This window comes from Vidua macroura, chromosome 5 (assembly GCF_024509145.1).
Source record: "Vidua macroura isolate BioBank_ID:100142 chromosome 5, ASM2450914v1, whole genome shotgun sequence".
NCBI classification, from domain to species: Eukaryota; Metazoa; Chordata; class Aves; order Passeriformes; family Viduidae; genus Vidua; species Vidua macroura.
Window position 1 is genome coordinate 36,321,325 of NC_071575.1, and position 72,089 is coordinate 36,393,413.

Genomic DNA, 72,089 nt, shown 5'->3' on the forward strand with positions numbered 1-72,089 from the left:
CCTATTCTCTCCTTGCATGTCTGAACTCAAAATTGAAAGAGATGAAATAGCTGACACTATCTCTTCCATTTCTGCAATAAAGTGATCTACTGTACAGAAGAATAAATTTCAAGAAGTACTTCAGGGGGAAAACGATACATAAAAAATACTGTGGCTAAGACAGTGTCTGCTTAGCATCATGGAGCTATAGCTGTGAGATCAGCAACAAAATATTATTGTTAAGCAATGATTTGTTGGCTAAAACCCTGCCATTCATGAACCCCCAGCACCTGACATGGTCATACTGTCTCCAGCCCTCTGTCCTTGTCTCTGCCACATATTAGGCTCAAGAAGCACAAGTCCTCTCTTATTCTAGAAGTTGCTGGCTGCTTATTCAGAGACCTCTTGGAACCTTGCCTTTTCCATGGGGCTTGTCAATTGCCATCAGCCAGTAGTGGGAGCACTATTCTGCTCACAGTTAACTCTGCTGCTAATCACATAGCATTATTCATGATGTTGACCTTGGTAAAACAATTAATGTTCAAAATAAAGCACTTGCAAGCATCCCACAGGACTCCTCACTAAACCAACTTCAAATTCTTTGCAGACATCTCTTATGTCCTTTTTGTTCATATCTCTGTATGCACAAACCCAGTTATTTATCTGCTGAGTTGCTCATCTTCCTGTCTGTTTTTGATTCCAAACAAACACAAACTAACCTTCCCTCTCCCTCAAAAAATAGAATGAAAAACAACTGAATGAATAAACTACTAGATCCTAACAAAAGTTATAGATGTTGCATTTTTATTTTCAGAAGATAGAATGCTGTGACTTACTGGTAATTTGCTATTCTGAAGTAATTACTAAGATGGTAATTTTTTTCAATACTTCAGACAGGATAAAAAATAGCTCATTTAAAATATGGCAAATAGACCTTACAGTACAATGAAAAAGATGAAAGAGGAGACTTGAAGATAATCATCTTTTGATTTAAAGTAGGATTACTAATATGCCATTGGCTGGCTGAAACTACCCAAATAACTAATGGCAATTAGCATGCAATCTTTCAGTATTATTCATCAATAACAAAATTTTTGTGAGGTCCCTGTGCTCCTTTTGTCTGATACAGTATAGCCTCAGTGTCCAAAAAAGGATATAAAAAGTCTGATGAAATTCCAATAAAAGTCTATAACAATGATTTCAGTAGGAACTGGATTGGATAACCTTTGTGCAGGAAGCTTGAACAGATGTAGGGCTACTATATTACTTGTCACAACTATTGTCTGGGAGAATAATTGGTGCTGAGCACAATTAATAGGTGACAGAGACAACCTATATGTAAAGAAGTATTGAAAAGTGCAATAGAAACATAGATAGAAAGTTTGGTGAAGAAAAAAAAAGCAGTAGATGGAAAAAAGGTATTTAATGAGATACAATTTAATGTTTTGTATTCTTCCCATCAGTTTTGGAGCAACCTGTTTTATAAAGTTCTCTAAATATCTCCATTTTCTAAGAGAGGATATCCCTCAGCATAATTTGAAAATATATTCCAAAATAAAGTTTCTTCTGCATATTTCTCCTCTATTCACAGACTATCTCCAGAGAGAAAGAATCATTCCCAGATCTTGCTTCTTCCTTCTTCTTCAGCAGAAACTGAAACCCAGAAATTTCAGCCTGACTATAAGGAGGAATTTCTTTACTGTGTAGGTGACTGTGCAGTAGAACAGATTTCTCAGAGAGGTTGTGGAGTTACCCTTGATGGAAGGTTCAAGAAGTATCTGGACACAATCCTGTGCCATGTGCTCTAGAATGACCTTGCTTGAGCAAGAAGGTTGGACCAGATGACCCACTGTGGAACCTTCTAACCTGACCCATTCCATGATTCCTGATGGAGGAAGAAGCTGGCAATAAATATCATCAGAATAATACCATCTGTCTTTTTAAACACAAAATGTACAGCTCATTAGCTGTTCAAGTGCAGGTATAACTAAAGATAGAGCAGGTGCAAATGCAGTGTAAAAAGAATTTGCTAAGGGGAATGCCAAATTGCCTGTAAATATTTACTCTAGAGTCTTGTAGTTCATCACAACTACGTTTAGTTATGGTGAGAATGTAACATCGCTCCCTAGAGCAGACTGGGATCTTGAGTAGCATCCTAGCAGTGACATCCTTCACCCCCTCCATGGTGACTGTCACCTAACACAGAGCAGCCAGCAATTGCAGTGGCTTTACTCAAAAATGCTGGGTTTGATGGAAGGTTGAATTCTGTGTTGCATGGCCTCTACCTCAAGTCAAGGCAAATGCTGAAGTAAGACATGCAAACATACATATTGGTCTATATTTGTTAAAGTTTTCCCACCAGCTTGGATCTATAGTTTCCTCTGAAACTCCTTTTCCTGCTCTCTGGAAGAAACTTGTTATCTCTGACCCTTTGCCTCTGACCCTTTCCCCGACCAGCTGCATTTCTCTCTGGACAAACCTGGGTTGGATATTTTCAGCTCATTTCCAGAGGTAGGGAACTCTCTTCACTGGAATATGGAGTGTCTGATGGCACACACCACTGAATACCAGGGCTTCAGTAAGTGCTACAGCTTCTGACATAATTCATATTTCCTACAGAGCCTACCACTGAAAGAGTCATAATGACATACCATTCTTCTGAAGGCAGCAGAAGTATCTTCTGTTCAATTCACTTCTCTGAATACAGTCATCTAACATCCTAGCCAGTCCCAGATGCCTCTCTGTTAAAGTGCAAGGCTTCCAGAGGTCCTACATCACAACTTGTGGGTTTCATCCTGAGCAGGAGTGGGCTCACTCTCTGGAACCTGCTGTCCATTATGCTCTGAGCATCTCTTAACCCTCAGCACTACCATGTGAGAGGTAGAGCATGCAGAAAAAGTTCAACAGCAGTATCAGCAATAATGTGGTTTTAAAAAATTGCAGCTCAGTACGTATTTTCATCCCAACAGAGCCAGTCTGAGTTTTATTAAGTTAGGGATCCATTAATAAGGATTGTACCCAGCAGAAGCACAAGTTACATGAAGGAAGCAGATTTAACCCAAAGAGCCTGAATCCTGTAACAGATGGGCTGGCCATGCTTGTGTTCATGGAACTGGCTCTCCTCTCCGAGTCTGCGTGACATTCACCAGCACAAGGCATCTGCTGGCAAGCACCATGCAGGCTCTGAGAGAGAAGCCAGTTCCATGTTTTGTGCTCAGTGGGTCACTAATCCTTACTCGTGTTCACAGCTTTACAGGCTGACACAGTACCGATATAAAAATACACCAATTTGCCAGACTGAAATCCTCCCACCTCACTCAAGATTTATGAAAGGACATGGGAATGGAAATGGTTGTATGAGATGTAGGCTCTGAAGAACATTCTTGGGCTGTGTTACACCTAGGGGTGTGTGTGTGTGGTGCCAGGTGCAATATTATTATAACAAAATAATATTATATTATTTTGTTATATTATTATAACAAAATTAAGACTATTGGGGTTTTATCATTTAGCAAGGGTACAGTCAGACCACAACAGGCATTAAAGTTAACTGCACACAACTGAGTTACTGAGGTCTGAGAAGCTGACTCATCCCCAGAAAGATTTTAACTAACCATCTGCATACTTCTGACTCATTGCAACTAAGGAATAAACCCTATATATTTTGGATAGTTTAATATGTTTTGCTTTACCATGACACCAAGTCAGGAGTGCATAAAAAGGCCAGGTTAAGGCATTAAGGCTTTCCAGCTGTAAATTGATCTTCTGTTCAGCTAATAGTTTTAGACATTCAGCACAGCCTACTAGGAAAAATTTGCAAAACATTTTGGTCCCTAAGCATTTTGTTTCCATTTTGTGCTCTGAAAATCCCTATTTAAATCAAAGATATCCCCCTAAGCCTCATACTCCTAGCTGGAGATCCAAGGAAAGCTGTTCAAATTTGCAGGGAGAAGCTTGAGCTTCCTACAGTGTATCCCATTGAATATTTTGCTGGCAAGATTTTGACTGATGTTTGTAAATCCTCACAAGTTTTATTAGTTTGAGTCAAACCTAGATTTCTTTGGTTCAGTGAGTGTTCTTGAATAAGAAGCAGAATCCTAGTGAACTGTGGAATGGTATAGCACAGGTCCCTCTAGAAATAGATTAAATTCCATAACTAGAGTAGGGTTGCATTATATGTTTTTCAAGTGGCAAGATTCAGGGATTGTTTTTGTTAAAGACTTCTGGTAAAAAACACCTTAGCTACACAGAAGCATACTACAGATTTAGATTTTTGCATTTCACATTCCTAAGCTTTCAAAGGTTAGACTTTAGCTTTGTTTCCAGAACAGTTATTTAACTGCATTCTTCCTAAAAATATGTTCAGCACTAAACTCAAAGCTAAAACACTGAGAAATATTTTATTTTGAGATAAAAGAATGCTTTCCTCCCAAGATAAATAATCACTTGGGCACAAAAAGGAGAAAGTATTGGCGCCTCAGACAAAATGTACAGCCTTAGGCTATTGTGCCATTTTGTTCCGTTATGTCTGCAGCAAAGCTTAAACAGAGCAGTGATAAAAGCACACATTTTATTTTGTTTATGACCAAGACAAAGTATTTGCCTACATAAATGACTAAAAATACTTGCCTAATGCAGTTGAAGATATATTTGGTAGTTCTGGATTGCTTGAATATGATTGATTTTCCTGTCTTATCCTTACCTTTCTTAATAAAAAAGTAACATATATCAGCATAATTCATGCCTAGTCCTTCTCAAGGCTCTGAAGAATTTTATAATGTTTCCCCTTAAGTCAGGGTATACTTTACCAGATCAACCATTTGATGTTTTTATGTATAGCTTCAGGATGCCTTTGCCCAGTAAATCCCTTGATGCTAGTACCTGCTTGATAGACTTATGTCAGGTGTCCAATTCTACAGACACCAAAACTAAAGAATGACTCCCAAACTTTACAGTGCAGGAAAAATAAGAAATACAAAAGTCAGAGTAAAAAGCACTTAAACAATAAATCATAAAATGACATATAAAATGAACACTCTATCTTTGACAAGCTTTTTAATGCATAGCTCTTGCTTAATGATTTTTTCCCTTGTATCAAGGAAAAGCCTAGCCTTTGGAGGTACTCAGGAAAAAAACATGATATGGAGCACAAGAAATGCATATTTTGCAGGAAGAAGGACCAGAGACCATGCACTGTAGGACATTAGATCACCATTACCTACAAGTCAGCAAAGGACAGTCACAGTCCTGTGTCAGAACTCATCCCCACACAGGCCACCAGTTATTGGTACCAATTGATGGTGAACAGAAACTGACTATCACCATGAGTTTGTTATCTTACTGTAAGACTTTCATACCTTCTCTCTGTGAGTTCTCACAGGCAGCTTCTCATAGCACTGACTCCTTTTCTCTTTCTTCCATGTGGCCAGCTGACTTCTTCCTGTCCCTAGCAGCACATACTAACCCTTACCGTCCCTACCACAACCACCTAACCCTCACTCCTCACAGCAGCACAGCCAACTGACTCCAACTAGCCTCTCAACCAGCTAACCCACTCTTTTGTAACACCCATCCTTATTGGACACAGCTGCACCCTATTAAGGGCAGGGCTGTTCCTAGTCTTGGTAATTAGTACAGATGCAACTCCTCAGAGGTGAGATTGCCTTCAGCACTATCTTTATTCTCCTATAATCCATCCTCCCACAGTCCTGGGCTCCCATTCTGTAAGGGATCTGGACAACAGTTACAAATTATTGTCTGCCCTGAAAATGCAGGACAACTCATTAGCTGGCTGATTCACTCCATACTTCCACTGACTTCCTTCATGAGTTTACCAGAAAGAGAGCTAAACGGGAGCATCTAATCACATTGGAGTCCACTGTTACAGATCTTAGAGCAGAAGCAGCCCATCTCATCTATGGAAGGTGCTGCCCAAGGCATGCACATCATGTCTTGTGCTATTCTATGTAAAAATCTATGCAAACCATGTTCATCAAGTGACATTGATGAACAAGCATGAATGTTTCATGGTAATTCATTATGAGGAATACTTCCCTTAATTCAAACATGCTCAGTTCACAGTTCATAACTACAGAGAAGATTTGCAAAGGATTTTTTCTTCAGTGGCAATAGGGGAGAAGGCAATTTTGAAACTTCTGAGCTGAAGGTGAAGCCCACATAAGGAATAGGTTGACAGCCACAACACTGTCATAAAAAAATGGCCACCAGGTATATAATGAAATCTGTTTTTAGTTTGCTTTTTTGCATTTGTAGTTTTAGGACTTCTGGGCTTTGTGCTTCTTCTGAAAGGTGGAGACTATCTTTAGAGATGATGAAGATAAAAGATTTCCTTAAGTACAGGCTGTCACATACAGTTTTATGACAAAGACCAGATATTATGAGATTTAATATAAAATCTGAAGGAAATGTCAGACATGCATGACTTTCTGAAAGGCCCCTCTTGCCTGAGGGCAATGGACCAGCTGTCTGCGATTTTGCTCCCTGGCACTTCTTTTTCCAGTACCTTCTTCCCAAGGACAGTGTCCTTCTGGGCTTAACACATGCCTGTATGGCTTCAGCTGTGTACAGTCTATCCTGAGTTGCAGGTGACTGCTCCAGCATGTCAAGCAGGACCTTGAACCACCCTCAGCTCCTCCTGCCTCCACAGACTGTTTAAGGCACCCAGCTGGAACAGTCCTTGGGAATCCTTGTCCATATTGCAGTTGCCTGATAGAGTCCCTGCTTAAACTTAAGAAGGAGATATTAATATTCTGTCCTTTATTTTTCAGAACTGTAACTTCTACTGTGCTGCCTGCAGGGGCTACTTCTCAGCATAAAATAGCAGGAAGCTGCACAGTACCCTTGAAATTTCCTGGTAGTGGCAGAAGGACCCCTGCTGGGACCCAGACAGCTGCCAGGACTAGCAGGCTGCCAGCTCCACAGCTCTTCAAAATCCTCCAAGAGAAAAGCTTCCTATCTATGCAAGTCCAACGTCTCATTAAAATCTTGTTCGCCAGACATTAACTAATCAGCCCAGCGAGATCTGTAAAGAGGTATTTTGAGCTCACTCTCACCTCCTCAGGTCCTTTCTATCTACTGCAACAGTCTCCTTGCAGCAACAGCCAGGAACTCCCAGGCAGTGAGTGTCCTCTTCCCACAGTCATCGGATGGTGCCCTCCCCATGCTGCCTTGTGGCTCTGAGCCCATCTCTCTTCGGGTTAAATGGTTCCCGCTAGGCAGCATCCCCATGGTGGAACTCCACCTGGTGTCTAGAAAGGGGAATACAGTAGTATGACCTGTCGTGCATAAGACGGAAAAGATGGGCTGGTAGACATATATGCTAGCACTGTCCCTCCAGAGGATGAGGCCCATATATAAGGGAGAAAAAAAAAAATCTGAACTTCATAATTTATGCAGCCCAATGATTATTATAACCTCGTCTGCTCTACTGTCTCACTTCAACATGCTGCCTTTGTTTCACATCCACTGCTTCCCCTTGCATGTCCAATGGGTGGCTGCTGTGCTATGTGTGCTCACAGGCATATATCCAGGGGCTTAAAGATGTTATGATTCCTAGCAAACAAAACCAAATATACACGTTTGCTTCCTGGCTGGACAGTCAGGATCTTTCCTCACTTCCAGACGCCTACCTTCCTCTACTACAACACTTTACATGCAATTAGTAGCTTTCATAATACTATATATAGTACAGCAAAGATCTGTATGTGGAAGAGCACATGAAACCCACAATCTTTTGTTATAACACAACTTTCTGTGTTTTTAAGGAATGACAACTAACTGCAAATATGTTTAGTTCAGGTTGCCTTTTGCAAAATTTCTCAAAACAGTCCACTGGAAAAAATATGATTATTCTTTAGAAAGATGAAGGCACTTTCAGGAGTGTGGGTTATATTTCTTAGAGTGGCTATGACTAAATGGACATGAGGTACTTTTTAAAAGCTCAGGAGAGAAGTTACGTTCAGCTGCCTGCTCTTTCCTAAAGCAGTAATCTGATAGACTTAGCCCTACCTCTAGCCAGAGTTTTGACAGCCAGCAACTCACACAAGATTTACACATGGTAAGAATCAGAAACCAGCTAAATCACATTGTTGGGAGCTGAGCTAAAACGTAAGTCTATTTGATGAGCTTGAAGAATGGCCCATACTTTTCAGAGAAACCTGCTCATCTATCTCCTTAAAGGGTGCTCATTTGCCTTGGCACTGATCCTTATCCCTGCTCCAGACTAGTCTGGACCACATTTCTTCCTCATGTGGAAGACACCACTGAGTAACAGATCAGAGATGGTGGGACTTCCTGATCACGGGGAGCTGCTGCTACCCTGGCAACTGCAACGGCACTGCTGTTTCATTAGTTGTATGGTGTTTACAGTGATTCAGCTAGAAGCAGGTCAGCACTTTTGGGGGGATCTTCGCTGGGGATAGATCTCATTGCTTAACTCCAACTGCCAGTATTCCACAAGAACAAAAAGGACAAGGCCTTGTGAATAGGCATGCTTTGCCTTTTTAAGTGCATAACAGCAATCACTATCTTCCCTCCACTAATCTTACTCTTTTCTTTGCCTGTTTCTTTTTTATGGAACCACTTGTTCTCTTCTCCTTTCCTGCTTAATTTTTCTCTGCCTTTAGCCTTTTGCCTTGTTAATTGATTATTCTTTCTTTGTCTCTCTTTCCTTCCCTCCCTGCCTCCTCTTTGACAGAAGGTGATACATTGCCCATGCTGAGACCATCTACCAGATGACTGTGAAAACAAGCTCTGGCTTGTAGACTGCTGGAGGAAACGACAGATGCCCCTTCCAAAGTGACTGCCACACAAGTGCCAGAAAATTGAGAGATGAAAATCAAGTTATTTTCAGGCAGAAATGTATTATCCTACAAGGACCTGAACAGCTAACGGGCACCTGTATGCAGTATATGTATGAGGCTTTCTTTGCAGGCTGTTGTTCTGGTCTGGCAGCTCTTCTGCAGCAGTTTTTGCGGATACATTTCCCCTTGATAGATTGAAGATTTTGTTCCAAGATGTCCAAATTTGACCTGAAGCAGATTGCATAACTAGGACATTGTATAAATAAGTATTAATATATTCCTATTTTCATAAATAGCTTTACCAAGATCAGCATCCTCCTCCCTGCTTTGTAGAGAGAGAGAGACTGATGCATAGCACAGTGCAGTGACCAGCTCTGTGTCACACATCAAAGCAGTGACAGACCCCATAGCTCATCTGTCCCCAGACAGCTCCTCAATAATTATTAGGATGATAGTTAGGGTTTAAATTCTCTTCTACAAAGACACCCTTCAAATACTATGTGATCTAATTAGACATCTTTTAATAGCCTTCCATAGACTCGTGGCAGCTACATGGCACTCTCTTTCTGAAAGGGCCAAACCAAAAGATTTTACTGCACACTGTTATTCTTGAGTGGTTTGAAAACTTCAGGACTTTAGAAATATGAAGGGTCAAAGTCAAGACCTGAAATTCATTTACTGAATATTAATTTCCATGCACCCTCCATTGGTAAGGGTTGTTTTAACACATCTGACTAGAACGATGACCTATCAGTTTGGTTTCAAATGGCTGCCTTTGGAGTCTGAAGAACTTAAGACTGTCTGGAATTTAAGCAAATTTAAATTTTCAAAGCCACTACATCTTCCAGGACCTGAGAGATGCTTTTGGCGTTAAAGTTTATATGTATTTTTGATCTGGTACATGGTACAACATTATCTACTTTGTTGAAAACATATTTATGTTAATATTGGATGGTTTTAATGCTGCATTTCATTTACAACTGAAAGTTATAGAACAACAGATAGTTAACAGGAAAGCAAAACCTGTTCTGAGAGTCCTTCCTCTTTTAGTAAGGTTTGCTATGGTAGCTAATTTATGCCTTGTAACTATAAAGGAGAACATGAATAAGAGTGAATGAATCTTTCATATACTCCAGCCAGAAAGCACAATTTTGTTCACTTAGTTTGACCTCCTTTCTTGAAAACAGAAAAAAAACCCCAAAACCCCCAGGCCGTAAAATTTCAAGGTGTTGCTGAATCAAACCCATAAATTTGACATATAGAGCCAAGATAAAAAATTCTGCCAAGTCTGCATTTTACAATAGCTAAGATGTGAAGTATTTTTTTCTTGATAGAAATTGTCTATAGAAGGCTTGTAATACCAACACTGCTGCTTCTTCCTACACATTCAGTCTTGTCTTCGGCCCATCATGCAAGAAAGGGTGCTGTGTTACAGCTCTCACTGCCTCAGGACTCCTCTCTAACACAACAACATCTGCAGATCCTTTCAGACAGCTCTGTGCTTGTCTGAGCTGTACAAGAAGCTGCATGAAAAGGCCAAATCTCCTTCACATTTATAAGAGTTTTGTATATACCAATATCAGCTGTATCAGACTAGTGGAGACACATTAGAGGTGTAGTTTGCTACGGAGAAATGTTGGGTTTGTTGTCATGGCTGTGTCTTTGGAGTGGTTGGGTGAGTCACATCTTCCAGACTCAGCTGGTCCCTCATCCCCATGCCCCGCAGAAGTCTGCAGCTTGCTCAGAAGAGCCAGTTGAAGAGAGAAGCCCCACTAAGGCAGTTCTTGTAGAAACAAAATGCTATTGTTTTTTCTGTAGGAGATAGTTGGAACACTATAGTTTTTTCCTTCTGCTGCAAAGCCAGTTTAGAAGAGTTTTCCTCTCCTTGCCCCTCCTTTCTGGACTCCAGGAATTATTTCCTTCACTCTTTCCAGTGTTATGCTGAGGCAACTCTTTAGCATTTCACGCTCTAAACCGTATCAGTAGAATGATCCAGTTTAAAATGGATCCAAATTTTTTAAAATGCCACAAATAGGCATTAATGGAGATGGGTAGGAGAGGGAGAATATGGAAAGATCATCAGCCCTTTGGCAGTTGGAAAACACCCCCATGGGACACCAGGTCTGTCCTTGGGCTGCCTGTGCCCTTCTGTAAGAGGTAATCCTGTCCCAGGAAGGTCCTGCTTCTCTCTTCTGATCTTCAGATACTTCGTCCCCCACTACAGTGCCAAGCACTTCTGGGGCTGTGCTGGGAACTAGGTCAGGCAATTCCTTGGGGTCAGAAGGAATCCTTTTGTACCCAGGGACAGGAACTCCTAAACCAGCATGTCTGCTAAAGAAAGTATGAGATTACACACTCTGGGTTTGAGTGTGTGTGTGTGTGTGTGTGTGTGTGTGTGTGTGTGTGTGTGTATGTATGTAGGTGAGTGTTTCATTAAGCCAAATCATTCCAGATATTTAAAGAGCAGTCAGGCAAACACCTCACCTGGCAGTAACCTCCAGAAAGGCAAGGGGCAGACAGACTGGAATGAGCAGCAAGAAGAATCACTATACCCTCAAGCAGAGTCACATTAAATATTTAATAAATAATCTAACTTCTTTTCCAGCTCCACTTTATTTTCCTGTCCTGTCCTTGTCAATCTGTCAAGAAACAGCAAGAGTATTTCAAGACTAAAGTTCAGGTTGAGTCAAGTTGGTCATATCTCTTTACTTAATTATGATACTGTCATCCAGTTGATCAAAATCAGGCCACAGAATCTGGAGCCAAGGCTAGATATATTGAATAACATATTGAACAGAGAAGTCCAGTTGCTCACAAAAGGTGGTTTCCTGGAAAACACAGTAACACACTCCTTCCTGAGAACATCTCTCTGAAGACTCTGTAGAAACACATATAGGACACATAAGAAAAGGAAATGTCTTTACTGTGGTAAAGACATTAAAGTGGTGTGTCAATATTATTCTTCTCAATAATAATATGTAGGTTGAAAATACAGGAATGACATGAAAAGTTCTCAAACACTTGTCTTGTGCTTTGTATCCAATCCCTTGTGTCTTTCAGAGTCTCACAGAATAAAAACTGAGAGGGTCTACTCTGAAATGACAGAATATCTCATCCACTCAATGAAAGGTAAATGTTTCAATCATTAAACATCTCAAAAGGTGTGTCGTGGGCATGCTATGAGTACAACACATTGGAATCCACAACAGGGAGAAAAATTATCAAACAGGAAATGTCTGGAAAAAATCACTGGCAGAACAAGACCCTATGCTGCAGTAGAGGACAAAAACACCAACATCCTCTCTAAACTCAAATCTGATGACAGTATAAACCGAGTGCTTAAGAAAGATGTAGATATAAGTGTACACTGAAGTCCTCACAGTTCTTGCTGACAGCACACTGAATTTATCCTCTGCCTACATGACACATGGTGGATCCACAAGTCGTGGATCTTTCTGTAGGAATAGAATATTCACAATCTGGTTTAAAACAGTAGCTGAAGCATGTCTTTCTGTCCTTCCCTCCAGTTTAATAGGGTTTTTCACACTCCAGTTTGAGTTACCTTGTTCAGTGAATAGATGGTATGACAATGTACTTTCATGGAAATTACTTGGAAAACAGAAGGCTGCCCCATGCAATTTTTTACCACATCCTCTACATACTGTTGTTTTCACCTCTGAACTATTAACATGCTTTTTTTCATTTCAGATGCCAGTGTCACACCTATAAAAATGGTCAGGAAGGACAAATGTATAGCAACAGGTATACACTTAGAACTTTTATTCTGTCAAATTAATTCCAGGAACAGTAGATTTCCAGAATCAATACTGACTGACATCCAGTCCTTCTAAATATCAGCATGCTCATGAATCAAATCTACTCTATATCACACTGCACCTGCACAGACGATGTAAGAAGAGCAAAACCCTGAGACCTTCAATTAGGCACAGCTATGATTGATGTGCCTAAGTATACACAAATGCTGAATAATTTGTACTTAACATGCTTCCCAATTTTGTGGGGAATGCAGCAACTTTAACAAATCCATCCACATGTTTGCAAGATTGAGAATACAAGCCTCTTCACAAGAAAAGAGGTGTTTCTCCATTCTCAGCTAGACAAGTTATCAAGTCTCAATCAGAGCAAGGACATTTCATTCCTGTAAATACTTCCTGCTTATCTCTAGCGATGATAACAAGATTCTGACCTTGGATCAATGTCACCAGTCACCAGCCAGTGGCAGTAGACCCATTTGTTCTGTGATTTTGTACAAAAAAACACATTATTGTATAACCTGAGTGCTTGAGAAAGCCTGCTGTTCTTGGAGTAAATGCAACCAAGAATCCTCACTGGAGATGCCAGTGGGATTCAACTTTATCTTCCAAATCACTCAGCATTTTCCACCAGTGTCCAGCATTTTCTTCCAGTGCCCTAGGAACACCAATTTGCTACACACCTTTCTATGTGATTCCTCTAAAATATGTAGGAATGTTGAGATCCAACATAACTGGGAACACTCAGCATCTATGCCTGAACACCATCTGGATCTCAATTTCACATTTAATTAGGGTATTTCCAAGCTCTGTGTGGAATTCCTAAAGCCAAGGTCTTCTTGCAGAAAGTACAAAATTAGGTACTCAGCACAATGTGCAGAGAATGAGTCAAGCCTAATCCAGCTGCCTGCAGGATGATCTTCAATCCTGTCTCTCCTCTGGGCCTGAAACATCTTTCCATGTCTGTAACCCGGTTAGAAATGCAAGACTAAAAACACCTCCTGGATTTTTGATACCAAGCTGTCCTAGTGGTTGTCAATCATACTTTCATGGAAGCCAAGAAATTCATGTTTCAGGGGCAGATTTGTCTTTTCTTTATTCCAAGACAGCCTACTCTCCCAAGCAAGAGTGTGAGCTTCTAACTGTGGACTCCAGAGTCCATTCAGGTAAAGTGGCTCTTTACTGGCTCTAGTAATTTTTTTTTTGTTAATGTCGCAACAAAAGAATGATCAAGCCTAATCTGGAACAAAGCTCACTGTAAACTTCAAACCTTGTAAATCTCAGAACCAGAATATATATGCTAACATTTTTTTCATTATTTTCTAATATATTTGTTGAGTACAGACAGGTGGTTCTTTAACAGCCCTCCTCCCTCCTGAACATCTTTAAGTTTCCCATTTGTACTGATCATTTGAAAAAGAAAAGAAAAAAATAAAAAGGACTAACTGAAAATAAGAGCAAAATCAGTTCCTGACTTTTCTAGATATTATTCTGATTCCTTAATGAGTGAGAAGGTTTAAGCACTAGATTATTAACAATTTTTACCAAGAAATGAAAGTGAGCCCTGAGCTTTTATTTAGCCATCCTTGATATTCAGACAAAAAAATAGGATGAGCGGCTTCCATTCAATGTTTGATGCCAATTATCTAGGTTGGATACAGCATTCTTCCTTCATAGTGTAGGCAGCATCAGTAAAATCAGTTCTTGGTATTTCATCTAAAGAGACAAGCCACTACACTGAGCCCAATTATTGGCATCCCCAGCTATATGTCAAGAGGACACTAGATATGTTGAATAAGCAATTCACTCAATGCTTGCACTGAAAATGAATAGTGTTTAAAGGCATGTGATAGACTACCTGGTTTTTGCAGCTTTCCAGACATTTAAGAAAAAAGCAGTGCTGTTCTTTATTTTGAGCACTGTCTAATTTCAGACAATTGCAAACTATGTCAGCAAGATGAAGTGCAGGGATATTCAGAGGCTTCACTCAATTATACGGGCAACAGAGCCTTGATAATTATTTTCACTTTTTACCTGCTCAACCAGAGTAGCTGAAAGAGATGCATTTCATGCTGCAACTGAATTCCCAAAGGAGCCAGAAGCCTCTGGTTGCACACACTGCAGCTCAAACACAGCATCTCATTCATATGCTCTAGAAGGCTTTTGGGAATAAGAACAGCACTTTCACTTAAACATGTGATTTACACCTGCAAGTCAACTATCAGTGTTAACACACTTGGAGAGCAATCCTATAGTGGTATATCATAGCAGACCTTTCATTTGTTCATTTTTATTGTTTTAACATACAGCTTAATGTAAAGAAAACCTTTGTACTGAGTCAGACATCATATATCAAAGCAAAGTACTTTCCACACTGTGTAATTCCACTGTGGAATTGCAGTGTGAAATTTGTCATTTCAAAACACTGAGGTGGCCCACAGTGCAGCTGAGTTCAAAAGCAGCTTTGTGCAGGCAAAGTTCAGAGGTGGCTGCTCAACGTGACTGCCTAGATGCAAGTGCTTTCTCAGGAAGTTCCTTGAAGTACTGGACCCAGGAAAAATGATCAGGGAAAAGATCACTTTCTGTATATTCTGATTTGATGTACTTCCCCCAAATGTTTGTTACTGCTAGTTGTGAGTCACAGGGCTGCTCAGGGCACACTTCTGGCTTAGTCTGACATGCTCATCTCTGTGTTTTCCTATACTCACCAGCACTAACTGTAATTACCAAGCAACATGGATGATGTACAGTTTTGCTCAAGGTAACCTCCCTGAACCTGGTATCCTTCCTGTGACCAACAGACTGTATGTGCATGGGAGTCCTTAATAAAATGGATATTAAGTGTGTTTACACAAGCTAATTGCAGCCAATAGGCCTGACCAGATCCAATCTAAGTGATTTCCTTCTCTGTCCTTCCTCTGATTTCTTACTATCATCTCCCCTACAGGGCATATGACAGAGTTATATTTGAGGGAAGGTAATGTTATCTCTGATTCAAAAAGAGGTATTGTTTGCATTTTTCTAAAAGAATATAAATAACTGAGTTTGATGATCCTTGTAGTAAACCACTGCTCAAAACACACTCCAAAGGCTCTAGCAGAATATCTTATTTCCCATTTGTTTTGTATGAACTATATCAAGCTTAAGCACATGATGGTTAAGTTAAAAAAAATAGAGAACAATCCACTTGGAAATTTTACCAGTTGATGAGAGAGGGTATTTTCCTGTGACTTTCTCTGTAGTGTACTGAAGCAAGAAATGTAAAAAGGGAAACAAAAAGAGCAACTGTGTAGAGGGCAGATGGGCTTTCTGGACTCTAAACTACTTCCATATCCAATCCCTTGCACTGCAACTCATAAGCTGTTGTAGTAAGTCAGGTCCTAAAATGCACCAAATTCCTAGCAGTTCCCCAGCTGATTTGTGGGGCTTATAGGGCAAGTCTTGAGCATCAAATAGCGCTTGGTTTTTAGCAGAGACACATAACTCCATTCTCTATTGGCATTTTAAACCTTATTAGGCTGGGGTTCTGTTGTTAATTTTATGGCATTGGTTGACCCCTGCCAAAATAGCCATATTCATACATAAAAGAAATGGGAAAATATTACTCTGAGCTTACAAACATTGGAGAAATGAAAATGTATTTAGAGAAAACTCTAGGATACCTTTTGTAATATATACTACAAAACATATAAGATGGCAATGCTATCCTCTCCTCTAGCCCTGACAAGATCATTACAAATAGGTATTTTGATTTATTTCACCTCCAAGAGCTTCCTTTCATATTGGGGAAGAAATTTTGATAAATCACAGCTTTCATGTGCCAAGCATAAGACTTCTATTTTCCTTGAAGTGCATTGTAAGGATAATACTAAATCCTTACAAATACCAAGAGATTTAGAGTCTGCTTCTGGAAGGTGCTAAATATCTTCATTCCTTTGCTGCTCAAATAAGCCCCTACTATCTATCAAATGTAATACTGGACCATTGCTTTCTTTAAGTGTCATTATTTTTAAAAGCAAAGTTGTACAAGACTTCAGATATATAGTCAGCTCTGCTCTGTTTCTTATTGGCAATTTATCTGGCTCCCAGACTGACCTCACCACCAGCTGGAGACACATCATATGGCTCTGTGCAGAAGCAGCTTAGGGCTAGTTTATTACCCCAGGGACAGCCCTAGATGAGTACATCTGTATTGATCCATGCTATAGCCTGGAAACGATGCTTCTGTGTGGAAGTAGTCCAGCTAGTAAACATGGCTGCTCTGCCAGATTGCAATTAGTCCCCTGAAGAACCATGGAGCTCTCTTTGTTCAGAACTCTAAGAAATAAAATGTTGAAAAACAGCAGAGATATCACTGCCTATAAAACAACAGATCTAGGGCAGCTCCAAGCAAACTGGTTAATGGCCTTGGGGTAAAAGGAAAGAGTAGGGGCACAGAAAAAAGTAAAGTGATATAAGCAACAGCAGTTCTAAATACTACTTTGGCCATGATGGAAGTGAGGAGGGTTTGTTAGCCTGAGGGCCTATTAGCATGAGTGCAGGGTCAGGGGGCACAAGTTCAGGTTCAACATCCAGACAAAACACTTCTGAAACCAAAATCTCCAGGTAATGTGACACGCAGTAACCAGAGCATCTGTGCAATGTACACTTTGAGTTCAAGACTTCACCCCAAAGTTTGGTTGCTTTGAAGACTGCTGCACCAATTTCTGTCACACCAATTTCTGTCACACAGGACAGAGACTTGCACAAAGCTGTGCTTCAGGGCTCAGTCTTTTCCTTATCATCTCCTGCTGTCTGGGTGAAAATGGCTTCCCACTGTGCATGTGGGTGTACATTTCAGTGTGGCATCTAGCTCTGCAAATGCTGAATGTGACCAGCAGTGAGTTTCAGATTCCACTCTGAGAGTCAGGGACCTGTAATTTGGAACTGACAAGCCCCAGTACCTAAATGGTCTATTGTCACTCCCAACCCCACAGAGCAAATGCAATGTGCTGGCCATGCAAATATGTTTGTATCAAGTTTAGAGCTACCTATAGACAGTAACTACAGCTGATGGTGATGGGGTAAGTAGCCCAGTTTCAGCTCTGGCTGCAGCCTAGTATCTTCCCAGGCAGCAGGAACTGTTCAGGTGAAAACCCTGTATCTCCTGCAGAAGAGCTGACTTCTGAGGTTTGGTGGCTACAATGGATGTTTGGTGATCACAAGATGCTGTCGTGGTAACAACTTTCTATTTTAGATGCTGAAATCTGCCTAACATGCTCCTTAGCTTCAAGTTTGGATCTTATCAATTCCTTATCAATGTCTAAGAGCTTCTTCAGTCCTACTGGCAGCAGAGATTTTCCCTTTTTTATTTTTTTGTTGTTAAGTGGTTTTCTTCATCTGTTTTGGTAGCCCTGCTTTATAGAAGCTGGCACCAGCCAGGCAGTTTTGTTTGAGCATGGCACATATATAACATGAAGGACCAATGGGAACTTCTCTCCTTTCCATGGCAAGTTGATGGGCACTGAGTTTTGCTGATGCTTGCCGAAGCAGCAAGCCGTCAAAACATACTGTGAAAGGACAGCTGTGGCGGTACGTTCTCAGCATGTGCAAATTTCAAACGAGGACAAAAAAACTAAAGACTGATAAAATTCACAGGTGAGGAGGGTTATCACATAGGAGATAAGGATTGCTTTATGAGAAGAATGATAAAGATCTCCCCTGAGCCTTCTTTCTCCAGGAAAAACAACCCCAGCTCCCTCAGCCATTCCTCACAGGACTTGTCCTCCAGACCCTTCACCAGCTTCATTGCTGCTCTCTGGACACGTTCCAGCACCTCAATGTCTTTCTTGGAGTGAAGGGCCCAGAACTGGACACAGGACTCGAGGTGGGTCCTCACCAGTGCCAAGTACAGGGACACAATCCCTACCCAGGTCCTGCTGGCCACACTCTTGCTGATCCAGGCCAGGATGCCACTGGCCTTCTCGGCCACCTGGGCACAGGCTGGCTCATGTTCAGCTGCTGTCAATCAGCATTCCCACAGTCTTTTCCACCAGGCCACTTTCCAGCCACTCTGCCCCAAGCCTGCAGCACTGCATTGTGATCCAAGGACAGGAGCTGGTATTTGGTCTTGTTGAATTTCAGACAACTGGCCTCAGCCCATGGATCTTGCCTGTCCAGATCCCTCTGCAGAGCCTTCCTGCCCTCCAGCAGATCAACACTCCCACCCAGCTAAGTGTTGTCTGCTAGCTTATTGAGAGTGCACTTGATTCCCTCATCCAGTTCATCATTAAAAATATTAAACCGGACTGATCCCAACACTGAGCCCTGGGGAATGCCACCAGTGACATTCCTGCCAGCTGGATATATCTCCATTCACCACCACTCCCTGAGCTTAGTCATCCAGCCAGTTTTTTACCCAGCAAACAGAGCACCTGTCCAAGCCATGGGAAGCCTATTCTCCAGGAGAATGCTGGAGGAAGTGGTGTTAAATGCTTTACTAAAGTCCAGGTAGACAACATCAACAACCTTCCCCTCATCCACTATGAGGGTTAACTTGTCATAGAATGAGATCAAATTGGTTAAACAGGACCTGCCTTTCATATACACATTCCGGCTTGGCCTGACCCCCTGGCTATCCTGTATGTGCTATATGATTGCACTCAAGAGTATCTGCTCCATAAAAATAAAAAATAGCTTTTAGTGAGAAGTGAAGTCTGTTAAAACAAGCAAGAGCTGACCTGCTTATTATTGCCAAAAAGCAATACTTGAAAGGCCTTGCAGTTTAAGGTAGGAAAGCGTAACAGGAACTAATGGCTTGAAACTTAAATTAGAAAAAAATCCAATTAGAAATAAGGAAAAAAATAAATAAGGACAATGGGATAATATTTAAACTAATACTAGTGGAAATGATAGATTCACAGTCTTTTGTTGTCTTCAGATCAATACCACATCCTTCTCTGGAACACAAGCTTTAGCCAAGCAGAAGTCCTTAGAATCAATACAAGGGTAATGAATACAATTTTAATGGCCTGCAACACACATGAGGTAAAACCAGATGATCTAATGGTCCCTCTGGCTTTATAATCTAGGAACAGTCATATTGGATGAAAGAGTACAGGGCAGAGAATTAAATGAGTTAGGAGTGTTTATGGTAGTCTTTGCCAGGACTACTGTGCTAAAAATGTAACTAATATGAGACTTTCTTTTTTCTGTCTTGCCTGTCCTTCTGTTGATTTTCTTTCTCCATTGGAGGATATTTAATGAATAGATTTTATCACTAACTGTAAACAGTCTTACAGAATTCCCTGGGTAGCACATCACTAGGGTCATATTGAGACTTCTGTTATAACATTTATGATAGTAATTTCCAGATAAGAGCCTATTTTTAAAATTTTTCTTTTCCATGTTTGGTCTCAAGAGAAATTTTTAAATTATTAAGGAAAGCAGTTATCCTGTTTTTAGACAGGAAATCAGGAAGGAAAACCATTCATCTGTAAGAAGATACCTGGCATTCTATTTCACTGCCAGTTGAATAGTTAAACTTTCAGGTGGCAGGTCCATGAAGGAATCTAGCAGTGCTGAACCATTCTGCGCAACGAAATAACAGCAAATAATCACTGGAGAGCAGTTATGAATATTTACAACACAGAATGCATCCCTTTTTGTGTTAAACTACTGACAGTTTTATGGAACAAGAAATCTTTTCCTGTGAGTTTTAGGCAGGAATGGTTTCTATTGGTGTTTTTTTTGATATTCCACAAAAGAAACAAAGAACTCTAGACTTTAATTTCAATCAATGGAGATTGCAGCTGCATAGATGTGTGGTCTCACGTCTGAATAGCATCCTATGCTGTGAGGTCCTGATTCATCTTAGGATGAGTCAAAACAAGCTATGCAGAGGTACTTAAACACTTTTCACTAAAGGTAACTTGACAAGACAGAGTTTGCACACAGCTTCTCTCTGCTACAGCAACTAGATGAAAGATATCCATAGACCCTTTTCTTTTAGATCAAGGGCTATCCAGGATGAAGATATTATACAGTATGCAGGAAGACAGGGCTTCAACCATCAAGGTGGCTTTCTAGAGTCACCATGTATTATTTCAGTAATAATTTTAATAATTTTAAATGGTTTTGCAGTTAAGTTTTGCTCTTTAATGCAAAGTTATGTACCTGAGCCCTAGCAGAGAAGGTTTGGGGTAGTGGACATTAAGCAAACTGTATCCCACTTAGAGAAGAGTAATGAAATTGGAACTTTACATAGAGCTGACCATTAATTTCAGTATGCAAACAGCAGTTTAATTCTGAACAAAATAATGGGGGTGCAATGCTACCAATGCAATCCTTTGTGAAAGATTCAGGGTTTTTAACAGCAGCAGCTGGAAGTAATTTTCAGGTGCAAAGCTGATTCAAGAGCCATGTGATTTAGCAAGCTACCTGCTTCCTTATGTGACCTTTGTCAGGTTACTTGAGATGAGACCGATAAAAGGACTGAGGCATTGCCATGACAGTTCCTCAGCTCCTAGAAGGGATTTTTCAAACCAGCTGGAGCACTTGCCTACACTACCCACTAGGCAAAAAGCAGCCTTGTGTGTGCATCAGCAACCCTGAACAGGGCTGCACCTGAATTAAGCAGTGGGAAATACCAAAGACCTGAGGCCCTTCTATGAACCTGTAGCCGCAGGTTAAACATCATTGGTGCCCTCCTTGATTTGAGTCCAGGGAAATCACCTACTGTTTTTATAGATAAGACAGAGCCAAGAGACAAAGCAATGATACTGTTAGAACATTAAGCAACTACAGCAGGCAGAAAATGGGAAACTCATTCAATGCGCTCCTCTAGTGGAATGGTTTCCAATGTGCATATCTTCCCTGTCAGTAAGTGAGCCACTCTCTTGTGGTCTATTTGTGACCCCTCTCTGCCCCTCCTGTCAGAGCTGGGGCTCTGTATTACAGTGAGTGCAATCTTCAAAAGCAAGTAACCTCACATCACAGAGGGAGAAGGCCTTTGCTGGGTCCAGGTCCCACTCCCAGCTCTGCTACTGATGCCACATGTCCATAGAATCACTCTTAATGCAATCTCCTCCAGACGGTTTTGAATGTCAAATGGTCATGGCTACTGCTCCTGCTGATGCAGAACATGCCTAGATCAAGGCAGCCTGAGGTCCTTGAAGGGTGGGAACTTCCAAGCTGCCCCAGGGAAGAGATGAAACCTAAGTGAGCAGCATTTTGAGAAATCATCACCAACAGATACTGGGCACTCCACTACCTTCACCGGTAAGAATGCTGGTGTACACAGATTCCCTGGTGGCTCAGCAATTGGGTGACTCAGTCTGGTTTTAATGGAAATAAAAGCTCGAAATTGGATCTGTCTCTTCCTCTCTCCTAGCTTTTGACCTGAAATTTCAAATATCAGCCAAAACAGATGGAGAAATATAATTTTCCATCACAAAAGATCTCATAGGAAAAGGCAGCCAAGAAAATGAGAGAAAATAGAGGAACTACTGGGTCTTTGGTCCATCATATTTTTGTATTATAAGAAGTCAGACATGTTTAAAGGTCTTAAAAACTATTTCCTATTCTGAGATGAAAAGTGCTGTTGAACACATTGATATTTGTTTTTATCAATCTCCTCTGTCAAAGGTATTCTATCACAAAGAATTGGCACTTTCAACTCTACCTTGCATGAAATACTGTATTTACAAGTCCAGAAACAAATGGACATAAATTAATACAAATGCTTAATTCTTAATATTATTCATTTTAAATAGATAATAATAATAAATACACACACACATATATATATATGTATTTGTCCATGTACCATTCATTCAATATCATAAATAATCAGATAATGGGTTTTAGTCCTGTAAAAAAGTTAAATAACAAAATCATTCAAGATTTTGTTCAATCAAAATCAAGAGCAGGCAGTTGTGATTAAACTTAGTCAGTTTGTTAACTTAAACCTGCCAGTTGTAGTAGGTTAGCTGTGCATATCAAAATAGATATAAAAATAATATTGGAAAATGTTATGATATATGATGGCTGCAACAATCTTATCTGATAATCAGCAACCTTCTTTCAGCTACTATAGCCAAGTAAGGAAATGCAGTGTCATAGTTTTGTTCTGATTAACTTGTAACTTGTTTACCAGTTAAAATTTGCATTTCATTATTAGAGATTTGGGTTTTTGTTTATTTCACTGAACAAAGAAAATGTTTATTAAATGCACTACACATTTAACATATTGAACACAGTATATTCATCTCATGGAAAAGATTAGCATTGCTTAATAAATATATTTCTATATAAAAATATATAACAAATAGCAAAGCATATTTTTGTTATATATGGTCATCACACTGTATAATAGTTTAATATGTTAATCCTGAACATTCTTTTTTCCATATTACAGAAGAATCATTGTACAGAGGAATCCAAATTTCTGTCAATACCTCCCATGAAATGCACCTCTCCGGTCTAAATAAAAATCATTTCCTCAGACTAAACCAGCACCCAGTGTCCCTTCACACTCACAGCTCCCACGGCTGCCCACCTGGTGCTATGTCTCACCTCAGTCTATATATGTGACTCACACACACCCCTTATTGTACTCAGTGCCAAAGTGGGCTCTAGCACCTCCCTGAAGCACAGCTGTGACGCCTCTCTCCCTCCAGCTCTGCTTTTCTGCTTCTTGTCCACAAACTGAGCTCCACACCTTCTGGGGTTGAATTTAACCCAACAGGTTTCAGCCAGGGCCCTTCGAGCAGTCCCCAGCTCTGCTGCAAGGAATACAGTCTGTGTAAAACAACAGCAACATTAAATGAAGGTGTCAAATGTGATTCAAAATAGTTCTCCTTTGAGGACTTGGAGAGATCTTTAATAGTAACTCATTTATATTCAGAGGCATCCTTAACCTGTAAGAAGTCACAAGTCTTGAAGGTCTAATAAGGCCCCAGGTCCATCCCAGTAGCAAAACTATAGTATTACAAGTCAGTAACATCCCAAGTAGAAAGTGTCCCGTTGCCTACACAGCCTGCAATGATGCTGACAGGTAGACTTAGGCCTCCCGGGTATCGCTCCAACCTACAGATATTCTGATTAATGGCTTATAAATGACCAGATTTCTAATGCCAGAAGCAATCACTGTAATGATCAAATGAACTTCTACATGCACATGCCATGATATTTCAGCAAGTGACCCAAATATTAAGTTCCCAACCACCATTAAGGTCTTAACAAGAAAGTCTCTGTGCTAGAGCTGCAAATGCATTTAGACCTATTAAACTTTCACAACATATAATACCTTACGATAGATGTTGTTAATTGGCAGTGGATACACAAATGCCTGTGACAGATCTTAAGATAAAGCTCTGAGAATGTATATTTCTATGCCACTTTAGTTGAAGTAGATGACTAAAAGGAACAGACAGCGATTTCCTGTCACTGGGGCCACAGCACACAAGCAGGTTCTCAGCTGCTACACTCTCTTCTCAACTTCTTTCCTTTGGTCTAGAAATCATGCCTGGGCTTGTCAGTCTGTGACATGAGATTCTGCCTACATTTTCCATGACTCTGCATTTCTTATGATTCTCATGAGTCTGTTTTCAGACTTCCTATGGGTGAGAGCAACACTAATAGTTCATGCCTCAGAAATGTTTCTCTCTACATATCTGCAAATATGTACTGAGAGACACACTTTGCAGTTACGGAATTCATGTTCCTCTTAAAAATAGGAAGGTTTTAAAAGCATGAAGAGCTGTTATATGTTATGAATGAATTCAGTGCATATTTGTTGTGCCCCCATGTTCATTCCAATTGTACCCCCCTTGTTATGGCTCCCACTGTGGATGTCTCTCCCTGTTCATTCCAGTTGTGCCCTGGTTGTAATACACCCCCCTGTTTGCTGCTTCTATATGTCTCCCCATGTCCCTTCTAACTGTACCCTTATTGCAATACCCCCCTGGTTGTTATATGCTCCCCTATGTTCACTGGTGTTGCATAATACCCCCCTGTTACCCCTTGTTAAATCCCTTTATTGTTACCCTCATTCAGTCCCTCGGGCATTGCCTTCGCTGCTCCCAAAATGGCGGCCAGAAACAACCTCGGCAGTATGCAAATGAGGTGAAGCAGAACAGAATCCACCAAAAGGGCCTAAAAACACCAAAATAACGTGGAAACTCGAGGAACCAAGTGACTGGACCTAGTGGGAAGAGTCCTCCCATGCCATCAATCGAGTTCTGGAGGTCACCACCACCTGAAAGTAGCCAGACCGTGATGAGGACCCTAGTCTACGAGCCACTAATCGTTTTCCTAGGCACGCCCTCGAGGACGGAAGCCCCAGTTCTGCTGTGAAGCACAACTGACCACCTCCTCCTCTGCGTCGCCGAAGGAGGCAGCCACGGTGTGCGCGACCCCTCGGGCCCCCATCCAGAGCTGATCACCTAATAAAGGCCTTTTTCAAAGGAGCTGGTCTCCTGGCCCTTAATATACATCAGGTGGGGGCTCGTCCGGGATAGCCACGCCCACCGAGGACCCCAGGACTGGGACGGCCGCCCACCCTGGGCCTCCGAGGGACTGCTGGCTACCTGGACCAAGGGATCAGCCTGGGACCACGCGACGCACAGGAGCACCGGAAGGGTGAGTAATTCCGGTGGCGGGCATAGGGGACGAGCGAAAGGAGTGTGAGTGAGACGAGGGCCGGCAGCTCGGACCCTCGACGCGATTGTGGACCCCCTAGTACCGCAGTTTCGGACTCCCGCGAGGGGGCCGGCCGGGAACGGGGGGAAGCGAAAGGATTGGGTGAGTGAGGCATCCCCTGGGGATAGTGAGGTCCCCGCCCTGGGCGTGCAGGGGAAAGCCAGGAGTGAGTGGCACGCAAAGGGGCTAGGTCTCCCCTGGTAAGACCGTTGCGGTCTGGGTAGGTCCGGGCGTGTGGACTGCCCAGACATTTTGAGTGCGTCACACGCATTAGGGGTCTGGGTGGGTCCGGGCGTGTGGACTACCCAGACATTTTGTGTGCGTCACATGCATTAGGGGTGTGGGTAGGTCCGGGCGTGTGGACTACCCAGACATTTGAGTGAGTCACACGCATTCAGGGTGCCCCCAGGCACTGCCGGCACCGAGCGCCCACGAAGGTTCTTACTTCCCAGAACCGGGCTGGACGTGCCGAAGGTGGTGTGCTGCCACGGTCTCAGGGAGGGGACCGTAAACCCACGGCCAAGAGCACTGGGGTGGGGAGTCGTTAGGCAAGGACAGGCACCACGCATACTTGCACGCATCCCTTTCACCTAGGTTATTCCGCTGGGGAGGCCGGACCGGTGGACGGTAAAGGGGTCGGGCCCCGCTTGGGTTGATCCCAGTTTCTGGGAAGGGATACCCCCGGGTAACCCCACGGAGTCTCCTGGAACCTTCCTACCTCCGTTCAAAAAATTGAGGATACGGATACGGGATACGGTATCAGAATGGGACGGTCTAGTCCGGGGAGTGGACTCGTGGTCCGGCCTGGCGGGAGGCTAGACAAGGGAAGGTCCCGGTGCCTAGGGGAGGGCTTCTGATACTAGGGACCCTGGCGGGCGCTGCAAAGACGTGCTCAACAGTCTCTGTAGGAGAGGCAAGGCGCGGGGGTACGGTTAGGGGGTCGGATCACTAGGATAGGCCCCAAGGGGACGGCAAAGGGGCCGAACCCTAAAAGGTGTGATTGCGAGGATTCACCCGGGTGGATAAAGAGAGTGTGAGTGACCCCCCCCATCCCTTTTTCTAATAAAGATTACTCCCTGGTGTGAAAGTGAAGTATTGAAAGTATAAGAAGGGGCTTAAGTTATTTCTAAGGGGGGAAAAGGCCTGTGTTGGAGTTAGATAATTTGTTTTAGAAAGGAGTATTTGAGTTATTTATAGATTTGTGTTGCCCGTCTGTAAATTTCCGTTCGGGTAGGGGCACCTTAGAGGTTTGAGTTATTGAAAATGGGAAAGTGTATGAGTAGGCAACAGGACTCCCTGAAAGGAAAGGGAAAGATAAAAAGCATCCCCATAGAAAGCCCACTTGGACAACTGTTGAATAAGTGGGACTCTAAAGAGGCCACAAAAACCCTCGACCAAGTTAAGATGATTTATTATTGCACAGAAATTTGGCCAAAGCTAAATTTACAAGGGAAGTGGCCTTGGTATGGGACTAATGACCCCTGGATCTGCTCACAATTGAATCAGTATTTAAGAACTCAGGAGGATCCAGACATAGAGCAACTAACATATGCCGCTTGCTGGCAGACTGCAGATACAGGAGAGGAAAGTGTGAGAATTTGTAAACTAAAGAAAGGAGAAAAGAATAAGGAGGAAAAGGAAGGAGAACAAACAATGGCTAAACCTTGGGATCCTTTGGATCACTTACCTCCTCCTCCTCCAATCTACCCAGCTCTAAACCCTAACCCCTTACCAGCCCCTCCCGCCGTGATTCCATTACCACCTCCTCCTAACACTCCTGTCCAAAATCCTAATCCTGTTCCCGCTCCTCCGGTAATAACCCCAGACCATTCTTCAACCCCTCTTCTTACCCCAGCTTCTCTGCAGGCTCCTTTAGCCACCAACTCAACTCTTCCTCAAACTATTCTTTCTACTCCTACTACTCTACCTCCTCCTAGAGTTTCTAACCTTAAATTAGAATCTTCACCTAATCCTATAGTGTCTTTCCCATCTTCTCCTGACTGTGATATATCTCTAACTTCTTCTTCAGCTCTTCTACTGTCACATCCAGCCCCCTCACCTGTGTCTATTCCTTTACCCCCTCCTAATTGGGAATTGAGCCCATCCCCCTCTTCTACTAATAGGCAAGACCCACTAGACCAGATGACTCCAACTCCCCTTAGTGAAAATCCTACCGATGGCCCCTGGTGCAATACTCGGTCGAGAACATCCAAACCTGAAAGGATGATGCCCCTCAGGGAAGTCCCAATGGGAGGAATGTTGGGGGGAATAGGGTTTGTGAATGCGCCGCTCACTGCTTCGGAGGTTCGGAATTTTAAAAAGGAGTTAGGAAACTTGATAGAAGATCCAGTGGGAATTTCAAATCAGGTGGACCAATTCCTTGGGCCTAGTACTTACACCTGGGGGGAGTTGAATTCCATCCTCAATATTTTGTTCTGCCCTGAGGAAGTGAGGATGATAAGAGCAGCAGGTATTCAAATATGGGAAAGGGAGAATAGAGTAGGGCCTCCTGGAGACCTTAAGATGCCCCTGGTAGATCCTGGATGGCATCCGAATCGAGAGGAAGGTAGAAGGAATATGAGGGACTACAGGTCTCTTATAATTAGAGGTATCAAAGAATCCGTGCCCCGAAGTAGCAATACAAAACTGGCTTTTGAGGGGACTCAAGAAAAAGATGAGACCCCAGCAAATTGGCTTAATAGGCTGAGAAGAAATTTCCAATTATATTCAAACATAGACCCGGACAGTCCAGAAGGACAAGTACTGTTAAAAGTACAATTTGTCACAAAATCCTGGCCAGACATTAGAAGGAAATTAGAAAAAGTTGAAGACTGGCAGGAAAAAAGCATAAATGAACTACTAAAAGAGGCTCTCTGGGTTTACTTAAGAAGAGGAGAAAGCAAAAGCAAAAGCCAGAGTAATGGTGGCCGTTGCTAAGGAGAGTGTTGGAATAAATAATAATCCACCAACATGTTCTCCAAGAACAAATCAAGGGAGGGTAATATCATCAGGAGAAGGATATGCAGAAAAACCCGGTCTCAGGAGGGAGGGGGGAAGGCTAAGAAGAACGGGAGGAGCATCTAATGATAGGGTATGCTATTATTGTGGGGAGGTGGGACACTTTAAGAGGGATTGTAAAAAGCTAAGGATGGATGAAACAATTGTACGGGAGCAAGAGGCCTTAGAACGGGTCTTGAGGGGTGATGATTAGGGGTGTCAGGGGCTCTATATGTTGGGGGATCCAATGAAAAACCAAGAAGAGCCCCTAGTAAATCTTAATGTGGGTCCCCAAGAAGAGGATTTTGAATTTTTAGTCGACACTGGTGCTGATAGATCTAGTGTTAACAAGATTCCCATGGGGATGACTATTGGGAATAAAACTTGTGAAATAATAGGGGCAGAGGGGAAACCATTTAAAGCATCCATTATTGAAAAAGTGAAAATAGAGGGAAACTCGAGACAATGTGTAGCAGACATAATCTATTTGCCTAACCTGGAAACTAACCTGTTAGGAAGAGACTTACAAGTGCTGCTGGGAGTGGGAATTATACCAGAAAATGGCCAAATGGTAGTCAGACTCATGAGACTAACCCAGAATGATATTGAAGAGATCTCCCCAGAGGTGTGGGCGGAGGAAGGAAAATATGGATATTTAGATATCCCACCGATAAAGGTGGAGATGCAAAAAGACACCCCTCCCATATGGGTAAGGCAGTATCCTATATCATCAGAAGGAAGGAGGGGACTGGTACCTGTGATTGAGCATTTATTAAAGGAGGGTATCCTGGAGCCCTGCATGTCCCCACATAATACCCCCATTTTGGCGGTTAAAAAGGCTGAAGGAAAGTATAGGCTGGTTCAGGATCTAAGAGAAATAAACAAGAGGACTATTGCAAGACACCCGGTAGTGCCTAACCCCTATACATTACTGAACCAGATTCCAAGGGAACATGCCTGGTTTACAATTATAGATCTAAAGGATGCTTTTTGGTCATGCCCTTTGGCTGAGGAATGCCGGAATTGGTTTGCATTTGAGTGGGAATATCCGGATAGGAACCGTAAGATGCAATTAAGATGGACACGCCTACCACAGGGTTTTACTGAATCCCCTAACCTGTTCGGGCAGGCATTAGAAGAGTTGTTGGATCAATTCCTTCCTAAGAAAGAGGTGAAAATGTTGCAATACGTTGATGATATACTAATATCTGGAAGAGAAGAAAATGAGGTTAGAAGTGTCAGTATACAACTTTTAAATTTCTTAGGGAAAAAGGGGCTGAAGGTATCAAGAGATAAATTACAATTTGTAGAACCTGAAGTTATCCATCTTGGGCATGTGATTGGAGGGGGAGATAAAAAACTAAGTTCTGAAAGAATCACAGGAATTTTATCAATTCCTGCTCCAAAAACTAAAAGAGATATAAGAAAACTCTTAGGGTTATTTGGATATTGCAAATTGTGGAGAGATAATTATACACAGAGTGTGAAATTCTTGTATAACAAATTGGTGGACCAGGAACCAATTAAATGGACAGCAGATGATGACCAACAATTACAGGATCTAAAAGATAAACTATCTTCAGCCCCTGTACTAAGTTTGCCAAATCTTGGGAAGGAATTTGACCTCTTTGTAAGCTCAGAGGAAGGAATTGCATATGGGGTACTTACCCAAGAATGGGGAGGATCTCGAAAACCAGTAGCTTTCCTATCAAAGTTATTGGATCCAGTAGCTAGGGGATGGCCAACCTGTTTGCAGGCAGTTGCAGCTACAGCAGTTTTAATAGAAGAGGCCCAGAAATTGACATTGCAGGGAAAAATCAAGGTACACACTCCACACGATATTAGGGCAATTCTCAGCCAAAGAGCACAACAATGGCTCACTGACTCCAGGATTTTAAAATATGAAATTATATTAATAGATACTAACTATCTAGACTTTGCTACCTCAAAATGCCTCAATCCAGCTCAATTCCTTTCTGGGGAACCAGTAGACAATCTAGAGCATGATTGTTTGATGTTGATAAATATGCAAACTAAAGTAAGGGAGGACCTGGGAGATGTGCCCTTACCATATGGAAGAGTACTGTTCACAGATGGCTCCTCCAGAGTAATCACTGGAAAAAGAGTTTCTGGGTACGCAATAATAGAAGGAGAAGATATGAAAGTTTTAGAAAAAGGAAAGCTGTCTTCCAATTGGTCAGCCCAATGCTGTGAGGTATATGCATTAAAAAGAGGACTGGATTTATTGGAAAAAGACTATGGCACTATTTATACTGACTCCCAGTATGCATTTGGCATAGTGCATACGTTTGGTAAGATTTGGGAGGAGAGAGGGTATCAAAATTCAAAAGGCAAAAGTCTGGTACACACAGAACTAATAAAGCTGGTATTAAAATCTTTGCAAAAGCCAACAGAAATAGCAATTGTGCACATAAAAGGGCACCAGAAAGGAGATACCTTTGAAATAAGAGGGAATAAACTGGCTGACCAGGTAGCTAAGGAAGCAGCTTTGGAAGTGGGGGAACCAATTAAGATTCTCAAGCTGGGAGAGAAGCCTGAGAAAAGGGGTGACAAAGTAGAACCAATATTCAGTGAAAAAGAACGGAGAGCAATAGAGGAGCTCAAATTATGCCAAGGGGAACAAGGGGAATGGTTAACCCCAGATGGGAGAAAGTTCTTGAACCAAGCACTAGCACGAAAGGTACTAACAGAAATACATGCACTAACACACTGGGGAACCCAGGGACTATGTGACCACTTCCTTAGAGAAAATATTTGTATTGGAGTATACGATTTGGCCAAATCAATAACAAAAGGATGTGTCATTTGTCAAAAGATCAACCAAAAGGTAATGAGAAAAGTAGAACCTGGAGGAAGAGGATTGGCCTTAAGACCATTTCAAAATATTCAAATAGATTTTACTGAAATGCCTCCAGTACAGGGATATAAACACCTATTGGTAATAGTGGACCATCTCACCCATTGGGTAGAAGCTTTTCCTACCAAAAAGGAGACTGCAGAAGTGGTCGCAAAGATAATCCTGGAAGATATCCTCCCCCGGTATGGTTTGGTAAACACCATCGACTCAGACAGGGGACCTCACTTTGCTGCTCAGACTTTACAACGGGTGATTGAAGCTTTGGGAATGAAATGGAGGCTACATACCCCATGGCATCCCCAGAGCTCAGGCAGAGTTGAGAGAATGAATAAAACTCTTAAAAATGTTTTAACAAAACTAATAGCTGAAACCAAATTAAATTGGCTTAAGTGCCTACCTTTGGCTCTATTACGGATCAGAACAAGACCCCGAGCAGACATAGGAGTCTCCCCCTATGAAATGATGTTTGGACTTCCCTTTTTATTGTCCCCCTACAGTACTGGTGCTTACCTGGATGGAGAGGAAGCTACCCAAAAATATTTAGAGGCCATTGGAAAAACATTGGAGGGCCTTAGAAAAAAGGGATATATACCCCAAACTTCTCCCCACGATACCAATGTGCACACTATCCACCCTGGGGATTGGGTGTTAATTAAATCTTGGAACAATATCCCTCTAACGCCTAAATTTGAAGGTCCCTTTCAGGTGTTGCTGACTACACACACCGCGGTACGGACTCGGGAAAAGGGTTGGACTCACATCACTCGAGTTAAAGGGCCAGTAACACCTCCTGACGAAGGACCCAGCTCCCCTGCACTACCCGCAAAACCAGTGGAAGGAACCCCATCCCTTAACTCACAGGAGTGGACAGTAATTCAAAATCCAAAGGACTTGAAATTAATTCTCAGGAGAAACTCAGGACCTGAGGACTGAACAAGGACTGAAGGACAGTTAAGGAATCTGTTATGGGATAAATGGAATGAATTTTGTAAACTGTTGCACACTGTTTTAATGGTTGTTCCTAGTTAAGAAGTTACAAGCCTTACATAAAGGTTTAAGGTTTTTTTTATATACAGAAAAAAAAAAAAAAAAAAAAAGGGTTCAAAGTTCTTCTCCTACTGAGTACTCCCAAGAGGGGCAAGGAAAAGATTAGGGAACAGAGAGAGTGAAGGCAGCCAGTGTCGGGAGACTCTATAGAACATACAGAGAGACCTCGGCCCAAGAGGCAAGACCGGGGGGTGTCGGCATGAGGGAAATGGCCCCTACCGGACTCTTGGAGAAATTGATGGTGATGCTACTGATGTATGGTACTCTCAGCAAAGGAGAGAACCCCTGCACTAAGTGTTATCACCCCATATATGATGGGGAAGACCTGAGGTCCCTATTCAGAGTCCACACTAACATTAACCCAAGCTGTTTTAATCACTCTCAGTTAATTACCTGTCAAGAGGACGGGAAGGTTTATTGGACTACAAGAAATACTGCCTCTTATAGGCAGCGCCTACTTGGGGAATGCCCAATAGGAGAAGCTTGGTTTTGTTTTGAAAACGAAGGATTAAAAGACATTGTTAAGGAAAAACAATTGATGTGGACAAAGGATGATCCTGACATCCCCTTAGGAAAAAATTTGTTCATTGATTTGGTTGAAAGGATAAGCAAAGAACTGAATTTGACTAGTTGTTGGATTTGTGGAAGTACCCAAATGACAGAAATTTGGCCTTGGGAGGGGATTGGTTTAAGCCCACTAGAAATTCTGAGGTGGAAACAGACGAAACCAAAATATGAACTATTGGCATCTAGGGGAAGAGAAAAATGGGATCTAAAATCAAAAATAATAGGGGAAGAATGCATCCTAAGAATAGGGAAAAGGTACAACACTCCTGTAGGGAAGATGGCATGTAAAAGATATTTATTAATAAAGAATTTGGAGGCCAAATGGGTCCCGAGGGAGCCCCTTACATACTGGGCCATCGGGAAAACTGAAAAGGGATGCATATATCATGAAGGATATAACCTTCATAAGTGCACAGAAAAAGGAGTGAACCCCTTTTGGGGAATCAGAGAAGTATCAAAATTTTGGGAATTCCCAACCGAGGTTAGAGATGGATTCTGGCAGGTCCCAGAGTATTTATTTTGGATTTGCGGGGATACTGCATATACAAGACTCCCGGGAGACTGGGAATGGAGTTGCACCATAGGGGTCATTAAACCAGCCTTTTTCCTGCTACCCAAGAAGTCAGGAGCACATTTAGGAGTCCCGGTATATGATGACCTGAGAAAGGAAGATAGAAAGAAAAGGGACCTAATTGACATGGGAGGTACACAGACATGGAAAAGCAAAGTGTGGACTCCAGATGAAATAATTCGAACCTACGGCCCGGCCACTTGGGCTCAAGATGGATCCTGGGGCTACCGGACTCCTATTTATATGTTGAATAGAATAATCAGACTCCAAGCAGTGCTTGAAAAAGTGTCCAATCGCACAGCACTAGTATTTGAGCACATAAGTGACCAATTGTCCCAAACCAGAACAGTAATCTATCAAATTAGATTGGCAGTAGATTACTTATTAGCTGATGAAGGAGGAATATGCGGAAAATTCAATTCTTCCGAATGCTGCTTAGAGATTGATGATAAAAGTGAGGTGATTAAAAACATTTCTAAAGAAATCTGAAAATTGGCCTATGTGGGGAATCAAGAATGGACTCCCTTAATAGACAGTGACTGGTGGGATGAATTTTGGTCTTTCAAAGGGAAATGGTGGAAAAAGGCTGCGTTTATTACTATTTGTGCAATAACTGGACTGCTATTTTTACCCTGCTTATTTCCCTGTCTAGTCCGAATCCTGACCTCAACTGTGCAAGCTAGCATCCAACTTCCCGAGGCAGCTAACAAAAAGCAAACAAGGATCATGGTGATGGAAAGCCAAGACCAGAAACACGCAAATGCCAAAGAAATATATAACCAGTACAAAAGACTTAGGAAATTTTATTTCCAAGAACCAGAGACTGCAAATTGATGCGGGCATCCGCCCGATCAAATAAATAGAGGGGGGAGTTGTTATGAATGAATTCAGTGCATATTTGTTGTGCCCCCATGTTCATTCCAATTGTACCCCCCTTGTTATGGCTCCCACTGTGGATGTCTCTCCCTGTTCATTCCAGTTGTGCCCTGGTTGTAATACACCCCCCTGTTTGCTGCTTCTATATGTCTCCCCATGTCCCTTCTAACTGTACCCTTATTGCAATACCCCCCTGGTTGTTATATGCTCCCCTATGTTCACTGGTGTTGCATAATACCCCCCTGTTACCCCTTGTTAAATCCCTTTATTGTTACCCTCATTCAGTCCCTCGGGCATTGCCTTCGCTGCTCCCAAAATGGCGGCCAGAAACAACCTCGGCAGTATGCAAATGAGGTGAAGCAGAACAGAATCCACCAAAAGGGCCTAAAAACACCAAAATAACGTGGAAACTCGAGGAACCAAGTGACTGGACCTAGTGGGAAGAGTCCTCCCATGCCATCAATCGAGTTCTGGAGGTCACCACCACCTGAAAGTAGCCAGACCGTGATGAGGACCCTAGTCTACGAGCCACTAATCGTTTTCCTAGGCACGCCCTCGAGGACGGAAGCCCCAGTTCTGCTGTGAAGCACAACTGACCACCTCCTCCTCTGCGTCGCCGAAGGGAGCAGCCACGGTGTGCGCGACCCCTCGGGCCCCCATCCAGAGCTGATCACCTAATAAAGGCCTTTTTCAAAGGAGCTGGTCTCCTGGCCCTTAATATACATCATTATGCATAGGGCCGTTTAAGATTTTTTTAAATAAAAGGAGGTTCTGTGAGAGTTTATATTGCATTCTCTTCAGCAAACTGTGGTGTACTGGAACTTGCTGAAAATAAAAAAATCAGAGTATTTTAAAGATTAACAAATTATAATCAATACAAGAGACAATATCTAGCTATTTTCTACATTCTTATTGAAAAGAAAATTTTCTATTCCTCAAAAAATTACTAAGTGAATAATTTTATAAATTATCAGAACTGTGCCTTGGATTTTTTCTTCTGTGACAACTCATTACTAGCTCATGTGCTATTTCAGAGGGAAGTCCTCCCACAACAAGACAACAACTTTAATAAAAACCCTCAAATTAAAAAAAAAACTTTAATAAAAAATCTTAAATACAAAAAAGAAATCTTAAATACACTTCCAGACACAAATTTAATTACACTGCAGAGCAAATTTCTCCAGAAAGGGTCTCAAGTGAAGAGCAATTACTTTCATAACTGAAGTATTCTGCATTGCAGAAAGCAATGATTTTATGATTCTGACAATTTTTCCTTTTTTTTTTTTTTTTTTTTGCAACACTGTGTCTCTATAGTCTCAACAGGTACAACTATAATCTCATCACTGCACCGCTTCACAGGCTGCCACGATTTGACTTGTTAACTTTGGCCACTCCTCCCTTGCAGTTCTTCCTTATCTCGGTATGTAATGAGGTGCCAAAGGAGGCAAACCTACAGAGCAGAGTCTCATGGAAAAGCGAAGAGTCCAGACCGCTCCCCGTGGCGTCTGCTCGCTCTACCTTCCCGGCAGCAGACGCGCTTCAGGGGATGAGGCGGAGGACCACAACGCCGCCCGAACTGCCCGGGGCTGCTGAACCGCTCGACCCACGCCCCGGGCGGCGCTGCCGCGGCGCGGACACCGCGGCGGCGTTTTCTACGAGCCGGTGGCCGGGCGACCGAGGCGGCACCCGCCCCTCGCTGACTCAGCCCTTCCTCCCCCGCCCCAGGTTTAAGGAGGGCGGCAGCAGCTCCCGGCGCTCTCCCAGCGCAGGCACCGCCGGCCCTTTCCCGCCTGGCGCGGCGGGGCGGCGGGAAGGGCGCGGGAGGGGGTGGGCGGGGAGCGCCAAGAAAAGGAGCGAAACGGCTCCGCGCGGGCGGGAGCCCCGTCCCGCGCGCCCGATGCCGCGCGCCGCCTTCCCGCGCGCTGATTGGCCGGCGGCGCGGCCGGGGCTCCCCGGCGGCCATACCTGATTGGCCGGATTGTAAAGCGATGTCTGAGGGCGCCTGGCGGGAGCGGCAGAGCCGCGCGCCCCCCGCGCGCCCCGGCCCCGGCCGAGGTGAGGGCGCGGAGCCCGCCGAGCCTCCCGCCCCCTTCATTCCTTCCCTCCCTCCCTCCCCCGGAACACAGCCCCGAGCAGCCGCGCTCCCCGCGCGTCCCTCCGGGGACGGGAGCGGCTCCTTTTAAGAGCCGGGCTAAAAGCGCCTTCTCGCTTTGCAGATGGAGGTGAGCGTCTTAGCGCTGCGGGACCTGGCGAGCGCCCGGCCGGGGCGGCGAGGCCGCGCCGAGGCGGCCCAGAAGGTGAGCGGGAGGGCCGGCGGGGGGTTCGGACCGATCCGGTGCCGCGCGTTCCCTGCAGGCGTTTTCCGGAGCCCCGGGCCAGTGCGGGGAGGAGAGGAAGAGGGAGGAAGGGTGGCGAGAGCGGTGGGCGCCACGGAGCTCCAGCCCCGCCAGTGCAGGACCGCCACCCGGGGGGCTTGGAGGAGAGTCGGGCTCTGGATCGTGCTTCTGTGGCTCCCGTGGGCAGCGTTTTTTGAGGTGCTGCCCATCGGACCTGCTCTGCCCTGTTGGTCTGTACAGCACCATCTTACCTGTGAGCACTTGGGGCACTGGGATGTCCAGCGCTACCCTTAAGATAAAGAAATAATCCAGTGTAAGAAGCCTGAATCATGCCACCCTTGTCAGTAAGTGAAGTGATTGCACTCTGGCACTACGCAGCGGGGAGCACCATTTAGCTTTCACCTTTCACTCAGTGATCTCAAATATCCCAGTGCCTACCATGTGGTAAGGTGGAGAGGGCTCTTGTAGAGACTTATGGTTCTAAAGGTAAGAACTACCAGGTTCTTGATTTGGCGCAGGAATAGTTTAGTTCTGTTAATTAACAGTAGTTTGAGCACGCTCATGGATACGTCCACTATGCTTGCCTTCTGGTCTGTATTCATAAAGTGGAGTTCTCCAGTCAAGAGGCTAAGTAGGGCAACTCAGCAAGGAACAAGCTCATTGTTTCCCTACTGCCTCACCAGCCAGGAGACAGCATATGTAGCCTTGGGCATTCCCTTGCTCAGTAATGTCTCCTGAACTAGATGCAATTCATGACCTATTGTCCATACTCCATCTGAGTCCTCCGAAATTCACACAGTTCTTGTCAGATTCCACTCCTGTTATATCAGAGATTTGTTTCAATTCCTGCTCACATACTAAGTTCATCAAGCTGGCATTTCCTGTCCTCTATCTCATACTTCTACCAACTGCCCTTGAGGTTTTGTGCAATACAGGTAGGACTTGACAGAGTGTTGCAGCTACTGAACAAAAAAAAAGGGAAGAGAGGGTAAAAGTGTTTCTTACCTTAGTAGGTAATTATGATAGTAGAAAATGAAGATCTGATGGTAGGAAATGAAGATTTGAAAGCACAGTCATGTGCTTTTCACGTAGAGCCACTACTTTTTTTCATTGTGGTATTTGCACAAACATGAAGATCTGACGTAGTGAAACAGCAGGTTGCTTCAGCTGCCCTCACTGCCGTTCCATTACCACCAGCCATAATGAAAAGGAGCTTTAGGGGAAGATAGACTTTCTCCATTACTTAAGGGTTGATTCACTGCCAAATGTGAAATTTCAAGAAAATATTGAATGCCAACACTATATGAATATATATTCCAAGAAGTACCATGGCCTCTAAATTGATCCCTATTTATCATAGTGTAGTAAGTTACAACTGGCTGACTGTTAGTTGTAAAAAAAGAGATGTATTTATTGCATCCTTTTGGATAATACATAGGTGAATATATGCAGAAATGTTCATCAATGCTCAGAGCACAATGCTTTTAATGTACCAAATTTGTTTCCAGTCTGAATGCTACAAAACTGCTCCTAGTAAAAGCCAGTTTCAGTTGTTACTAGAACTTTTTTCTACTTTTTAGCTAGACTGTGCCTGTTAGGATGACCTTTGGAATCACCTATTTAAATATATTTCAGCTACAGAACAGTTCAATTACTCCAAGTAAAAGGTAAAAACTTAAGAAAGTTCTTATGGTAATCTGGTATAAATTAATATTTTGTTTCAGGCTTTTATTAAATTTCTGAATTGGATTTCTTACAGCACAAAATAAAATGCATCATATCAAGAATACCAATAATGCTTCCTTCAGTCGGTCACTTCAAGTGAGTTCATCTGTAGTGATACTTCTTGAAGGAAGAGAAAGGAATCCATAGCTGAAATATGAAAAAAGTTTGATGGCAGTTAGGGACTGGAAAGAATTGAGCTTCATTCAGGAAATTATAAAAATCAGCTGATGAATTTTTTCCTCCTAACAGCTCTTAACGGTAGTAAATTAACAGTTAGGGAGATTTTCTTGGTTGCTTTGGGCAGCAGACAGTGGGATGCAAAACTTGCCTTGCTTGCACATGAGGTTATGTCCCCTTTAGTTTGATATTTTGTGAGTTTGAGCTGCATCCCCAGCACGGCTTTTAACCTCGGACCTTTCAAACAGAACTCTGCTTTCTTGCTAAGTCTAATGTGACCAGTGCATGATTTCAGTTTCCCTGCGATTTGGTGATTTATGTTTGTGGGCAATGCTTTCTTGTAATAACAGTCAGAGTTTAAAAGTCTAATAGGCCACAGGTTAGACTGGTTGACGTCAGGTTCTCTATTTCAAGGCAGTATCTCAAATACACTTCCTCCAGTATAGCAGCATGCAGAATATTTTAACATTCCCAACAAAGGCAGAAGAACTGTGCTAAATATAGCTATGAGTGCCAAGGCACAAGTCAGTAAAAATAACTTCATAAGAATAATGAAATTGATTGATGAAATGTTTTTTTCCCTCTTGTGTCTAAAAAACTTTGTTTTTAATAGGAAAACATATATGATCGATCCAGGATGGCCCCAAAGACTCCCATTAAGAATGAACCAATTGATTTATCAAAGCAAAAAGGCTGCACACCAGAAAGGAATCCAATTACACCTGTTAAGATCATTGACAGACCTCAACCTGATCCCTGGACTCCTACTACTAACCTGAAGATTCTTGTTAGTGCTGCTAGTCCTGACATGAGGGACAGGGAAAAGAAGAAAGAGCTCTTCAGACCCATAGAAAACAGTGAGCAGAGTGACACACCTGATTCGTTACAGGTGAGACTCAGAACACAATTACCCTATATTCAGTTAGGATTCAGACCTTTCTTAAGTTGCTCCTCAGATTTCTTCCAACTGGGTCTTTGTTCCCTATGGAAATGGCAGAATAGTAAGACATTCCCAAGGACAGTTGCCTACACAGGAATGTCTGAGCAGTAGGACTTCAAAAGTAACTGTCTTACTAGTACTTGACCTGAGATCCCCTCAAGAGCCTGAATATTACCTAAAAGAACAATGAAGGAAGTAGAGCTTAAATGTTTGATATCCCCAACTGAAGTACTTTTGAACCACATTAGAAAAAAAATTGCCAGATCTGTTTTCAAGAACCATCCTTTTCAAAAATAAATTTGACAATGAGAGAGTATACTTTCCATATCTTAGATCTCATCTGCAACTGTCCTGCAAAGTGGTCTGCGAAAGCTTTTTTTCCCACTTTCCCCCCCAGCCCCCAAACTAGTGGTCGGAAAGCAAGGTCAAGCATTAAAATTTCTACTTCACAAGACTTAGGCAATGCAGGGGTTGATTCCTGTCCTCACTTCATGAAGTCTGTCCCTGGAGTGAATGACATCAAATCATCAGTAAGCATCATTGCAGTTTTCTTCCTTCATGCTTTTTGTTGGGTTTTTTTGGGTTTTGTTTTGGTGGTTTTTTTTTTTTTTTTGGTTTGTGATTTTGTTTTGTTTTGTTTGGTTGGTTTTTTTTGTTGTTTTTGTTTTTTTGTTTCAACCACTGCTTTTCCTCTCCTGGTTTATTTCTTGTAGGATATCCTTTCCTGGTGGTTTCAGCCATAGTTCTGGACCATAGTTCTGGGTCCTTCTACTGACAAGCATCATTTCATAGGTACAGATCACTCTGGAAGTGTAGTTTTTACAGCAACTGCAGGAGCAACAGTAGGGTAGAAAATTCTGCAGTTTTCATAGTCATAACAAAACAAACAGCCCCCTAGAGATCATTCCTAACACAGTGTCCAGCAGGTAAAAAATAGTTGATGTTTAAGGTTAGTTCATTACCACTCCAAGCCTGCTAAGATCACACAGCATTTTTGGGGTGACTACTATAAAGAGTTCAATTATTTTCAAGTGAATAAAACTTTCATTCAATAATCTTCTACATTTAGAAGGGTAACATACAAAAGAAGTAGAAGTTTTAGAATAAGAATACTGCTATTTCCATACCATATAAAACTCAATTCTATCAGAGCACCAGCCTGCCACAATTACTTACTTGCAACTAGCTAAGGACAGTTTAAGATCCCATAAGCTAGGAAACACAGGTTTCAACAGCTAACACCACCTTCAGCTTTTCTTTGCCAGAGGGCAAGACTTCTTTTCCTTTTTATAACACAGAAGATAACCCCAAAGTTACCAGTGCAAAATAATCCTCCATCATTCTTGTTTTGTGATAAACAAACATACCTCTTCCTACATTCTTGCCACCATGGTTTTGCTAGTTTCTATTTTTTCCCACCTGCAGGGTCAGAAAGACCACATTCAGATCATCCTATAGAAGTACTTAATCTAACACCTTGACTAAGTCTAAGTTTAAGGTTCAAAGACTGAATAGCACTTTTTATAGTTTCTGAGCAAAGTGCCCCCACCTCTTCCCCAATCATCAGTTTCTTAAAGTGATAGAGTCACTGTAAAAGTCAGTAAAAAGAGGTATTGCAGGAACTTCTTGATGGCTTCTTCATCTCCTGTTTTATTAGATCCAGAAGTGTTTGAAAGCATATTCTTCCTTCTTTCCAAGTATAATCTTACCATTTGCTAGTCTTGGGTGTTGATCTTACTGGGTTTTTGGTTTTTTTTCCTTATGTATGACCACTATTTCATGATTGCACAGAAAAGATTTTTTCTGTAGCTATCTTGTGTAATGAAATAAGAAGAGCTTGCAACTTTGTTATCCAAGTGCTCTGGCTTTCAAGGAGTCCATGGGTTTTTTTTTCTAATTAGAAAATCTGGTCTTAAATATTGATAACATCTGAAATATGCTTCACTTGACTATGTCTTGCTTTTAAAAGCTCTGCACTAAAGGGTTAACATTTTTTTTTTAACAGTATGATATAGTAGATGACAGCACGGTTGATGAATTTGAAAAGCAGAGGCCCAGCAGAAAACAGAAAAGCTTAGGACTCTTATGCCAAAAGTTTCTAGCTCGCTATCCAAATTATCCATTGTCAACAGAGAAAACTACCATTTCTTTGGATGAAGTGGCTTCAATTCTTGGTATGTATACCTGTGAAACTGGGGTAACTGATCACCTGGGGTAACCTAACAGGTGGGCCTTCCAAATATGATAATATTCTAACAGACTACTTTCAAGATCTGCCTTTCCCAGGGTCTGGATGCTCTTCTAATCATACTAATCAAGAGTTGGAAATGCCTAATATTCTTCAGTGTCTTTGTTGTTTGGTAGCACTACCATTTTGACATCTGCTTCCTGACTTTCTGCACTTTTTACTAGACAGATCTTGCTTCCACATGTTTATCAACTTTGTTGCTTTCTTAAATACTCAATTCATTGAACACTGAAGGAGTTAGGATTTAGAAACCCCCTGAAGGAGAACTTACAGACAACAAATTTTGTCAAAATAAAATATTTGGGGAAATGATTGCAAACTGGTATGTGTAGGAGATCAGTTGTGTTTTCTCCCTTACTTCTGAACATGTTTGACATAATTTCTTCCGAGATCACATGGTTCATCAAGGTTACCTTAGCTTTGAATATCACCTTGTGACAGGAAGGTACTGGGAGAACTGCAAGAGTACCATGAGAAAATGTCTTGTTTTGAGTAGCCCGTTTGTTGGTTCTGCTGTTAAGTTTGGATTTAGTTGAAAGATTAATGAAATATCTGCAAGAAATAATAAAACTTAGGAGAGAGGACTCGGACAGGACACATTAACAACAAAAATATCTGAGTCCTTGGAGAGGTTGTTTCTTAGCTAGGAAGGGCTTTACAATATTGGACTTGAGCTAAATAAATCTTGTATCTACATTTAAAACTCAGGTATTAACAGAAAAGATGTAGCAAAAATGAAATTTGGCTGTTTTGGGAAGAAAATGAACAGAAGAATGATGTCTTCTGTTAAGAAAGGCCTCTAAATACCCATTCATTTGCCTTGGAAGAGTGAATTTAAAATAGGATAGAATACAGATTAGGTAAATAGATAAATTATTTTTAAAATTAATTGTTCGTTTAGATTCTACTCCTTTATGTGTTTCCATGAGATGCTCATGCTCCAATCTTGTACAGCTGAACATGAACAGTGCTTTATTCTGTGTTGGGAGTGGCATTACCTTGCTTTCCTAAATAACAGAAACTTTCTTCTAAAACTTACTGTTGGAAATTTTACCTCCCAGAAAGGGGAAGGAAGGTTTTGGTTGTCTGTCTCCCTTTGGTTTTCCCTTCCTTGCTTGTATCCATTTGCTTCCGTGACCACAAAATTACCCCCTGCTGATGTTGCCACTCTTGATGTAACAAATGATGTCTGTGATACAGCTTTTGCTACAAATGTATATTGCTTTGTTCACGGAATACCTGAGGAAGGCCACAAAGGGGCCTGTACTGCTGATGCCTGACAGACACTAGGATATGTGTAGCACTCTTGTTTTTCTGAATTATGTTTTGCTCCAAATTCTTCACACACTTGCAAATGCTCATGATTTGTTTCACCCAATATGTGTTTGAGGCTGGTAAGTATTATGCCTATTCCTCAGATGGGTAAACAGGTACATTATGGCCTTGCCCTCCACAGGGAGATTTTCAAAATCTTTCACCCTAACTAGCACTTGTTCTGTTCAGCTGATGTTAACTGTTAGAAGATTTTTGGTGCAGATGCTGCCACTAGTATGTTGTGTTAAATATAACAGCCATGCTTCAAACAGCACTGGACACAAGCACTTAGGACAGTAAGCATTGCCACCAACCTGTTCATATTCAGTCCCAACCTTGCTCACATCAGTCAGGCTGAACTCAAGTTGGACATATTTCATAAATTTTCTATAGGACTAGACCCAGCCAGGACTGATAATTTGTTTCTGTTGTGTTTGGGAACAGTAGATCTCATTCTACACTGCTCTGCACCTTGTGAAGATTTTTATACCCCTTTACTTGGTACTTGCTTAGCAAGTAAAAGTAAATGTGTCACTGTAAATGCAAGTGGAGGACTGCATTCCCCCTGGTTCCTGTATGAGGGGCTTTTGTTTCTATGCTGTGACAGACCCTTTTCTGCTCTGTTACACACAGGTATGTGTCTGGGTGTTGAAACTCTGTAAGGAAGGGCCAAAGTGCTCTGAAAGCCCTGGGACAATTTGGGTAGGTCTGAGTGAATGGGGCTGGCAGACTGCAATCAGTTCTAAACACAGTGTAGGTGCTTTAAGCTGAAGCCGTAGCTGGGCTGGAAGTTAAGAAAACAGACAAAGAGCAACATACCATGAAGCTGGCCACGTATAAGTCAGATTTTCAGTGTGCAAATATAGATGTATGTAATAGAATGTGTCCATGTGAACAGTGAAAATGTCTATTAGAGAACAACCTGTTCTCTATTTGCTTCTGGTGAACTAAGATGAGCACCTATGTCTTTTTTTATTTCCCCCCCTGCTTCCCAAACAGGAGTTGAGCGGAGACGAATTTATGATATCGTGAATGTCCTGGAGTCATTGCACTTGGTCAGCCGTGTGGCCAAGAACCAATACTGCTGGCATGGCCGGCACAACCTCAGCCAAACTCTGAAAATGCTTCAGGAGGCAGGAGAGCTACAGTATGGAGAGTTAATGACCTCCCAGCACAAGGAGCAGGACTTCGAGTACAAATTTGGAGAACGGAAAAAGGAAACCATTTCAGATTCTCAAGACAGACCACTACTGGACTTTTCAGAACCAGATTGCACCTCTGGTAGGATGATTACTAAATGTGTGATGATACACAGACACAAGTCTCTTTCTCCTGTTTACTATGTCACTTTTTCCCTTGCTTTGCTTTTAAATTAAATAATTAAAAGTTATCCTTTGCAAAAAGGTGCTGAATTCACCATGGAAGGTACAGAACTCTTCCTTCTATTCTGTCCCTAACATAGGTCTCAAGACAGATTTTTCTCTCTGTCCTACAGACTGGCAGGAAGTTCTGCTAGACAATCCAGTTCTTTCCCACCTAAAAGCAAATGCTTTATCCTGTCAGAAAGCAGCATCTTCATTTGTCCATTCTTTGCATGCTGCCCATAAAACACATGATGGTTTGAAGTCCATTAGAGTCACAGAATTATAGTGGCACAAAACTGTGTAACATAACACAGAATCAGCTTTGGAATTTCACTTTCTAAAAGCTATTTCTGCAAGTTTGATTTTTTAATTGCCCTTTGAAGAGAGAATCCTGTCTGCATTAATCAGTTATTTGCTGCCTTTCAATTAATTTCAGCTTTCTGGCAAGGAAATACTTTACTTATTTTGTGTGTGAGAAACCTTCTTACTAGTTTTCTGGCTGTGTTGGATGACATATGCTAAGAGGCTTGGGTATTGTTTGTAACACAGCATCTGCAAACAGCAGAAAGGACAAGTCATTGCGAATTATGAGCCAAAAGTTTGTCATGCTGTTCCTTGTCTCCAAGACCAAGATAGTCACTCTGGATATCGCAGCAAAGATACTGATAGAAGAAACCCAGGATACAGTGGACCACAGCAAATTTAAAAGTAAGATGGCTAATGAGAGGCAAGTCAATCAGTCAGTGAGTAAAGAAAATGGGGCATGTTTGGACTGACAGCAAACAGACACCAGCAAAAGCAATTTGTGCAACTTTTCCTGCAATATGTTCTGGGGTTTTTTTCATTGCAAATGCATATTTGGGAAAACAGAACTTGGTGTGGGGAAGAGTCACTTTGACAATTATCTCTCAAGTTCAGCTTCAGAATAAAGAAGAAAATTTGTTATTGTTGATTTTTTTTTTATACTTAAACCTCGTTTCCTGTACTGCTCTGAATGATGTCTCAGAACTGAAGCATCTTGTTTAATTTAATGGAATTAATTTTGTCTCTGGAGAAATATGTTCCTTCTCCTTTTTACTCCAGACATATTTTACAGCTGGATGGCAGGGTTTGCTTTCAGTTAGTGAGGATTAGTACTTCAGTCCCTGGGATAACATAGGAGAACCTAGAATTAGTAAATAAATCTTCTGAGATGAAGACTTTTAAGTCTTTAAAGTATTTTAAAATAAAGTATTTGCACTTCAGTATTGAAATTCTACCCCAAATAAAAGAAGAAATGTGAGGATGAGGAGTTTAGCTGGAAAATATGTGGGTATCATAGTCAGCTCAAAGATGTTATTTACTAGAGTCACAGATTTTTCTTAGTGTGTTACTTTTTTAAAAATTATGAATATGTGTTCTCTTGTGATCAGCTGTGCACTCTTGTGCCACTTTCCCCCAGCTTCTCTTTACCCATATGGAGGTAGCTGCCTTTTCTGGGCAAGCTGATGTAATCACTCCCTAACCTATATCCATCAAAATGAGGTAGATGAGTTTAAACCTGAGCAGCTAAGCTATGAAGTAGCAGTACAATCAGGTGGGAGCTGGTATAGCAGACTTCATGGGAGGTGGCCTAAGTCCATCCCAATTTGATTTTGCCCACCTCATCTATGAAAGCTGTGGTGATAGTCTGGAATGAAATTAGCACATAAATATATCCGATATGCGTTGTAAACCTGACTCTCTTATCTACTCCTCTTGTTAGCAAAGGTACGAAGACTGTATGATATTGCCAATGTTCTCACCAGCCTGGGCTTGATCAAGAAAGTCCATGTCACAGAGGAGCGAGGACGCAAACCAGCTTTCAAGTGGATTGGGCCTGTGGAATTCCCTGAAAAAACTGGTAACTTGTGTAGCTTGCATTTATTTTCTTTTTGCTTTGACAGTCCCTTCCCAAGTGGTAAAAGATGGCTTTCTGTGTATAAAGAATGGCTCAACATTCAGTGTATACCCTATGATTATTAATTGCTGCCAGCTCAACATTTGCCCTTGTTAGACTTTGCACTCAAGATCTGCGTCTGTGAAGGGATGTTGAAGGATACTGTGTCTTGCAGGTATTTTTACACTGACTTAGATAACTGTATGCATAACTGTATGAATTGTGGAGCAATAGGACTAACATCTTCAAATCTGGGTCCACAGCTCTTCTGGGTTGCAAAATTTTGGTAAATCCTTAATAATTATACAGTGAATTATTTTCTTTGTAAGCGGCCGTAACAAGGTAGAGCAGGGCTGTTTTTTGCATGTGGCCCCTTCTACAAAAGCTTTGTCTGCTAAGATCAAGGTGGTGGGATAGCACATCTCTGTAAGCTGATGTTCCTTGACTAGAAGCCAGAGCGAAGATAACCCTTTGTCTTTGATATTTGCATCAGGACAGTGCCAAGAACAAGTAAAATTAAGGATAATGTAAATACTATCTTAATTCTCCTCCTGGCTGGCACACTGGAATGTAGCTGCTGCTGTAGCTGCTATAGAATTGAAAGGAAGGAAGCCCTTACCTTGTCTACTGGTGCTTACTGAGTTCTAGGTTTGTTTCAGTGTTGTGAGGTTTGAGATAATACAGAAGTTGCCTCTTCCCTTAACACCAAGTTTGGTAATATGGCAGAAGCCTAAATGATGAGCTGTGCTCCCTGAAGGACTGTTGTACAATATTATGTCCCTACAGATGAGCTGAGAGGGCATAGCCCAACATCAGATCCTCTGCCAGAGACACAGAGAGGAGCCTGTGCCCAGTACCAGACCAGTGCTACTGAAAAGCAAAGGTTTACACGTCACTCTTCATTTAACAGTGCACAGCCTTGTGAAGCAACCAGAAGGAAGGTCAGTTCTGAGCCTAACAGCCCACGTCAAGAGAGGCAAGGTAACTACTAATGAAGCATGATCTTTTCTATCCCACTGGACCTGCCCAAATGAGGGCATGTGCCAATTTAAGGCACTTGATTGGGTGAATCAGCATAATTAAATATGTGAACTACTCTTGGGAGGTACCCATATTTCTACTGTGCATGTGATAATGAAACTTCTGGTTTCAACTCCAGTCAAATGCCTAAAGTTACATGAGGTGAATTTGGGCCATACTGCAATTGAATCTGCACATTATTTTCTGCAGGTAAATGTTTCTGTTCTGTACTAACTGCAACTATACTACAATTCCTTCTGTGAGAACTTGATTAAGAAAAATCCTTTAGCCACAAAATGCTTGCTTTATTTTAGGGTTCCTAATATAGTGAAATTTACTGTAACAATCTAATGGATAGTTGTTAAAAAAGATAAAGTAATTACAGGACTTTTCACAGTTCCCTCTTACAGGAAATTATGATGTTGAACACATCTCCAGTGAGACTGAGAGTCCTGAGTGCCTTGCAGGTTCTGGCTCTAGGTGATGAGTGGATGTTATAAAAATGTGTCAAGACTGAAAAATTATAGCAATTATTTTATATGGGCAGTATCAAAATATGCTTGGTAAACCTGTCTGTGATTAATTGAATGCCTCTTTGTTCTTTCAGCCTGTATTGTGGATTCAGATGAAAATTGTTCCAAAATGATAAATCTAGCAGCTGTCTGCAGGCAGAAAATGGAGGAAGATACTGGGTAGGTTGGTCTTAACTGTTGTCCAGCTGCAGCTTTGTGCTTGTCATGTTTAGTTTAAGAATAGATTCCATTGATGAGACTGACATAAAAAAATTGCCATAAAGTCTCGTTATTACAATTTTAATACTGGTAGATGTCAGCATGACTTTTTTCTTTTTTCATGGTCATTTTACACCCATCTGTACTTGTACCAGCATTGGTGTTTTGCTTCAGTAGTTCTTTCTGTCATATGTGTTTATATAGGTCATTCCTGCATCCTTTGACCAATTGTCTGGGTAGGTTGAGCAAATTATGATTCCGTGGAAGGGCATCTCTGTCTGTCATCTGTCTTCTCTACACCTGCTCCAGTTTGAATTCATTTGTGAATGATTGACTAGTCAAGTGCAGCCAAAAGCATTATTGGTCCATCAGAAACCTGAGAACTCTGCTTTTGTGTTACTAGAAATGATAAAAAGTGACCCTTCTTCTAAACTGTGTAAAAATTGTTGTTTGGGGATTGAATTTTTCCACATTTATGTCCAAATATGTATCTCTTTGCTTCTAAAGATAAAATAGGGGTTTAATTTTGGAATAAATGTTTTTCCTCTTTTCATTACTATTTGGGTTTTTTTGTTTTTTAGGAATAAAGTTTGTGATACTGAAACTATACTAAGTTCAGCAAAGAACTCCAACATAAGCTTACCTTTCTCCCTTCTTCCGGTTCCTGGGGACTCTGATTTTTGTGTTAACCCTTTGCCTCAGGCAATTTTCCCTGTGGTTCAGGCAGATGTGCCAAGCTTCTCACTACAAAATGGTATCAGCAGCCAGGCTTCACACCCTTCCACACCAGCAGCCTCCAAAACAGAAAATGGAAAACCTACCGTGGTCCCCAACCAACCCTTCCTGTGCTTCCCATCTTCATCCCTTTTTATGTTGTGTGGCAGTCTTCAGGAAAATAACTTGAGTGAGCCCCTGCCCACTGCAGGAGACCTGGGAAACAGGAGTGCAGAAGCTCAGGCTGCTGTACCTCCCACTGTCTGCCAAAAGCGCAGCTCCCACAAGTGCTCATCGCCCTCTGCACCTGTAGATGATGAAGAGCCAGCTGCCAAAAAGCAGACGTTGGAGCACAGTGATCTGCCCCTCTCACTTGTAGTACCCAAGGTAAAGTGAATTTCATTATCACTTAGGTTTTCTCATAGTAAGGAAAGATTTTTGCCCAAGACTGTTTTCAGAAGGGAAAATTTAGTACACTGCTCTTGAGAGATAAAAATGCCGCCTCCCACATGTTAATAAACTTGCAAATGGGCTGTGTCAGGAAGTATAAGCATTAATTGGAAGCTGTTTTCACACCACCAGGAAAATGGACTTGAGTTGCTTTGCCTAGTGATATGATGCTCAGATGTTCTTTGGAATTAGTGTCCTGATCATTTTCTGCAGCAAAACAATTGGTCAGAGGGGAAGAAATCAATGTAATTGTTACTTCTCATCTTCCCTTGTTAGCTTGGGCTTTCCCAGATGGCAGCAGCATTGCTTACTCTACTGAGCTATAGCAAATGTGATTTGTTCTTTCCTCCTACTCTCCAGCTTGAGTACCTCTCTCTGAGGCCCAGTGTTGCCCACAGCAGGCTGGTGAGAGAAAGATTATGATGATGAAGGTGATGTGTAGTTATCTCAGAATTCTCTTAAATACTGAAAGTAGGGGTCAGGCTCAACACCATGTCATATAAGCCGTTTGAATATTGGATATAAACGATTTGAATCAAGTGTTTTTCCTTATCAATAAAAAAGTAATCCCAGAGGTCAGGTGTTTCTTATGTAGTGTATCCAAGTACTGAATGTGAACTGCAGCAAAAGGCACAGGGTTTAGGCATCACTAACATGACTCATCAAACCCCCAAACAAAAATTTTACATAGTGATTTGCTAATCAGGTTTGTGCTGCTCCTTTGCACAGATCCATGAGGAAGGTGCATGAGAGGTATTGCACTGTTTTATTTCAGTTTGAACTCTTCATTTCCACTTTTGTTTTTTGCTTAGAAGCCTTCTGAGTCACCCAATGCAGAACCTTCCCCAGGAAGTGTCTGTTCAGCTGCTGTACATCTAGAAATAAATCGTCTTGACCTCGCAAGTCCTGCTGCTCCAGAGGTGGCGAACAAGGAGTCTACTAAGCCTTTAGATTATCAGGAGCAAGAAAAACTATCTCAGAACAAAGACCCTGATGAACCCCCTCCAGGAAATGAGCACATCTCTAAAGAAAATGCCAATCAGCCTTTCCAACCACAGTATCTTTATGTTCAACCTACCGCTGGTAAGGATAACCGTGAGATCTAGAGGCACCCAAACCTCTGTATCTGTTCACTGAGCAAATACTGAGTCCTACAAATAGGTAAAAATTTGGCATAAAAAACCCTGACAGCAGTTCTCTGTAGTTGTTTAGTAATTCTGTTATCTCTTAATTCAATGTGAACTATTGCTCCTCTGAAAAGAGACATTTTTCTGAGGTTCCCAAACATTAATAGCATTGAACAATGTGGGGTTTGCATGCCTGAATTATGTGCAAAAGACAGTTATGAATTATGAATTATATACAAAAAAGACAATTATCCAGCATTCAAAACTCAAAGGAGTTGGAAGTCTAGATTTGGCAGTAATCTGGTTTACATAGAACAGCCGCATCCCCTGAGTGTATGAATTTCATCACCTTCAAATTTTGTACTGTCTTTTAACATGCATTAACAGTATAACCCCTGAAACCCAAGGCACTGGCAGTAATCTGGCTTATATAGAACAGCTGCATCCCCTGAGTGTATGAATTTCATCACCTTCAAATTTTGTACTGTCTTTTAACATGCATTATCAGTATAACCCCTGAAACCCAAGGCACTGGGAGTGTAGCCAGCCCTGCTTGTATGACACTATAGGCATCTAGAGGAAGCAGCTGAAAATACTGCAATGGGATTTCGATTCCACCATGTTTTGTGTCTGTGTTTGTGTGCAGTGGATGACTGCTTTGTGGGAGCAGGACATGTGGCAGATTTCCATGACTACTGCTTTAGACTTTGATTCACTCATGACACAGAGTGGGGTCTATGGCATTTCACTTAGGTTGGAGATGCTCAGTTTAAAAATGCTGATCCTGGTTTTGGAAGGTCAGACAAGCTAGGAGCCAGAGCAGCTTCTGCTTCAACACAGTAGTTCAGCTGTTCTCAGCAAAATTAATGCCTCTGTGATACATCCTTGTGGCTGTCTCCCATTTGTTTGGTTTGGTTTATCTGGGTTTTTTTTCCTTATTAATTTTCCTTATTTTTTTCCTCATATAGCAGAGGATGATTCCAGTTAGTCAAAAATAGTTTGTTTAGCAGGATGTTGCTTGTAATCAAAGTTAGAAGCAGAAAACAGCAAGGGGTATGGTTGGTACTTCATATGGACTAAGTAAATGGATGCAGGTACAGTGAACAGACAAGTAGGGGAGAAAATGGAAGCAGATAAAGAAAGAGTTTTTTCTTTATCTGACAGAAGAGTTAGGGGGTTGTGACAGTTTTCTTCCTTATTTTTTTATTACTTTTGTCATAGTTTACTTCCTAGGCAGACTTTTCTCTATTGTCACACCTTTTTCCTATTGTAGATAAAGTTACAGTAGTTTAATTCCCTTTTTCAAGATTACTAATGCTTTTTTTTTTCTCTTTTTGGTTTAGGATTAAGCAGTTTTAATTTCCTGATCTCTGCAAACCAAGCTCCTGGTGCCATCAGCCTGGCTGCAAACCAGTTGCCTTCTCTAAGTGTACCCTGTGTCATGGTGCCACCAGCAGCCTTGGCTTCTTTCCCTCTCGTCTGTTCTCCCTCATTCACCAGTCCTCTTTCCTCAGTTCCTGATGGTTCCTTCTCAGCTGCTGCCTCCATGAATTTCAGTATGTCCAGCCTGGCATCAACCACCCCTGTGTTCATAAGCACCACGGCCGTTGTCACTCCCAAGGTCTCACCCACCTCTTCAGTGGATCCACAGCAGCCAGCTCACCCCTCTCTGCACCTGAGTCCTGTGCTTACAAGATCTTGCAGTGCTGTTAAGCTGGACTCCCCTGTGTGTATGGGATGCCCAGTGACCCTTTTGAAGCTGCAGCAGGTAAGGGGGAAAGGTGGGCAGGAGTGGTGATGAAAGAGCTGTGCCAGGTGCCTGATGGTGGCATATGCCACAGGCTGGTGCCTCTGTGTCAGTGCGGAGTTGGCACGCTGAGAGCTGGTGTCTTCCATTTAGCTTGTGCATGTCCATCTTAGGGGTGGCACAGGGTGTGGAACACTATTGAAGTCATAGCCCAGCATAGCACATTTAGTCCTGAACAGTGAAGTGGTTTTATAAATTACAGAAAATCTAAAATCCCCCAGCAATCTAAGGGACACTGTCCCCCATCTTGACAGTGTCATTATGTATTGTGCAATGGCTACAGAAAAACATTAGGAGGACAGGAGGGTTGTGTCAGAATTCTGGAATCAGCTGGTTGCAACACTTTTCAGGTAGTAGTATCCTGGGTTATCCCCTCAGCCCTGTTCTAATATCTCTTCACTATGTAATGGAAAAGGGTACAGGTATTAATGTCTCCCAGCTGTCCTCTGTTTGCCTGCTTGTGTGTAGACTTTGAGAGAACTCTGCTGAACCATTTTGGGGTTTTGTTTTTTTTCACAAATAGCCTTCGTCAGCTCCTCTCACTCCTAAGAGTATTCGTCCTGCATATCATGAGGCATTTTTCAAAACTCCTGGAAGTTTTGGAGACCCTGTGGCATGGAAGAAAAATGAAGGCAACCAGACCAGAAATGCCAGCTCTGTGCAGAGAAGACTGGAAATCTATAGTACCAGCCCTGACTAATTCTGCTCTTTGCAAGGGGTGGGCAGATAGTCCTCAGATTAATTACAAGAGGACGAGCTCTTACCTGGCAAGAGGAGCACGTGAAAATGTGACCCCTTTGGCATGCTTCCCCACTATCCATTCACCCACTGGTTCTGTTAGCCATCTTCTTCAAAATCACCCTTGGTACAGGAATCCTTTTACTGAATTGTTCCTTCAGTACTCATTTGAATCCAGATTCACACAGCCTTGTGGGCATGAAATTGTAATTGTGCTTTTAATTTGGAAAACTATTTCTGTGAGGAGATGCAAACAAATTCTTTTGGAGTCCCCAGGGGTTCTTTATTCATAGTTTTAAGTGAGATGTATAGCACTTATCTGGGGTAAGCATTTCATTTGCGTGTATTCTACTTACCCTGAGTAAATCTGTGGTGAAAATGATAAACTCTTGCAGTTGTGAAAGCAACTGCTTCCTTGGCTCCAAACTATCAAACCCTGTCTCTGCAGTGCAGCCTCTTGCTTTTTATTTTTTGGTGTGGGATTAGTGCAAAAAACTATTTTTGCCGTTTCAGAATAACAGATTTTCTCAGGGTAGGATTACTTGAATGTCAGTTTGTTGTTGTACAATTTGCCCAGCACTCGTGGTTAGAAAAAAACCTAATAATAACACAGTATGATTGAATGTATACATGTGAAAAATATTACGACCAAAATAACTGTGAATGTTAATATTTTTATAGTTGTTAATGAACTGTATTAGTCCTTGGGTTGGTTGTTTTTTGTTGTTTTTTTTTTTTTCTTTTTTTACTTTTTAAGCAAAATATGCAAGTTAGTTGTAAAGAATACAAAACTTGAGTCCTTAAACAGATTTGACAAAGTGATTTGAGAGTGACAAACCACTGAGAGGACTGTGCTAAGATTTAATCTCCTATTTAAATATCCAGTGTAGACTTTATGACCAAGGAACACTGATAAGTCATTAACCTCACTCATGATTAGATTCAGTCTAACCTGAGTCTACTAAGTGCCTACTTAGCTGTTTACTTAAGTGTACTTAAACGGTATGTACTTAAGTTGCCTAATTCTTCACTTGCAGGAATTTTGTGACTAGTTAATAGTGCATTTGAGCATGTTGGGAAGACAAGGGAGATCTTATCTATCTAAACCAGAAAAAGAAATTGAAAAGAGAAGAGCGTTGAGTTTTAAAGTAATATTAAAAATTATCATTATACTCTAGGAGAAGATAATGAGGAAGAAAAGTCTTAACATTCAGAGTTCACATTCAGAGTCCTCAAATGATGGTGCTATTATCAATATAGGATATAATTTTAAGAGCTAATGCTCTTATGTTTCAGTATGTTTTCACTAATGTAGCAAACTGCAATTAAATTTGAGCGGTCTCCTGTTCAAAAGACAAAGTGTTGCCGTTGAAATCACATTAGTCTGGACTTTTAGCAAATGTAAGGCCAGCATGATCATCTCTCTCTTTTGTACTGGTATTGATCTTCCAAGGGTAGATGCACTCTTGGATTTGCTATTTTGTTGGTCAAGGGAAGTTAGGACTTTGAGGCTGGGGATTTGATGACTGAATCTTATTTTTATAATGAAAATGAAATTTAAGAAAGAATTTTAGTGAATCTGAGAGCTTGAGTAATGTGGCCTTCTCTTAGAATAGAACAATAACAGGTTTTTGAGAGGGCTTGGTTAGCCCTGGTTGAAAGAAAATCTGCAGCAGAATTGTCATAGGAAATTTCAGGGGTGGTAAAGAGACATCTTCTGACTGATAATTTTTTTATACTTTAATGACACTACAGTTATGAAAGTTTACAGTTTTTTCTTCTGAATTATTTCTTCTTATACACCCACTTAGATAATTTTGTTTTGAAAAGCAGTGTGTAACTAGCACAGTGCTTCCCTTGCACCTCAGCTGGCATGCATGTGTTGCTGCTGGGGCAGGAACAGGCTGCTGGGGTTCCAGGGAAAACGGTGGGTGCTGATTCTCCAAACCTTGTCTCTTCTCTCTCCCTCTAGTACAGTGCAGCCTTTTAGTGACATGGCAGCTAGGAGCAGGGAGGAGGATTAGAGCTAACATTGACTCTTTGCTCTAGTTGAAGCATCATCACCAAAATTGCCTTTCTTTGTCAGTGATGTTACAGTGTGCCATAACTAACTTAACTATACTTGAAAATGCAGGGAGTGAAAATGGATTTTCCATTTTCAATTTCTGCTTACAGTTTTGAGTTTCTGTAAATACAGCACATCTGGAAATGAGGATTGACTCCCTCTTCAGTGAGTCATGGCTGGGAAAGCAGGTTTTGAGCCTAGGAAAAAAAGGATGTTGATATGCTGTCTTGATTTTGTCAATGCAAAATTCTCACTAAAATAGAGTGAGACCACTGAAGCAGTTCTGTACCCGAGCTGCTGAACTGGACTGGTAAGGGGGAGCAGTTGGTTGTCAAGAGGGAATGGATTTACCTTTCCTATCTTTACCTTCACTGAAAGCTAAGAATTTAAATAAACTACGAACAACTCATCAGCAAAGTAGTTTTGGAAAAGCAGATTTTGTACTTGCAGTGAGACAAAGTGCATACCCAGGAAGTTCTGCAGGGTTTGTGAAACCTTTCTGCCCCAAGTCACTTGTTGAGAAGGCTGAGCATATAATTTATACTTGAATCTATCTGCCACGTTTACATTTCTGATTGTCTTCTGTAAATTGGTGCTATTTCTGTATTTAAAAAGCTGTATTTTTAATGTAAAGCTACTTCCAGTTTGGTTTTGTTTTTTTTTTTTTTTTTGCACTGCTAGTTTAATATAGACATTAATTTTATTGCTGTTTATAACTGTTCTTCAGTGATTAGATGTCCTGCCTTTCCTGCTCTCTAGCTATCTGTTTACCTGTCAGCATATAGCTTTACTACAATCACACTGTTGGCTTGAATTTTTTTTTTATACTATCTGTTAGCAAAATATTAAACTTTTACAGAATAAAAAATGAACTTAAAACTGAGGCTCTGATTCCAGTATGGAATACTTTCAAGGACACCCTTGAAAAGAAATATTCCTGCGCCACATGTCCAGGTGAGGAGTCTTTGTTGGATTTAAGCACTGAAGGACTAGCTCACCCCAGTGGCTCCAGCACCCATCTATTGCATGCAGCATGGGTACAGTTCCCACCCAGCTACTGCAGGCACAAGGACCAGTGCAATGTAAATTAGCTCTTAAAGTCCTGGAGCAGGCCAGGGCAAGACTGGGTGACCCTGGCCCATAGCCATGCAAAGTGATCCTCAGATGGCCACCACGGGAGCACACCCCAGCACTGCCAAGGGGCCTGCCCAGACCCACGCTGGACCCTGTGTCCCTGCAGCCGTCCCTCGGTCCTGCTCTCCACAGGAGGGCAGCAATGCCTGCCTGACTGTGGCCACAGACACCCGAGGAGCTGGTGCTTGCTTTTCATCCTCAGAACCACCAACTGCTTGGAAAGAACAAGTGGACAACACAGCCACAGACCTGTGGCTTCCCCTTCCCTTTCTCCTGCCCTTCCCTAACCACAAGAATGAGACACAGCTCGACCCAAACCAAGTTTGCTCCCATTAAAATCAATGGCAGGTTCACTATTGGTTTCAGCAAGCCCAGTATTGCCACCTTACCCTTCCCAGGATTAAAGAGATGTGAGTTAATGTCCCATGTCACCAACAACACCTTCAAAATGACTGTGAGTTGCAAAGGGTTGAGATGCTCAAAAATCATTTCTAAAAGGAAAACTCAGCAGCTCACTCAGTACTGTTTTTGGACTTTTTCTGACCTGCTACTCCAACAATAATACCTTTCCCTTTCAACTGATACAGAAAAATTAGAAGTTTAATAAGATTAAACATTATGAGAATCACTAACAAGCCCTAACTTTGCTCTAGCTGCACTGATGGGACCATGGCCATTGTTTCCTTGAGGAGTAGCTGGGCTGTATCTTCCAACAGTTCTTGTCCTCACTGGTGCACCTGGAACTCCCTTTTTTAAAAGTAAAAAATAGTTAGGGAAGTACACCAAACACCATTTGATTCAGTTCTCTCTATGAAAAAGGGAAATTAACAAGCAGTTCATTGTGGATGAATGTCTTACTGCTTCCCAGCCTGGGCTGGGCAGCCCAGAGCCAGCTGGGAGAGCCACCCCCTGTTGTTGGAAGTTATTGAGCACTGCCAGCAAACCCAGAGGCAAGCAAAAGGAAGCCTCCAACGGGCAGCAAAGCACAGCCTACTCCCACCATGTCCAGGGAAGCAGGTTTTTACCAGCTGTCTTGGTCAACAAGGAGGATTTCCTTAGAAGTGCTTGGGTCATGGCAATGCTTTCTCCTTCTAGCCCAGAGTTCCTGAGCAAGGCTCCATGGCCTGCCTAAAAATTTAAAATTTAATAGCTTGGATGTACAGGAGTGAAAAGAAGGGCTACACACACAACTGAGGCAAATTCAAGCCATGCTGACTGTGATCATCTGAGAAGATCCATGTGTGCAGGAAGCATAAGTGTCCAGATTCTTTCCAGATTCATTTATTGCACCAGAAATGCAATGAGAATTTAGGATATTTTTTCAAGCACTTTCTCCAAGGATTCCTAGAGTGATGAAATGAATTCTAATCATGTCAGTCAACACTGGCTTAAGTTCTGAGAGCACAAAGCCTTCCCCCATTCCCCTTGCAGGCCATGGTAACTTTTTTTGTGGGTGGCAAAAGGCTGCATTGCTTGTTCATAAAATGCTGGGACTTCCAAGTCTGCTATCACCAGACCTCCTAGGAGACAAAACCTTCTACCTCAGCTGGAGCTCCTCCATTTTACTGAATTTTCCAAATAAATAAATTCTCATTATGGTCCTGAATGTGAGATGCCAGGCTTTTATGCCTTTCCCCTGCCTTTGGCTGGGTATTTCTCACCTTGGATGAGACAACAGTGTAATTTCATAGATGATATACCAAATCTGGGTGGGAGGGGAGCATGAAACTTGGTTTTTTCCAACAGCTGCTTTCTTGTTTCAAAACTAACAGCTACGAACCAGCAGTCTGCACTCCATTCCCCACAGTGTGGTGTGATAGCAAAGGCAATGTAGAGAGACCAAATGAACAATCAATATATGTAAAATACTGCATCTTGGTAAATGCCTACAATAGCAGCTGAAATAGGCCAACTTGGACCAGGTTTAATCTTTTGAGAAGAAAAAGGAAACTATTTAAAGCCTAGAAAATAAGAAATATGTATAAAGATTCCACAATAAATTGTCCAGAAGGAAACACCTCCCTTATTTGGGCAGCCAATTCTTCAATGTTAAAGAAAATGCTTTGCCTCTCTATAGTCTCTGCATCTCACTGATAACCAACCAGCATGTAATTTAATCACCCTACACCCCTTCAAAATCTTCATTAACTGGTAATGATTTGTTCTGTGCCTGAAATGCCCCAGTAATTAAACAAACATAAAGTGGAAGATGTTAGGGAGGAGTTGACTGGAGCTCTGCTCTGAGGCTTGCTCCAAGTAACAACAAAATCCCCCACTTGGCAGCTCACCTACATTAGGGTTTTCATCCTCATTGTACTGAAACTAGGATGTCTGGAAGATGATGGTTAAAAATGTGTCTACAGACACTCTAGGCCTAAGTGGCAAACACTCGTGTTCTTCTCTGCCTTTATAGTAACACAATGCCAGTGATTTCAGTGGACTCACTCTTGGTCTGCCTTGGCTTGAAGGGGAGGAGGGTCAGTCTCCTGGTTCTGGAGTTCTTAATTCTACCCATTATCTACTGCACATCACTGAGCAAAGCAGCCTTTGACTTCTCTAAATCCAGAGAAATGACAACCAGGAATATCACCTGGCCTCACAAGAGCTGAGAATCTAGCTTGTGGATATGGAGGAAAATAAAGAGAGTGCAGGGACCAGCCCTGTTGAGCAGGTCAATATACTCACTGATTTGAAAATAATTTTGAAAATAATTTGAGGATTTTCTGCTCAGCCTTGTTTGGGTCCTCCCATTATTTAGACATGTCAGAGCCTACTAGCCTAGGACAGCATCAAAACCTTCTCTTGTGCTCCTGCAGTACAAGTCTGATGGTTTTGGTGTGACCTTCTCTTGATATCTGATTATTGATTTTTAATGTAAGATTCCACTCCATCATTGTGTGGCAGAAATCACATAGTTTGAAGCCCTCATGCATATAAGACATTTACAAAAACATTTGAAATGCATTAGAAAAAATAGTATTTTAAGAGGCTGAGAAAGCAAAAGCTCTTCCCAGTATACACAATTAAAGAGGAAAAGATGTTTCAGGGAATATATTTTGGTATAATCAGATAACTATGCAATGCCCTGCCAGAGTAACTAGGGCTGAGCTCCAGGAGCCTCTGTTGGGGATAAAAGGATTCACTTAGGTGCCAGCCTCCCTCCTGCCCTATTAAGAGTCTCTCTGGACATCTCTTCAGGTTAAGGCAAGCTGCAAAGTCCTGCACAACCCTAGCAAATTGTTATCTCTGGGAAAAAACAGCAGACAGGAAGAAAGTACCAGACCACCAGCTTTTTCCTAGCAAAGTCTTTGATGTTTGTTATTTGTTAAAAATGTCTATAAACCTCCCTTTGGCTTTCTCAAGACATGAGCTTAATTAAAGAGGGCAAAATGAATCTCAAAGGTTCATAAACCTTTTAAGTCTGTTGGAGCTCAGAAAATGTTGGTCTTTTTTGATTTTGCACGGAAAAATGTTATTTTTGTAATTATATGCAAAATTGGGTCATACTTATTTGCTCCGTTTCATTTTCAAGGAGTCATTCTGCTTGGCCAATATTAAAAGAAAAATGAGATGCAAAGACAAGTAGCAAAAATCCCTCCCTGAATATCTCTCCATGCAGGGCTATGAGGCACCAACAAGGCCTGAGTCATGACACTGACCCGGATCTTTCTTCAGGAAAAACTTGTGGCAGGGCACAGCAATGGCTAGCTGCCCCGCAGAGAAAGATAGCTGGGAGCCAAGGGTGGTAGCAAGGTCAGTGGAGGCAGCAGCCTCAGCAGCCAGGAGCTGGAATGCCTGTGAGGGTCTGGTTTGGGGCCAGAGACAGAGGCCATGGCCAGATGCAGCCCAACAATCACCCAGCTCAGAGACCAGGCTGCTCTGAGGCCGAGCCAGAGGCTGAGCCCAGGCACAGCTGCTACCCAGCTGCCATCTAGCCTGGGTGAGACCAGCCATAAAGCTGAAAAGCAGCTGCTTTTCAAAGGAAAGGAGGGGCAGTGTCTCACCTTTAGCTCTCTTCACCACAGCCCTTATCAGCAAAGGAGCCCACCTTGGACTCAGCCAGCCAAGCTCCTCAACTTAGCCAATGACATGTCTGGACCAGGGATGTCTCCAAGACAATGATTTTAACATATCATTCAAGTTCAGGTGAATAATCAAAAGGCTAAAATTAAATTAACTCTGCAGAGCCACATCCACACAGATGCAAAAGCTTGATCATATTTTCCAAAGGAAATTGACTTCTGTTGTGTGAGAGTAGATTCCAAGATAGGGAGGAAGGTTAAAATGACTCTATTTAATCCAATAGTGTGCTAACGAGACAAAGTAATTGATTACACTTCTATAATGAGAACGAGATTGTGTAAAGGCTTGAATCAGCTTTAAACATATCACCTTGTAAACTGACACCATGTTCACATATACCACTGGCATTTCTGGGCTCTAATTAGTAGTGTTTCTCTGTTAAACCAGTATAATTAAGAGGGAGAGAGACTGTCCTGGGCTCCTCCTTGGCCAAAGGGAGCCTGGCTGAAAAGATATTCATAACCAGATGGGAGTAAAAAGAGCTTCCACTTTCAGCAGTACTTCAAACAGAGGACATTTGGATCAATGAATAGCAGCATGAAAAGACAGATTAAATATCTTTCCAACCAGAGGATCTGTGGTCACTCTCTCTGTTGTGCTCACCAGGGCCAGATGAACACAGCCATTTGTGGGATGATGGCTGATGGCAGCAGCCACTGCTCACTGAACAGTAACCCACCCTAGGGACACAAGGGGAATTTTGCCCTACTACATCTGGCTAAAGCTCTCCTCTAGCAAACAGTCAGAGCATTTGCTAGAACTGATGGATTTTTGTTCTTAGCAGCTTATCAGAAAGCTATATCATAAGAAGTTTGCATATCCCTCCAGCAGACCAGCACTGCAGCATCTAATTGCCACACTCGAAGTGCAAACACCTGCTAACCCCAACGGATAATACTCAAGCTCTTTTCTAAAGGGAATTACTTTTTCCATGTCCTTCTTATCCTTTCAAGTTATTTCCTATCTGCTCAACAGCCATACAATTTGTTTACAGCAGCTTGAAATTGTATGTGAGAGGGGCAAAAAAAACATTGAAAACACTTTGGAGGACAAGATGCTGAACTGAAACCGATTCTATGGAAGAGGAGAATAAGAAAATAAAATCAGAAAGCTTTGTTGTAACAGCAGCCAGGCAGTGACCTACAGCTGAACCAGAATAGAAGCTAGGTAATTTCCATTTCAACCTAGGAAAATGTGAAACAACTGTGAGATGTTCACAGGTTCAGAAACAATTCTGCAGAGTGAACGATGTCAGCAAATCCAAGCAATCAGTCACTGAGTATTGCACTGGGATATTTTCTCATGCCAGTTTTCTCATCTCCTGAAACTGTTCACCTGGTCTTCTGTGGGATTGCATTAGCTGGCACAGCTCTGGTGTTCATCCAGCACTGCACAACAGCTGGAGACAGCACTGCCTCTGCCTGTGTGCATTAAGTGAGGGTGAAAATCTTCGAGTCACACTCTGCATTTCCAAAAGATAACTCCTCATATGAACATCTTCTCCCAAGGATTCCTGTTATATCACTGCATTTTGACATATTCTGATGGGTCCCATCACTCTCCATGGTGCAAACCAGATGCACATCCTAATTAAGTTCTGTAAAATAGGGAAGATGTTACAACTTGAGGTAAATCCATAGATGTGCTGCCTGCAAAGTGGCACAATTGTTCAGGCATAACCTCCCTCACCCACCCATCTTGCTTCAGGGGGTAATTTTTTCTAGGACTGCCTGCTTTTCTGGGAGTGGAGGAGTTCCATGTCAGGGATGTGTGTTCATATTGTTTGAGAAGGTAAGGGAATGTAACTGTATCACTTCTACAGGGACAGTCCTGCCCTTCTTGTTGCAAGTTGTCATTTAGAAATCAGCAGTTCTAATATATAGGAAATAGAGAGAAGCTCCTGGAAGTGGGGAGAGGAAATTTACCTCACTGCAGCAGTTTTTGAAAAAAACAATAGAGAATTTACCTAGTCATGATAACAGAGGGCTGTTCCACACCATACTGTCTCCAGAACATTTGTATGATGCCTCATTACTTTTTAAAGAATCAAATGAATCTGTCTCAGTCTTTCTTAGGAACTTTTCTGCTATATTTTAATTGAGCTCTTGTTGTATTATGGTTGAACTTCCATAAATAAAGTGTAAAAAAGTCTTTTTTTTTCTCTTTTCTTTTTTTATTTTTTCCTTTCCTTTCCTTTCCTTTCCTTTCCTTTCCTTTCCTTTCCTTTCCTTTCCTTTCCTTTCCTTTCCTTTCCTTTCCTTTCCTTTCCTTTCCTTTCCTTTCCTTTCCTTTCCTTTCCTTTCCTTTCCTTTCCTTTCCTTTCCTTTCCTTTCCTTTCCTTTCCTTCCCTTCCCTTCCCTTCCCTTCCCTTCCCTTCCCTTCCCTTCCCGGAACTTCCCTTCCCGGAACTTCCCTTCCCTTCCCGGAACTTCCCTTCCCTTCCCTTCCCTTCCCTTCCCTTCCCTTCCCTTCCCTTCCCTTCCCTTCCCTTCCCCTTTCCCTTCCCCTTCCCCTTCCCCTTCCCCTTCCCCTTCCCCTTCCCCTTCCCCTTCCCCTTTCCCTTTTCCTTTCCTTTTCCTTTTCCTTTCATTTCCTATATTATCAAGTCATTGATTCTACTGGAATTGCAGAATAGAACTTTTGCTCATTCAGGTAAGTCATGAATTCTGTCAGCAGAAACTCATAGATCAATTTGAATCCATAAAACACATTTGTGGTTTCTGTTAGAGGAGCCAAATCTTTTTGTGCTTTTTCTCAAGACAGTAAAAGTTATACCATGAGTAAAACATCCATATATATTTATATATAAAACACTGAAGGTATTTTTTAAACTCTCAGCTTAGTGGATTCAGCATTCAGCCTTACCACAATCACCTCATATTTTTACCAGTGTGTAATTCAACTGTGCAGTTTTGTTTTGTTTGGGAGTAAATTTTTTGCAATGAATATCCTGTTGCATAGTGACCCAGTTCCAGGGGATTTTAGGGATGAATAAGTCACTTCTATGGGGCTGTAACATAGATTTTAAAAATCCTGCTTTGGACCTGGATTAAATATCACTGGAAACACATCAGAATTCATATTATGACATACTACAAGGAGAGTTTTTGTTGTTTTTTGCACAAACAACAAAACTATCAAAGGAGGTTGCTTTGATGTCTGCTTCTTAAGGCCTTCCATTTTGTGAGGCTTGTGGGACTGATTTCTCTGAGTACAGGACTGTCATGGTTTGACACTGGCGCAATGCCAGCGCCCCCATGAAAATGCACCTTCCCCAAATAAATGCTGTGAGATGCTATCAGGAACAGAGCAGAGCAGGCCCAAGGCCCAAGCTTAACAACAAAGGGAAAAAAAACTTTATTAAACTACTACTACTACAGAAAACACATAAACTAAATCCAGGATGAAGACCTTTTAAAACACCCCTCGTCCTCCCAATTCCTAAAACACCCACCATGAAACATCACCTGGGACTCCTGATCAAATTACCACCCTTCAGATAATCAATACTCAAGCTATCAAGGGAGAGAGAAGTCTCTCTTGCACCACAGACCCCCCAGGAAACACAGTTGCCACCTCCTGTGTTTCCCTGTCACACATGGCAACTGCCCGGAGAAAATCTGCCAGTGTGACACTCTCCTTTCCATGTCACAGTGCTCTCACCACCGTGCATGGACAGACTGCTCATAGGGCTCCTTTAAGGATGCTTTGCCACGGACCCAAAGATACAACAGTTCAGCTTCTCATCTTGGGACTACAGTCCCCCCCATTTTCCCCTGGGTCCAAGGGTCCAAGAACAGAGATCATCTTCTTTCCCAAAGACAGAGGGCATCACCATTCCCTCCTCAGCTTTCTTCTGTTCTTGCCATTCCTGTGCTGTTAGAAGCTGAAGCAGGTCTCCTTGGGTCACCACTGCATCCCCCTAAAATGCAGTCTCTATTGCAGGAGATTTTGGTTCAGTCCATGGCTAACAAGAAAAGTTCAGCCAAAAGCTACTTCATCATCTCCTCCCACCTAAATATTTCTTCTTCTAACATGTCACGTCCCGGACTGTCTCTCTTCCACTACAAATCAAGGAGGAGTAATATTTTACAAAGCCCTCATTTCCTGGAAAGGGTTAAAAGTTCAGACTCCCTGGATGGCTGATATCTCGGTCCAGCATTCCGTCTCCCACGCTGGGCACCATGCCCCCCTCCTTTCTCCTTCTCCTCTGCCAGCAAATCTCCAGGTGCCGTCAGGCTCTCTGTCACTTTCCCTCTGGGTGGGGGGGGGGGAAACAAAGGCATCTCCGCTTCTCTCCACCCTTCCATCCACAGGAGCTGGCTTGGTTCCAGACCCTCAGCCCCTCGGCCTACCTGGACAAGGCCGCGTGGCTTCCTCTCCGCCACCCAGCCCATCGCTGGGCAGGGAAGAGTCTGCACTCTCTGACAACCGGAACCAAAGAGACAGTTCCCCTGGGAGTTCTTGCTTTTAACCCCCTGTGTTCTCAGAGGCGTGTCCATACTTTCAGTGGTCACTCCAGGTGCCAATATCCAAACCTGACCACTGATTGGTTTGACCCAACTTCCTGGAAAAAAATTCACTTCCATGTCAAACCACGACAAGGACAATGGATGTAACTGGAGATGTGGAGAAAATTAATGCCTAAGAAAAATACCTTGGCAGCATGCTAGTTAGGCTAAGGTGTCTCATTGCAAGACAATTTTTAATGCCTGCTGTAAGGTCATATCACGGAAGATTGTTATCTCACTGCATTTATCTTAACTAAAATCTGTCCTATCAACACTTTGTCCCCAGAGCAAAATGTGCCAAAATGTTCATAATTTCTGATTTTATGCCATTGAAATGCACATCTGGAATGGGAGCTGTACACACTGAAAATATTTCAATTTATATGAAACCAAGCAACATTTCTACTTAGCAACAAATGGCTGTGAGCACTTCACTACCATGCCCAAACCACAATTTGCTGAGGCCAGGAAAATCACACACCAAGTATGCTGTATTTGAAGAGCTGAAAAAAGTGCTATATGGGTATTCTAGCTAACATAGATAGATGGAGTCTACTACCATATAAAACTACTGTTTGGCTATGTAGGGCTTGATATTTTTTCAGAAAGGTAGGACTGGAGAGATAGAAGTGGAATAGTCTTCAAGAGCTCCTAACAGCCTAGCACTGCTCCTCATCATCTATTCTACACCATTTTGTCACAGTTCTTAGTTCACTTGCAGCTGGTTCCTCTTCCAATCATCTTCTCCAGGTAGAGAATTACAAAGGTTTCTTTTGGCCCTAAGAAACTTAGAATTTCCAGAAAGTCCTAGACACAGATGCACCTCAATAACGGACATCTCAGAAGACAAGCAAGTGGGACCATCCTTCACTACGCAAGTGCTGATATATTCAAGTTCTGCCAAGCTTTGTCCACAGGAACAGCTTGCTGATTTCTAAGCAAATACCAACTGTGAGGTTGAATAAGAAGCTTTCTTAACTCCACTTTAACTGCCCCAAGTCCCCAGCATCAGCAAAACTACAGCCACTCAGTTTTACAGCACTAAAGCTCTCACCAAGTGACCTCAAATTGATGACAGCCTTCAATAATGACATCTGTAATGCTCAAGACCCGAATATGCTCATAACACAAATGTACTTTAACCACAATGTTCTTTGGGGGTTTCTTAGGGTTATTTTTTTGCGTGTATATGTGACATACAGTCCTGCATAGGAGGGGTTTAGAAGAACCCTGTGCAAGTCAGTGCATTAGTCTGGGGTTCTGACAAGCACTAGCAATGTCACCAGCTGGAATGAATTACACAGGCTGCTCCTAGAAATGCAGCATTGCTGACAATAGCTCAGCTGCAAGAATAAAACAGGTCTGGGTCCAGCCAGCTTGCCAGTGCCTGCTCTCATTTTCCCTCTTTGTAGTCAGGTACATACCTTTCATCAGGGTATGTATAACCTGTGCACTGGGCATTTATTTTGTTGGATGGGAATTTCAAACAACAGTTAAGGTGCATAGCTGCTGCCTCTTTATGTAAAGATAATAGCTACTAACCTGACAGTCTTTGGTCTCAGATGATGTCAGACACTGGCTGTGCCAAGGATCAAATGATGCTACTGCCTCCAGCGACTCACTCTATCATGTAGAGCTCCCTACTCTTTTCCCCAGCATTACAAAGTGATTGTATTGCACTCATGTTCCAAAAAACAGTGAGTGATTTCAGCTTTCCTTAGTGAGCAAGAAATTATATCTATGCATGATATAAACAGAGTAGGGTTTTTCCAGTTTCTAAACAGTTTAAATAACATAGATGATACTGTCTTGGCATCTCTTTTAATTTTCCTTAGGTTTATTGCTCTTCTACCTACTCCAGGTAGGAGTTTTCTCAAGCAGCCATAAATTCTCTGAAACTGGAAATATTTCAACAGCAGAGAAGCACAGGCAATAATTTCTATTTCTGCTCATGGTTTCCATCTCGGAGAGAAAGATGTAATACCTCAAATTTTCTGAATTTTTAAAAATTTTCTGAAAAATATTTTTTTAAAGACTTGAGCTTTTGAGAATTTTCAGAAATCCTTTTCCTTCGTCACTCTTGGCATTTTTTCCACAAAGTTATCAGCCCTCGCATGAAAGAACAAACAGCTTCCATGTGGGTAACACCATGCGTCAAAACTGTGGTTTCTGGAGCATCATTCCATGACTGTTCCATGGCTAACTGATACCTCCTGAACATGTAAGGCTCTGCTGGAAGCTAAACTGTCCATTCAGTCATCTGCATACAAAGACCTGTTGATTTGAGTGAGGAAGTGAAAACATTATAGAGAGGACATTAGAAAAAGATCCACCTTCTCCTCCTCTGGGAAAACCAGACAATTTATTAAAAGGAATGAATAATACACACTGAAGAATGAATGACTATCATCAATGCATGTTAGAAAGCATAAATGCACACTCATAACAGAGATGATAGTGGTTTAGGCAGCTTTGCTCTTTCCTTTTAGTCACTTATCAGTAGCCCATAAATCCATCATCTAATACTGTATTTTGTACATTTATTTTAGCTAACTCCATGTTGATTGGACAAACTGTCCTTTTCCGGGCAATAACATACATCCTTTACGAAAACAAAGACACAACTCTCTGCCTCCTCTAGTTAGCTGCATTTATTGCTTGCATAAAAAGCATGCTGGGATCCTGTACTGAACTCATATGCATATCTGAAAATATAATTCCTGCCCTGAAAATTTAACTCCAGTTAAAGTATGCTCAGAGCATCCCCAACAACATCATACAGTTAAGGAGACTGCACTAAAACACCTGTGCTCTATCCCATCACCAGACCAACTGCAAGTAAACTATCACAGAAAGCACTTACAAGGCCATGAGTCATTTCATAAAGCCATCAGTCAGAATAATATAAGGAACATGCACATAACTCTACTTTCTTTGAATCTGATTGGCTCTTTACACATCCTTTGCTTTTAGAGGTTGGTTTGGATAGCACATACAATGCTCTTTCAAAAACAACCCACATTCCACTAGTCTGGACATGGTGAACATAAAAAGGAAGAGTTTTTAGGAGTTCCCAGCTCATAAAGGAAACATGCATTGGGGTGGACTTCAGAAAGACTGAAATGATTGTAAAGGCATCAGTGTGTTGATGCAAAAATCAGTATATTTTTATATGGCTTCAAATAATTGTACTGCCACAATAGTGTTGTTTATATGGCTTTAGATTTAGAAATGTAAATTTCTGCAGCAGGAGACACTTTCATTTTTGACAAAGTAGTCTATTTGAGTTAACTGGATTTAAAACAATTATTTGGTGACACTGACAATATGCTTTGAAAATTATTTTGTTATAAAGCTCAAGTTACTCTCTCATTTTCTCTCAGTTAAGGTCCTTTATTTTACCTAAGCATACATGAATGTTTTCCTTCTTAATCAGGAGCAGAGGCTAACCATGGAACTCTGCCAGGCTGAGCCCCACAAGGAACACATGCAGTTCATGTCACCGCACTGCAGACACCACACAAGTGCAGTGAGCTCTTCAGAGCTCGGTACTGAGGCATATCTAAGCAGAGACACCACTCCCTTCTGACCTACTGGAACTGGGGAAAAGGAATAGTTGAAACAAAGTCACTTCAAAATATCCCTGCTGCAAAGTTAGGAGAATCCAGCCCCATAATACATAGGCTAGGACAGGGTCCCACAGCACCCAGGCTTTTCTTCCAGGCAGCCCATGCATCCTGATGGATTATGACGGTTTCTTGGACACCCTCACTCCCCAGCTCCCTCCCCCAAGCCCATTGCCCCAGCACTCTGAAGCAGATGTTCATGTGGTAATGTCTATCCCACACTAGCCACAGGCCCTGGCAAGTGATACCCTGATGCACAGCACTTGGAGAAGGCTTGTGTCTCTGGAGGTGCTGAATGTGTGAAGCAGCCCTCTGCCATTGAGAGCTTCCCCATACTCAGCTGAAGGGCATTATCCAGCTGACAGCTCCCCTGAGGAAGGTGAAACATGCCCCGTGCCCTTCCAGCATGGAAGGGTGGTCAACATCCCCTCCCCAAGGCACTTCTTAAACTACTTAACATATGTTTGCATTCATATGAAATCTAATGTAATTTAGAGATCTAGAATATAACTTATTGTTTTATTCATAAGCCATAGGAAAAGCAGCATCAAAGAAACTCAGCTGAGTGTGGGCCCCATAGTTTCTGATATGCTTCTCACAGGCAAATGGCCTTTGCCATGTTGTGATGTCCAATAGAAGAGGAATGGGAATAAAACTTCTCACTTCATCTTTAAAAAATTCAGTCTAATCGGATCTGGCAGGAAAATTATTTACTTTCAATAATCTAAAGAGCACAGCTACAGGGCAAACTTACCTGGATGATTTGTGTGTATAGTCCTCTATCTATCTTCGCTTGTGTTTATAGTTCTCTATCTTCCCTTGTCTCTGTTTCTTTTAAAGCTTAACCTTCATGCTTCAGACTAAGGTTAATCCTTAGTCTGAGCCTAAGCACAACATTATCATAATGTTTCTCAGCCTCCCAAGAACACCTCAACCCAGGTTTAGCCAATTTATTCCCTCCCAGGAAAACACATGTGAATTCAGTTTTTCCAGAACATGAAACATTTCTTTCTGAAAATGTTTAACCTGTGTTACATTAGCAATTGAACTTCTCCTAAGCAACAAAACCATAATAAATGTTCAGTTTCCATTGCACAAAGGGAAAATCAGAGTACAGTCTGCTTTGCTTCCTTTGCCTGTAAACTAATGAACACAGACCAGAAATGACTGTCTGCAAGACGTAGTTATCTGTCCCTGCAAAAGGACCATACACTGCAGGAGAAAATGAGATTGCAAGAAAGAGAGAAACTGGAGGATTAATAATTACAGGAAAGGAAACTCATTTTGGAGCCTAACATGATCATTACATAACTGAGCTTTGTTCAAGACCATTCAGATGATAAAGCAGTATACACTCAGAATCAGCTAAAGACTTGCTTGAAATGTGTTACAGGCTAAAGGGTTTTTTAACATAAGCTTTGACCAAACCTTGATCAAGTTGACTGATATTGTTAACTGATTATTTTTAAATGTGGTCTGTACACACAAAGAGTGATTTCCTTTCCTCAGAAATTAAAACAGCTCTTACCTTTTATAGAAGGTTTGTCTTTAGAGGCCATACAAGAATTTTCCTAAGTCTTGTTTTTTTGGCTGCACATCTCCTTCAATCCAACAGTGCCAACAGAGAAGACCAGCCTCATTCACTTCTCCAGCAACAGGAGTGAGTCTCAGCTACTTCTGCTTCTAAATCTGCTCTTCCAAAAATAAGCCACCTTTTAAGAGTCAGCTAGCCAGAATGGCCAGCTCAGACCTGAACCATAATCCACATTATCCCCCAGCTACCTCAGCAATCTAATATTCTTCTCTGTCCCAGTAGGTGGATGGATGTCAGGCTGTCCATCTTCTGCTAGATGGCAGCAAAGCCAAAAAACCTGTGGCTTCTCCATTTGTTTTGTCATCAGTGAATGATGCTCATGGTTTTCATGGTCTTATTTCCTTCCTATTAACCCTTCCTGGAAAAGGAAAGTAGCCCCATCCACTTTTTCATGGTCCATTTCATGTCATTCCAGACACATAGCTGTTTTTCCCCATAGCTCCATATATGTCTCTCTTCATGGTGGAAATGAACCCATTTAGTCTTAATACAAAAAAGCAGAAGAACATAGGGAAATGAAAGCATGATAATAACTGCATGCTTATCAACATGGAAACAATGTTGATCCACTCTAATAGTTTTTGGCCCTTCTGTATTTCCATGGCAGTGTTGTTCCTTTTGGCAGAAAAAAATCCAAGTATATGTTAACATCCAATTTGGGACAAAGTCTACTTTAAATTTAATTGGTGAAAATCTAATATTCACCAACTTATACTATTTTTAGTGAGATTTTATGAAAATGCATATTTTTTCAATAGTTCTGATCAAGATTTCTATTGTTTCACTGTGCTAGAGAGATCTCGTGTTGCATATTAAACTGCAGCATTAAAAGGGTAAATATATCAGTTTAGTAAATTCACCTGAAAGTTCAGAAAAGACACAACAATGCCAATGTGTCACAGGGATTTGGCATGAAACAAATTTATGAATTTCAAACTTGTTTCATTTTAATGGCATCCCCAGGCTCAGATATGATTCTGTTGTTTGTCTGGGAAATGAAGTGCTATGGATTAGATGAATGAAGGGATGATTGAAACCAAATCACCCTGTACTTACTTGGAGTGCCAAATCATGCCAGTGCATGCAAAAGGTTTTCATATCTAGTGTACAATTTTTGCAAAAATTATTATAATTTGTTCCTTAATTGCTGTAAAAGATTGGGCACTCATAGACAGTGGATAGCCAGTGACCATGTAGATTTATAATGACATTTAGCAGAAGATAACAGCTGTGTACAAACACCAATGTGAAAGATGCATTTACTTATGGACAGTCACTGCAGCCCCCAGCTGGCAGTGGGATGAAGAGGGTATAATGCCCTCCTGATCTCAAAACTTCAACATTGTTAAAGTATTTATTTATGTCTTCAAAGCACTTTGTAAGCATTAACTAATGAATCTTCACTACATATCTGTGAGGAAGACATTTTGTAGATGCACAAAGAGATGCAATGATTTATCCAATGTCACTACACAGTCAAGGTTAATGGAGACTAGTATGCAGTGTTCATTGGACCACATTCACATTGGGAACAGGGTCTTAAATATTTCATTAAAATTACATTGCACACCCTTCTCATCTAGTGCAGAACACTACTGCAGCTGTGACACACGTCCCATACAGAAACAAAATGATCTTGTGTAGGGTCATCTCCTCTACCTCTTGTCAAATATGCTGCTATGTCTTCTTGATTTATTCCCAGAATATTGAATATAAAGAGAAATTGTTTATGATTTCTTGTAAACAATCAAATGTAAACAATCAATGTCAAACAATCCTTGTTTACAGGATGATAAATTACTGGGCCAAATTCACAGGGCCTGACACCAAATGCAATGCTGACAGCCAAAGAGACAAGCACTCTTAGCTTGCTGCAAACCACTCCTCACCACTCTGCCCTGACAGCATCTCCTCAACTTCCTCTTAGTCCAAAAAATTCCATTCAGAGGTGTTGGTTACCTCAGCTCACGGGGACTGAGCGGAGGAAGGGAGTTTCATGCATAGCCTTACCAGCACATTTGAGCAAACAGGAGCTTTTGGCAGCCCACAAGAAACAAAAAGGAGCAGGTAACACCCTCTTGCACTGCTGCATCTGTTTGCAGTGCATGCTTCCTTGCACGCTGGGACAACGCATCAATGTCACTTATACCTTGGGTCACCAGATACAAGCGATGCTTCAGTCCCACTCCTACTTCCATTCTATCATAGCATCACTTCCATTGCACCTATAATCCCCCCACAAAAAGATCAGATAATGAGGACAAAGACAGAAACAT

General features: G+C 41.9%; 1 protein-coding gene across 1 annotated transcript; it reads left to right on the plus strand.

The window, feature by feature from the left end:
- Positions 1 to 36,407: 36,407 nt before the first annotated feature.
- On the plus strand, positions 36,408 to 55,748 carry E2F7 (E2F transcription factor 7). Its single transcript, XM_053977520.1, has 12 exons — positions 36,408 to 36,488; positions 39,043 to 39,318; positions 41,375 to 41,543; positions 43,931 to 44,212; positions 44,845 to 45,003; positions 46,040 to 46,177; positions 47,000 to 47,194; positions 47,841 to 47,925; positions 48,546 to 49,065; positions 49,941 to 50,211; positions 51,599 to 52,023; positions 52,586 to 55,748. The coding sequence occupies exons 1-12, from the start codon at positions 36,408 to 36,410 to the stop codon at positions 52,760 to 52,762; spliced, it is 2,778 nt and encodes a 925-aa protein (XP_053833495.1). The 3' UTR covers positions 52,763 to 55,748.
- The last annotated feature ends 16,341 nt before the right edge of the window (positions 55,749 to 72,089 follow it).

Excerpts from the sequence above, each read along its gene's own strand:
- E2F7 (XM_053977520.1), top strand. The coding sequence starts at position 36,408 with ATGGAGGTGAGCGTCTTAGCGCTGCGGGACCTGGCGAGCGCCCGGCCG. Across the intron at positions 46,178-46,999 it reads GGAATTCCCTGAAAAAACTG|ATGAGCTGAGAGGGCATAGC; the intron begins GTAACTTGTGTA and ends ATGTCCCTACAG. Across the intron at positions 47,926-48,545 it reads AAAATGGAGGAAGATACTGG|GAATAAAGTTTGTGATACTG; the intron begins GTAGGTTGGTCT and ends TTTGTTTTTTAG.